Source organism: Mesocricetus auratus, unplaced genomic scaffold (assembly GCF_017639785.1).
Source record: "Mesocricetus auratus isolate SY011 unplaced genomic scaffold, BCM_Maur_2.0 Super-Scaffold_100018, whole genome shotgun sequence".
NCBI lineage: Eukaryota > Metazoa > Chordata > Mammalia > Rodentia > Cricetidae > Mesocricetus > Mesocricetus auratus.
The window spans coordinates 35,405,293-35,477,381 of NW_024429199.1; positions in this window are offsets into that span (position 1 = coordinate 35,405,293).

Sequence of the window (72,089 nt, forward strand, 5' to 3'; positions counted from 1 at the left end):
CCGCAACACACAATAGCTGCTGGCTGCCCTCTGCATCTCAGTTCCTAAGTGTCTGCTCCCATCAGATTGGGGCACAGAGCTATGGCCCAAGAGACCCGCCGGAACAGCAGCAGCCCCTGCTAAAACTGCTTACCGCTCTCAGATCCTACCACCAGGAGTCACAGACCAAGATGTGTAACTTCGACTTCTCATAGTTAAACCCTCAGCTTGGATTCCACAAGACGCCGTTGGCCTTGAGAATTTGCCACAGTTTTAAAAAATGCTATTGCTTTCCAAGTTCAGAAGAGCTGGAGGTGGTGCCAGGCAGGGGTGTCCCATCCATTACTTTGGATACCTCATCTAAACGGAAGCATGTTCCTCTTGGAGGGCCATACTCAGTAAATGTTTTCTCCTGTTGGAAGGGGGCACAATGTGTATAGGACAATGTGAACTCTTTCTGTATCACGATTCTTTTTGGGCCAGAGCTGCAACAGCATCCTAAATCTTAGGATCTAATTATTCCCAATTTTTATCCCCTCATTCTCAGACATTTCTCTAGACACAGAAGTAGAAGTATCTTGTTTATCCTCAGAATCATGACTTGCAGTATCTGTTTATTATTTTCATTTCATAAATACGGGAAATAAGGAACAGGGGGATGATTAGCCCCAACAAACCAAAGTTACAAGCAGTGAACACAGGGGTAGAAGAATTGTACGAGCTCTGAGCAAAACCTCCTTGCATGTTTCAGCTTTGGGCAGTGCTAGCCAAGTCATTCACTGTGTTGATGGGCCTGTGGCTCGGCAAGTCAGTTCTTCTAATGACAGATAAGTCACTATTATGAGCATGCCAATATAAGGGCAAGAAAAACATGAAAGATAAAACTTCACCATCAAATTCAAACATCCACATTAGAAGATACATATCTAATGTGTATATGTATATGTATACATCTAAACATAAGTATATAGACAAATACACACAGGCACATACACACATATATGTATAATATGTATGTACTATATATATGTGTGTGTATGTACATATACATATACATATCTTGCCACAACATTGGAGAGCAAAATTTATAAAATGAGTAATTATAATTTAAGCAATTTGCTTAATACAGTACCTAAAATTACTATCAGATAAACATTTCTTGAGAAGATCAAAATATATGGTTATTTCCCATTTTCCCATTTGGATCTCTTTCAATTTGTAGAGTTTATTAGCTTGGTTCAGTGTCTTTGAGCATTAGTCAACATTTAAAGTGTAGGTTTTTATGATTCTGGGGGAAGCAATTGCTTCCAAGGGAGAAAACATTCTGTAAATTACATGTAAATGTTTTTACTTGGAGGAGCTCTCTCGCATCTGTGCAGAGGATCATTTTAATTTACACAGGAATGAAGGTTTTTCCATGATTGAATGTCGTATGCATGCTTGTGTATCTAATCTCTACTTCATTTGTACCCAAGTCTAGCAGACACAAGGGGCATTTTGCTATAATGTAAGTGCTGCTTAAAAATAAAATAAAATTATAATAAAAAGCCGAGGATTACTGTGCCGTTGCTAATTTTATTTCAGAGCTGCCCCTTGGAGTGGATTGGAGCAGACCTGAGACATGTAATTGTGACCTTATGATGCTCTAAAGATACAGACCACAAATACTTCATCCTAAGGACAAAATATAAGAAATGCTCAGATTTCTGTTGACTTCAGAACCTCAAACAGCCCTTCCTCTCCCTCACAGGGACTTTTAGAGTGGAGTATGTCCTTCCTGTGTGGGTTACTGCTCAATAGATCCTTTTCATTTCTTCATTCCTTCATCTCTGGGATTAGATAGACATTTTTAAAAAATGGATAGGATATTTGAAAATCCCAAGGATTATAAAAGTATCAATTAACTCGGTTTCTTCTGTTTGCAGCTTTGAAAGCTTCCAAAGATATAACCAGCTCTGTTTTCCATTTGTTGATAGCAAAAGAGATGTGGCATTTCAACATTAATCGTTTGGTTTAGCAAAACCAGTGGTATTGGTTTTAATGTTTTAATTTTATTGTTCCATCATTGATAATGCAATAATGAAGTCCTTAAAATGTAAAAAGGCATATAGATGCTTGATTCTTTCCAACGTAGAACCAAAGATATCTTTGTTATTGTGTCTGCATTATTATGTCTACATTACTAAATGCTATAAATAAATGGAAGTTTTAGCTTACAAGGTTGGCTTCACAGGAGACAGCTATTTACTTCTAAGTTTCAAGTCTCCAAGCTGTCAGTTCCTCTTTGTGGTGTCTTCTTGAGTGTAATGATGTTTTTTTAGCACCTTTTTTTCCTATAGCCACCATTCTTCGTTTCAAGTTTTTTCTTCCCTTTGGTTACCTTGGGGAATAACATTGAAAGTAGTCCTGACAGCCGCCTGGAAGAACACAGGCATCTTGCCCAAGATAAGATGAGTTGGCAAGGAGAGAAGACAGTTTATGCTTCTCCAGCTTGGCACATTGAAATTGCTGTTGGTCCAAGGTGAAGAGGACACCTGTGAGCGTGGAACATGTCCCTTTGGGATCCACAAAAGCACTGCTTTCTAACAAACTCCCCAGTGGGACAGGTAGGGCAAAGACAACACACACACACACACACACACACACACACACACACACACAAAGTAAACTAAATACTGCAATGCAGTCATGCAGTATTTTGGAAAGGGCTGCATTTTCACATTTAAGGACCCGCATGCTCCAGTCTCTGAGTGTTCAGTTAGTTACCTGCTGCAGATTCTTCATACCCATCATAATTAATATCATCTTTCTTATCACAAATTAGTTTTAAACTCATCTCAAGTCCTCCAACGTGCAAGGAACTGTTGAATGTGTTAATGAGGCATTGCAATAGACCGTTCACTTTGAAATAGAAAGAAAGGGTATCAGATAATTTTTAAAAACCTTCTAAGCTCATGTTTACTTTCTCCAGATTTTGTTTGTCTCATCTTATTTCAATTTAATTGCTTTGTATTGTCCGTGGTAATTATACAAACACTAATTACCTGAATCCATTTAATTCCGTGGCATTCAGTGTTATCCATCAAATGTTCAGTGGAATGACAACATCTAAATATGAATGCATGGCTTAACTGTCTGTCACAGGATTTGCATTATTGAGGAGTTATCATCTTGGAAAGTACAGAAACTTGAAACATGTTTTCACTATCACTATTTATTAATAAGATAGAAGCCATTTCCCCCATAGAAGACGCTTCTTCAAATCCTGCTTGAAAACCACAGTCTAATTCCTTAGGATTGAGGAGGATTGAATCGCACTTTTTAAAGTTTTAAAATCCTGTTCTGCTCCAATTAATTTCATAAGTCTGATTAACAACATGTTCCTCTCTAAAAGTCTACTGCATGGCCAGTGTTAGTTTTGCCTCCAATTGCTTCTTGGCCTTTTGGCTAAGATCAAGGGTAGTTTTGCCTCCAAGACCATCTATAGAGTGTTGGCCAACCCCAGTAAATTTCACCCAAGTACAGGTGCACACTCAAGGACTCTGGTAAGTTTACTTAACAAGTTTCAATATCAGTACCCATCCCAAGTATACACACGGACTTTGGACTCCCATAGAACAATGTGAGGTGCACTCTCACCCTGAACTCCTGGGGAAGGGTCTAGGCCTTGCCCTATATGAAATGACAGACTATGGACACCCCCATGGAGGGCCTCACCCTCCCTGGGGGAATGAGGGGAATAACGGGGGGGGTTGGGGGGAGGGCACGGGAGGAGGGGAGGGAAAGGGAGAGGGACCTGGAACTGACTTGTGAAGCAGCCTTGTTTCTTATCTAAATTTAAACTGGAAAATAAAATTAAAAGAAAAAAGAAAAAAAAAAAAAACAAGTTTCAACATCGAAGTTTGACTCAACTCTCCTTTCCCTAAAAATAAAATAAAGCTGTGTCAAGATGGCAAATATAGCAAATATTTGGTTTATAGTATCACCCAGTGCCTTCAAATTGAAATTTGTTAGACTCGTCTTTTAAAACTTGAGAGTTTCATGATGAATAAAATTTTCTTTGATTAAATACATCGCACTCCACCCCTGTCAATTCCCCCAACACCCTTAGGACACCGGGCTTCCCACACCCCTAACATCATATGTTCATTTTAAAAACCCAGTCCACGTAGTACTACCAGTACCTGCATGGGTATAGGACCACCCTACTGGATTATGAGCAGCCGATTGGAGTCTCATCCTTAAAGAAAACTAACTTATTACCCCAGTAGCCAACTGTTGTCAATAGATCCTTAGCTAGAGGCAGGAATTAGTGAACCTATCCCTTATGCATGCTGGAATTTTGACTGGCTTGGTCTTATTTGGGTATTGTGTGTATGGTGACAGACACTGTGAGTTCATGTGTACAATGGCCCTATTTTGTCTGATGGCAAATACATGCAATAACTAGAAATTTAGGTGAACTTCAACTTTCTTCTAAAGCAAAGATCAGATCCCCTTAAAACAAGACACAGAGAAACCACAAAAGTCACAACACACATACAGACAGACACACACACACACACACACACCTACTCTTAACACCACCCAGATAAAATTTCAAGTGGGCTTTTCAAGGTCTAGAATGATAAACACAAAAGACAGAAAGGCCATTGAGCAATGGTCATGGTGACTACACAGAAGCTTCCCTGGAGCTGCCCAGCCAAGGAGCGCTTTTTCATCCTTAACTTCTGTTTCTCTGTGGGCAGCAACAGGATCTCTAGTTTTATGGATAAATTCTACCATATGTTTAAAGAGCATGTAATTCCCATATTGTGTAAATAATTCCAAAGAAAATAAATTGTTAGAGTTTCTTATCTTATTCCTTAAGGCTAGCATAACATGATTCCATACAATGAATAAAAGATATAGTCTAAGCTTATTTATAAATTTAGATGCAACAAAACTGATTAAGTAAAATAAAGAAATCCAGAAATATACTTAAAGACACACTGCAAAGGAATATAACTATGACTCATCATCAATTATTCTTTACATCAGAAATTAATAACACATTAAATACTTTGGAAAACATACTGTACTTACAGTTTAAAAATAAGCCAGGTGCTCATGTCTGTGGATACACAATGCTGCTTTTGATGTAATTCAATAATCCAACAAAAGTAATGAAACAGAAAGGAGCCCCAAACAGAAGAAAATAGCTCTCAGAGCACATTTGGGCCTGAAAAGGACTTGATTGACAAGGGCATGTGTCATAACCAAGAACATGTTATTGACAAATTATCACTAATGTTATCAAGGAAAGAAAAGTGTACATGGTACGTGACCCTAAGATGACTCTGTATCTTGGTGGACCTACCCCCGTGGAATCTCTTCTTGAATATGGGGACTTGTGGCTTCCAGCCAGTAGGAATAATGAGACAGCTAGCATGCCTCGACTTACTAGGATACATAAGGCTCCATCTGGCCAGCATGGTTCTCTTTCTTACTTTCTTTTTGTTTTCTCATTCTTGTACTGACAAAAAGCCAGCTGCTGTATTATGAATTTGCACTCAAGGGGACTAGAGGACAAGAACCTGGGGTTGGGATGCAGTCACAGAAAGAATACTGTACTCCACAATAAGGCAAACATTCTAAAGAGTTGATCATGACAGCAAAGAACAAAAAGCCTGTCAACATCTTCAGTGAGTTTGGATGTAGATTCTCTTCCAATTGAATTAGGAGGTGGGTGTGCAGCCCAGGGGACACCTGTTATAGCCCCTGCCATCTTGATACAGAGACCCAGATGAGCCCAGAGAAACTGTGAGGAAGTGAGTGCCTGCGTTTAGTAGTTTCATACTAAAGGGTTTTTTCCCTCAATATATGTTTTTATTTAAATTAGAAACATGCATGGTTCACATGTCAATCCCAGCTCCCTCTCCCACTCCCCCTCCCTTGTCCCTTCACCAGTCCTCTCCCATTCCCCTATCCAATCTCCACGTTATTCCCCAGGGAGGATGAGGCCCTCCTTTCATCCAGGGCAGGACCTAGGCCCTTCCCCATGTGTCCAGGCTGAAAGAGCATTCCTCCATGTGGAATGGGCTCCCAAAGTTCATTCGTACCCCATGGTGAGCACTGATCTGCTACCCTCCAAGGCCCCAGATATTTCTGAGGCCTCATCACTGACACTGCATTTGTGGAGTCCGGATCAGTCCCCTGTTGGCCTCTCAGCCATCAGTCTGGGGTTCAAGAGCTCCCCCTTGTCTGGTTATCTGTCTCTGTGGGTTATACCAGCACAGTCTGGACCCCTTTACTCATCACTCCTCTATCTCTTTTATTGGGTTCCAGGGGTTCAGTTCAGTGTTTAGCTGTGGATATCTGTCTCTGCTTCCATCAGTCACTGGATGAAGGTTCTAGGGTGGCATATAAGGTAGTCATCAACCTTATCATCAGGGAGGAGCTATTAAGGTAGTCTCTCCACTATTGCTTAGTTTGCCAGTTGGTGTTATCCTTGTAGATCTCTGGAAATCTCACTAGTGTCAGCTCTATCCTCAAAGCTATAATGACTCCATCTATTATGGTATCTCTCATCCTGCTCTCCTCTATTTTTACCCCGACTAAAGGTTTTTTAAGTTTACAGCAATAAATGAACAATGACTAACAAAGCCTATTATCAATACTTTCTTTTTTAACATCTGAGGTTTTTTTTTAATGCTGTGATGGGAAAGGTTCATTGACACCACACAGTAAGCCGTATTTCAATTAGTCATATGATAAATGCTGATGTGTATGTACATGTATGAGAACAACACAGTGACTAACCACGTTCAAGTTTCCCAGGCTGTTTGTGACACCACTCCTGTCCCTCATTTCCAGATGACTGCTATATGCTTTCTGTCATTACAGGTTAGTCTGTATCTATCTTCAAGAATTCTAGAATGGACAGGTATTGCCGGTCCATCTATAACCCTGGTATTTAGAAAGGTGATACGTAAGGATTGTTTGAAGCTAGCTAACTAGGATGGACTATTATATAGTGAGTTCTGGGCCAACCTGAACTGTAGCGTGAGCCCTGCTTTCAAAACAATGGCAATAAAAATAATGTTTGTAGTAATATTATATAGGCCCAAAAATATTATACTTAGGAATAGATATGTATATGTAAGTATATACATTCATGCAATAACAATTAATAAAAAAAGAGGCCATGAATTTGAAGGAGGGTATGGGAGAGTTTGGAGGGAGCAAAAGGAAGGGAGACATGCTGTCATTAAAATACAATCTCAAAAATAAGCAAAATGACTAATGCTAATACTTATATAACATTCATAAATTGTTTTTGTGCTGTTTTTTCTCTCATTATAATAACTCTAAGAGTCACCCCTGCCAAAGTGTATATTAGGGGTTATTCATTTTGTTGAGTAGCAGTGTATTCAATAGGAAAAGTACAATTCATATTTTGCCTGCTGAAATTTTATGTTATGTGACAAACAGTTATGAGCATAGACATTCAAGTTTTTGTAGTCAGGTCTTTCTTTGAACCACCAACTCCCAAATAATGACACAGGGACTTAACATTAGTTCTGAAAGCTTGCTCTTAACTTAGGCTTGTTCCCAACTAGCTCTTACGGCTGAAATTAACCCATTCATATTAATTTACATTCTGCCACCCGGCCCATTACCTCTGCTCAGCAACCTGTGTTCCGCTTCCTCTGTGTCTGGGTGGAGAACCCTACCTCTCTTCTTCCCAAAGTTTTTATCTCTGCCCAGAAGTTCTATCTATCCTCCCCTGCCTAGCTATTGCCCATCCAACTCTTTATTAAACCAATCAGAAGGTACCTTAGCAGAGAAACATCTTCACAGTATACAAAAAAAAATTATCCCACAACAAGCTCTCATACATTCCTTTTTTGGGAAGAATAACCAGGCACAGGATAAGTAGGATCCATGTTCTAAATATTCCAATGTTTAAAACATGATAAATTCTTAAAATGCACAAAATTATTGCACCATTTTACATTTTCACAGGCAGTATCAGAGAATTTAATTTCCTCCGCATCCACATCATCACTAGCTAATCAGTTCAATATAGATATTATGGTGCGTACATTCAAAATTTGAGTATGTGCAACATCTCTGATGATTTTAATTTTTCATATCCCTCATTACTAAAAGTGGTGAACATTTTATCATGGTCTTATTCCCCATCCATGTATCTTCTTTTGTAAAATGTCTCTTTTATTTTCTTTTGGTCTGTTTTATATTGAATTATAAACTTAATGCTCATTTGTTAAGAGTTTTTTTAATAACTTAGCAAATACCAGCTCTGTGAATTTGATTTTTTGTTTTCTTGTCTGAGTCTTTCAAATAGTAGAAATCCTTAATTTGGTTGAAATTCAGCTTATTTCAGGGAGATTTTTATTGTTTAGAATATCCTTGCCTTACTCAACTTTTTTTGCCTTATACACAAAATTTTCTCTAATATTCTTTATCAGTTTATACAGGTCAAAATTTCCAACCATTACTAGTGACTTTGTGTTTGAAAGACTTTAATGTTTTTGTAATACCGTTTGTAGGTCTGTTGGTGAGCTCCTGCAGCTTGAACCCAGAGGGACACCAGTTATTATAAGTATCTTTATTCCTGATATATTGTGTCATTTTTCACTTAGATAATTGTAAGATTTTTTTTACCCCTGTTTAGGCCATTTGACTATGATTGTGTATCAGTGTAGTTTTTTCTTCATGAATTTCTTGTGCTTGTGTTTTTTTCTACCTTCTTGAATCTGTAGTCAATGAAACAAAATGTTGTTTTGGTTTCTTTTATTATCTAATCTGGAAAGGTTTGTGGTCATGATTTCTTCACATATTTCTGTTCTTTTTTTTATTTCTTTCCCCATGTGTACTCCAATTACTTTTATGTTTGATCACTTATTTCTAGTTCACTGATGATATCAGTCCGTTTCCCATTTCTATAACAAAATGCCAGAGAATGGATACTTATAAAAACTCCATGCCTACCTTTAGAAAACGAAAGTCCAAGGTCAGTGACCCCATTCACTTATCCTCCCATGAAGGTTCCCTTAGCTGGACATGTTCTGGCAGATGGTCACAAGGCAGGAATGCATGCAAGAGGGAGGAAAGGAAAAACAGAGCACAGAGAAGGGCCTGCTTGATCTCCAAAACAGCCTACCCTCATGGATATCAATTTGGGTACCAAAAGAACACCTTCTAGGGGTGATAACCTGATGATCTAGTCTTCTTCCCCTAGGTCCACTTCTTAAATGTTCCACACCTGCCAACATTACCAAAGTCAGGAAAAGAAAATAATTATATATGCCTGCAGCCAAGATAGAGCCCAGACTTTACATATTCTTAGTAGCCAGGTTATCTTTGAACCAAGCCTTTAAACATGAACCCCAGGGCACAAAATTGATACCCAAACTATGCCACTTATATTGATTTTAATTTGTCTGTGATTTGATCTAAACACTTTCTGCTGCGGTTTCTTCATGTTCACCTGTATTTGTGTACCTACAATGTCTAATTTTCCATTAATCTCACTAATAATATTTTTACCCATATCTTATTTTTAACCTTTAGGAACTTTGACTTGGCTCTTTCTGGTATTTCCCGTGTCTCTGAATAACAGGTCCCATGTTCCCTCTGGCTTCTTGAACACATGTAATTCAGTTGTAATAATTGTTTCCATGTGTCTCTCTGCTAATTCCACCATCTGTGTTATTTCTGGGTCAGATATTATTAGATACCAGATATTTTTAATTTTGCCTTATTGGTTACTGGATTTTTATATTCCTCTTTTTTATCATCAAATGTGGGTCAAAGAATTTTTCTCCTTTACTGAAGGAAGATTCTTTGTGTCCTAAACATGATCATAAACTTACTATAATCCAGATGTAATCTGACTATGCAGAATATATACTATTCTAGACAGAATTGCTTCTGGTCCTTCCTCTGGCCTCTCTTTGTTTATTGGGACTCTGCTACATTTTCAGTGGGAGCCCTGGTAGAGCTCCATAGCTTTCTCTATGCTTCTGTTTCCTCTTTGAAATGCAGTCCTGAAGTACACCTGCCTTGGCATCCCCAGTCTCCAAATTCTGCACGTTTACCTTGGGATGATTGCCAGTTTCTATCTGACACCTGTATAGCAGGCTTTTAGAAGCTGTCTCCTGGCATATAAATGGAATAATCATAGTTTATTTACCTTTAATAATATAGCAGTTAAATGTGTGTTTGTTTATTGTCTGAATCAGGGCTAAGCAGATTGTTCAGTGAATAAGAGTGATAGCTATGCATGCCTAAAGGACCCCAGTTGCCAGCCTCAGCACCCATGTAAAAAGATGGTCTTAGCATCCCACACTGCTGTAATCCCAGGGCTATGGAGGTCAGAGACTGGAGGAATTCAGGGGCTTCCTGGCTGTCAGTCTAGCTCAAGATCCAAGGAAAGATCTTGTTTTGTGAGAACAAGATGAAGAGTGATATTATGGGATACCCATCATCCCCCTATGACTTCTGCATGCTGGAGCACAAGTGTACACACACCTGCATACACACTCACACCACACACACATGCATCCACTCCCAAATAAATAAATAAACAAAAATAAATAAATAGGCAGTTACAATTTTCTGATTTAGAGGAAAGAAAACACCGTAAGTGTTCATAAAACCAAACGTGACGCCAGGGGGAAAAGCCATTCTAACTATAGAAGAAATTATATTATTTAAAATGTTAATTATCAAGAGGCATAACATTCCATAATAATAGTCAAATTCACAGACAAAGAAACAGGCATGGTTAAAATGCACACACACTTATCCCTGAGCTAAGGAGTCACAAAGGGCATGTCCAGGAAGCATATAGAAATAGAAATTCTAGGGAATCATGGGTATGGGTGCAGATTTGGATAGCCTTGAAAAATGTAGGTGGTTTCCATTAAGATAGTAGATATGCTTGCCCTTTATCTGAGAAATTCCAGTTCTGTTGGTTGTACTAATTTATTTATAACTTTTTTTCATATTGTGCGTAAGAACTTTCAATCATGCTTTCCCTGAAAGTAAAGTTGGGAACAAAAGTATGGGTACATCAGTGGCCATCAATAAGAAATGGCACAACACACCATGGTCTATGCACATCATAGCTAAGGAGTTATCACATTTCTGTGTTAGCCCTATACACTTGGACAAAGATGTTTCCAAAGCATATTATTAAGTGCAAAGTGATAGTCATACATACAGTAAGATCCTACTTACGGTTTTCAAAAGTAACTTTTCATTTGAGAAGACAGGGGTTTTTTGTTTTGCTTTGCTTGTTGTTTGGGGTTTTTTATCTGTAAGAAGATTAAAAACATGGAAGATAAAAGGCTATGGATTCTTTACCAAACCAAAATTACCACTAGAGAAGAAAAGAAATTTGGAGTGGGCCCAAGAGAAACTTTTATACTTCTTTGATTTCCATATTGTTTCAAGTTGAAGAATGAACAATCCATGTGGGTTCTGGGCATGTATCTCAGTTGGTAGAGTGCTTGCCTAGCATGCACAGAACCATGAGTTCAATGCCCAGCATCACAAAATCTGAGTGGGATACTGCACACGTGCAATCCTAGTAGTCAGGAGGTAGAAGCAGTCATGGTTATGCTTAGCTACTTAGTGAGTTTGAAGCCAGCCCACGATGCATGAGACTCTGTCTCAAAACCTAAATAAATACTCCAGAATATTCCAGAAAAAAACTAAATGTGCGTTTGTTTTCAAAATGAAGAGAAACTTTCCTTCTTTTGAGACTTTCATATAGGAGTGAAACAAATATCCCCATTCCTTCCTCTAACTTCTCCTGAGTTCCCCCATGCTACTTACATATGCATGTTGGTTGCTCTGTGTGTGTGTGTGAGTGTGTATGTGTGTGTGTATTATGTAAAAATCTAGAGTGAAATTACTGTGGCCTATATATACATGTGTGTAGAGCTTACCAGTAGACACCATGGGAAACCTAAAAGGAGGCTTGTCTCTGAAGAAAACTGGCCCTCCCTCAGCAGCCACTAAACACTGTATTTCCTCAGCTAGGATTGTGGCCTTGTGAGCCCTTCTCCCAACCATGGTAGAGTGTTGACTGGTGTGGTCTTGTGCAGGCAACCTTAGCTGCTGTGAATTCCAAAGTTCAACATCCTTGTTGAGTCCAGAAGATGCTATTTTGAAGCAGTCCTCCTGGTCCTGTACAGGGTGTCATTGTGTAATCCCATCTGATATCAAGCCCAAGATCTTCCTGTCTCAACCGGGATTACAGTAATGGATTCGTGTACCCAGTTCTATAAATTTAAAGTTACACACTGTTCTTAAGAATATAGTGGAATCTAATGGGATTCCACTCCCTCCCACCTCATATGCGGACCATCCTTTTCAGCTTGGTATCCATAGTGTGTATGCTACCTGTGTGGTTATATGTATTAGACTGACAGCAGCAGGTCACAGTACTTGCAATAGATCAATTCACAAGAGTAGTGAATGATGACAACTCAGAATGGCCAAGAGAAGCCATCAAGGGCTTCCTTTAAGAAACATCTTATGTTATCACAAGTATAGCATGCTAAGGAATTTTGAGAGTCTACACTAATATAACGTTTATGATAGTATATTTTAATCATTGTTCACTGATGGGATTGTTAACCTCTTTCTGTATGACTCATAAGTTAAACTTTATTATAGGCATGTATGGAGAAAATGAAGCATAGTGTATATAGGATCTAACACTATCTGTGGTTTCAGGGGTTCACTTGAAGTCTTGGAATGTATTTTGTGTGGGTAAGGGAAGACCATTGTACTTTGAGTATAATTATAAAATCAAAATATGGAGAAATTAAATGCCACAATAAAGAAGGAACTCAAAATAAAGTAAATGGAGACAATAAAAGGAATACAAAACAGTTTGGGAGATTTGCCATGTGAAATACTGAGAGTTGGTTTACACTCTCCTTGTCTGTTTTGGAGAGGGCCTTGGGATGTAGAAGGACATAATAGAATTTTAAGGGCGGTATCTGTCATTATTCATTCATGCAATGTGTCCTGGGCTGAATGATGAGATTAGAGGTGTAACAGAAGCAATTCCATTTGAGGGTGGAGGGAGGAAGAGCTCTCAAATCTGCAGCTTATTGTTAAAGACAGACAGGCAATACCATAAGATCTAATGCAAGGAAATGGAGGTTTTAAAAAATGAGAAACCCACTTCTGAACTCGTTTAGGCTTTCTCCTTGGATATGAGACAGAAATTTAATCTGTTGTAAATATGTAGGGCTTTCCACAGTTGCAGAGTTTTAAATTAGAGCAAAACATGGAGGGGTTTCCTGGAGAAGTAAAATCTCACCATAAGAGCCTGGAGAAAGGAGAATGAAGAGCAGCCTTCTTCCCTGACCCATTTCTCCTGACTGCAGCCTGCTTTCAGAAATTCAAAATTCACAAATTCTACATTTCATGACAACAAAATAGTTCAATAGGTAAAAGCACTTGCGTCAAGACTAAGGATCTGAGTGCTACCCCTGGGTCCTACAAGGTAGAAGGAGAAAACCAACTTCTGTGCATTGTCTTCTTACCTCCATACATGTGGTTCACATGTACACACACACACACACAAGCACACACACTGTAAAAAAATCAAATTCTGAATTTTTCTGCTCTATTTGTTTAAGCAAAGATTTGTGGGTGGGTCCACAACTCTGTGGTCAAGTATACCAAGTAAGCCCTGGACCGCAAGTCCAGGCACATGGTCTGCGAGCCCTAGGGCAATTGTGACCAGGGCTCAGGTCCCCCGATTTGCTGATAGTTAGCATCTATCTTCTTTCCTTCCTCACTCCTCCCTCTGTCTTCCTTTTTGTTCTTTGTTATTTAATTCTTTTCTTCAACTCAACAATAGTTTACTGAGAAGTTACTATTGCCGACATTTTACACTGGCCAATTTTAACCAGGGGAAAACCATCATGACTACCTATCCCTCACCCTTCCCTTCAACTGTTTTCCTAGAACAGAACTTCTCGGTGTCAAATCTGACTTTTATGTTCTGGAGAATATGTTCTGACCACCTGACCTATAAGCATGCAAGGCAGTTTGGTTTGTAAATAGAGCCAGTGTAAATTACACTCTCTGAATAGAATTTTGTTTGATTGGCAACGGTCATCTTAGGTATCTGTAAATTAAGAGTTGGATTGGGAGTTAGGGTTACCAGAGGCTGTAGCTGAGTTTCCTCCTTGAATGTGACCTTCGCTCCACCTCTCAGATGCTTGGGTAGGGCTCAGGCTGGGGCTCACTTGGTAGAGTGCTCACCTGTCATACACAAACCTCTGATTTTGATCCCCAGCAACACACACTGGACCATGGTGACACATCCCTGTGACCCCGACACTCAGGAGAATCATAGAGAGTTGAAGGCCAGCCTGGGATACGTGAGACCCACACCTTTAAAATAATTCTTTAGAAAGTTAACTACACTCACAAAAACATAGGCAATAGATAATTCCACTTTACCAAAAGCGAAAAGAAAAAGCAGGGTAAATCCATATACAATACCAACAACAATAACTAATCCAAAACAAACAAGAATTAACACTCAATGATCCTTAATTTCCCTCAATATTAATGGTCTTAACTTGGCTATAAAAAGACACAAGCTAACACAATGAAAATGAAGTCAGAATCCTTCCTTCTGCTGCATACAAGAAACACACCTCAATTTCAAAGACAGACATTACCTCAGAATATGGGTTGGGGAAAGATTTCCAATCAAATGGACCCAAGAAACAAGCTGGTATGGCTGTCCTAATATCTAACAAATTAGACTTCAAACTAAAATCAATCAAAAGAGATGAAGAAGTTCATTTCATATTCATCACAGGAAAAATCAATCAGGAAGAAGTCTCATTTCTGAACAACTATGCCCCAAATACAAAAGCACCTACATTCGTAAAAGAAACATTACTAAAACTCAGATCACACATAAGACCTCACATGGTTATAGTGGAAGACTTCAACACCACACTCTCACCACTAGACAGGAGCACCAGACAGAAACTTAACAAAAGAAACAAAGGAACTAACAGAAGTTATGACCCAATTGGGTTTAACAGATATCTATAGAACATTCCATCCAAACACAAAAGAATATACCTTCTTCTCAGCACCCCCATGGAACCTTCTCTAAAATCTGCTACACACTCAGCAACTTAGCATACCTCAACAGGTACAAAAAATTGAAATAACCCCCTGTATCTTATTTAAGGATAGAATTCAACAGCAACACAAATTGCAGAAACCCTATAAACTCATGAAAATTGAACAATGGCAATTGTACCATTCCTGGGTCAAGGAAGGAATAAAGAAAGAAATTAAAGACTTCCTAGAATACAATGAGAATGAAGACACAACATACCCAACCTTATGGGACACTCTGAAAGCAGTGCTAAGAGGAAAGTTCATAGCACTAAGAGGCCACATGAAGAAACTGGAGAATAGTCTTACTAGAGAATTAATAGCACAACTGAAAGCTCTAGAACAAAAAGAAGCAAACTCACCCCAGAGGATTAGATACACCAGGAAATAATCAAACTGAGGGCTGAAATCAATAAAGTAGAAACAAAGAAAACAATAAAAAGAATCAATGCAACAAAAAGTTGGTTCTTCCAGAAAATCAACAAGACAGACAGGCCTTTATCCAAACTAACCAAAAGGCAGAGAGAAAACATGCAAATTAACAAAATCAGAAACGAAAAGGGGGACATAACAATGGACACTGAGGAAATCCAGAGAATCTTCAGGTCATACTTTAAAAACCTCTACTCCACAAAATTCAAAAATTTAAAGAAATGAACAATTTTCTGGATAGATACCACTTACCAAAGTTAAATCAAGAGCAGATAAGCAATTTAAACACACATATAACCTGTAATGAAATAGAAACAGTCATCAAAAGTCTCCCAACCAAAAAAAAAAGCCCAGGGAAAAATGGCTTCAGTGCAGAATTCTATCAGAAATTCAAAGGAGTAATACTGATACTACTCAAATTGTTCCACACAATAGAAGCAGAAGGTTCATTGCCAAACTCCTTTTATGAGGCCACAACTACCTTAGTACCCAAGACACAAAAAGATACAACTAAGAAAGAGAACTACAGACCAATATCCCTCATGAATATTGATGCAAAACTACTTAATAATAGAGGTACTAGAAAGATCAGGGATAACAGGAACATACCCCATCATAATAAAAGCAATATACAGTAAACCAACAGTCAACATCTAACTAAATGGAGAGAAACTCAACATGATTCCTCTCAAATCAGGAACAAGACGAGGCTGTCCACTCCATATCTCTTTAATATTGTACTTGAAGTTCTAGCTAGAGGAAAAAGACAATGAAAGTAGATCAAGGGGATACAAATTGGAAAAGAATAAGTCAAACTTTTACTATTTACAGATGATATGATAGTTTACACAAGTGACCCAAAAAACTCTACCAGAGAACTCCTACAGCTGATAAATACCTTCAGCAGAGTAGCAGAATACAAAATTAACCTCCCCCCAAATAATCAGTAGTCATACTATATACAGACAATAAATGGGCTGGAAAAGAAATCAGAGAAACATTACCCTTTACAATAGCCACAAACAACATAAAATATCTTGGGGTAATGCTAACCAAACAAGTGAAAGACATGTATAATAAGAACTTTGAGTCTTTAAAGAATAAAATTAAAGAAGATATAAGAAAATTGAAAGATCTCCCATGCTCTTGGATAGGTAGGATCAATATAGTAAAAATGGCAATATTCCCAAAAACAGTCTACAGATTAAATGCAATTCCTTATCAAAATGCCCTCACAATTCTTCACAGACATCGAAAGAATAAAACTCAGCTTTATATGGACAAACAAAAGACCCAGGATAGCCAAAACAACCCTGTGGGAAAGTTTTTGCCAAGAAAGCATGACAATTGAGTGCAGCTTCCTATCACCTACATAAAAAACAAGGACAGAGGCAAAGTATATAACCCCATCACTATGGAGGCAGGCTGGTAAAGAAGACAGGGTCAAGGTGACATGGTATTTTTCATCTCACATCTCAATGTTAAAAATTATTTTGGGGGAAATGAATTGATACCAAGCTTGATTCATTCATTTAAAACCGGTTACCCAATTCCTACATCAAGATAGTAATTGGTTTTGCTCAGCAAAAGGGGAAGCTGCCAGGAAGAGCTCAGGCCAGCCCTAAGCATGGGTGCTGCCTTCCCTTACAGCTACTGAAATACTATCCATAATATATTGTCATTTAGAGGTGGCAAAGTCCTTAACAGCTGTGAACATTACAAGTGCAACAATAAAATATGATTTTTCTCTCCTGGAAAATGCCCTTGTTACAGTGCTCCAAAAATGAGTTAGAGATGATTTCTTTGTTGCCCCCATGGACCTTTCCCTGGAATGTATTCAAGGCTTTCTGTAGCTGGCATCCTTATAAATTTATTCTTGTCAGGTCTAGCCATGTATCAGGCTCGCAGAGTGAAATATGAGAAGGAAAATGGAAGAGGCATCAGGTGCTGACACGCTCGCCAGAGGAATTCAGAACGAAGCAGGCAGTCCAAGCAGTGGACCCAGGACAAGGGATCACAGGTGGCATCTGCTGCTTGCCCCCTTCTCATTCCTGCCACCAAGCTGAGCAAATGAGAGTAATGAGAGGCATGATCCCATCACCCTGCCTCGGCCTAGCCACCACTCATACATCTCAAAATAATAATAGAAGCACATGGTGCCTGAGCATGGGTGATGCAAAACCAGAAAAAAACAGTTACCAGCTAATCTGCCTTAGACTAGGAGAGAAAATCAGATCACCTAAAGGAGTCCAGCCAGGATCAGATGCGAGCTTCTGTGAGTGGACAGAGAAACCACACCAAATCAGTCATATCCGGAGGAAACTGAACTGCAAGTTTGCCTTCTGAGGGTGCTCTGGCAAACCACACACTACTATCAGGGAGACTTGTAAGGACAGTGGCCAATCAGCACTCAGACTTCATTAGCGATAGCCATAAGTAATATGCTATGTTTTAGCACATCTCTTTTATTTTACAGTTTCTCTCAAGTCTATATAACCTCTCTGGAATTAGCATTGGTTCTCTATCTAATCTGACTTCCTCAGGGCTCCAAGGTACTTCACTATTTTTCTGTTACTTTATTAAATCCCCAAGTATGTTCTAAAAGTTTCAGGAGTTACTATTGATGGGCAGCTTAATAGGATCTTATACTGGGCAGAAGACAAACCAATAGGCACATCTGTGAAAGGTTATCTAGGTTCATTGAGGTGGGAAGTCTCATTCAGAATGTGAGTGGCACTTTGCTGTGGGCTGTGGTTGTAGAACATAGAGAACGAGGTGGCTAACTGTGCACCAGCGTTCATCTGTCTCTGCCTTCTGATTGTGGATATAATGTGACCAGCTATAGCACAAATTCTAAGTGATCTTACTAACAAAAACCCAGAGTCAGATATAGAGTTAATGCTGAAAAATCAGAGAAGCAGAGCAGCCAGCCACTAGTTCTTACTTCTACTGAATCCTCAGACCAAAGTGGCGAGTGTTCCTGTCCTTAGGAATCCTCAGACTGAATGTGATGAGCTCCTGTATCCTCCCACCTTGTATTCCTCTCTCCACCCAGCCAGATCACTCCTGCCTCTACCTCCCTAGTGCTGGGATTAAAGGTGTGAGCCACCACCTCTGGGCTCTTCTTATCTTTTAGACTGGATCAATCTCATGTAGTTCAGAATGGCCTTGAACTCACAGAGACTTGCCTGCCCCTGTCTTCTGAGTGCTGGGATTAAAGGTGTGTTTCACCACTGCCTGGCCTCTATGGCTAACTAGTGGCTAGCTCTGCACTCTGATCTCCAGGCAAGCTTCATTTGTTAAAACACAAAATATCATCATAACCAACTGCCTTGTTCTATCATCATGGTTGTCCTGCCATTGTAGACTTCAGACCTATGGGCCAAAGTAAACTCTTCCTTGAGTTGCTTTTGCTCTGGTGTTTTTTATCATGGCAATGAGAATGGTAGCAAACACGTAAGGGTAAGAGGATTCCTTCCTCTTCCTCTGAAGTTTGAGGGGGTAAATCTACTAAAATAAACTGTTATTAGATCACAAAAGAGGAAGCATAGTTATGTGGAGGCACCATGGAAAGAGTAAAATCAGAAACGTAAATAGGAAAGCAGGAAATGATGAGCAAAGACAATTTAAAACAGTAATACATGGATTCTAGAGAAATGGTCTTGGAAGAACAATGTTCTAGACATGTGTTTATTTTCCCTTGGTTAATGAAATTTCAGTTAAAAATAAAAAACAGGATAGCTGTCTTCTGGGAGACCTAATCTTCAGATAAATAAGGAAACTTCAGAAAGAAGCCTCAGGCAGCATGGCCACACCAGGTTGCCATAAGTGAACTCCATCTACAGCATGTTTATTGAGTTTGCTATGTGGCAGGTGGAAGTGTGTAAGAGATAAGATAACTAAGACCCGGTTCCTACTCCCTGTTGCTATTAATCACCACAGAGACACTCCAGTAATAAGTCCAATAACCAAAGACAAGACTGAACTCCAAACTGGGCTGAGGGAGTTCAAAGATGTGACCATTCACATTCCCTGTTAATTTGAAGGAAGGCTTCATGGTTGACCTGAGTGTTCCACAGGAGTGCACACTTAGCCTACAAAGCAGGAGTCCCAACAGGATGGTGGAAACAGTCTGGCTAGGAAGAAGTAAGAAAGAATGTGGGCATGAATTACATAAAAATTAAATTGATAAAAGAAAAGGCAACGAGTTATGGTTTCCAAATCAGTAGTGTTGCTTACATTAAAGGGAGGGTAATACAGATTCTCCTGGATAAGATATTATGATGGCATTTCTTTCAAGAAAAATAATGAGACAAATATAATGCTTTTTATATTATTAATAAAAATATAAATTCATCATCAGTTTGTACTTGAAGGTTTTTAGTCACACCAAATATCCACAGCTCCAGTAAAGAAACATTGACAGTTGCTACAACACGGCTTGGGTGACCCTCAGAAATATAATGTTCAGATTAGGAGGCTACTCACAAAGGACCACATGCCATCTATTGTATATGAGATATCAACTTTAATTTCTGATTACGTATACATGACATCCACACTCTAACAAGGAAGAGGGAGGAGCTCATGAGGCTCTACCCCTTCCTGAATATCTATAGGCAGTTATAGGTTGCTAGGGCAGAGTAAACCATTTTCTTCAGCAGTGTAACCCCTATAAAGTTTGTTCTAAGACAGCCAGGGCTGCACAGAGAGATCCTGTCTCAAACCCCACCCCACCCCTAAAAAAACTAGAGTCTATACCACTGAAGAAAATGTTTGTCACTCCTCCAGTATCATTAACTCTCTATAGACCAGTGATTCTTAATTTGTGGGTCACAATGCTTTGGGGGTCACATATCAGTTATCCTGAATATCAGGTATTTAAGTTACAATTCATGACAGTAGCAAAATTAAAGTTATGAAATAGCAACAAAATAATTCTATGGTTGGGGATCACCACGATATGAGGAACTGTGTTAAAGGATCATAACATTAGTTGAGAACCAATGCATAGCTTCTTAGGAAGGTGTGAAACCTCATAAATTCCTCCCCACTCCACAACAGGATGTGGACAAGCCCAGTCTTCTGCAAGACATATGCAGGTAAGTAATCACAGCTCTGTGAGTTCTTGAGTGAATGGACATGTCGTGTCCTCAAAACAGGGTTCCAAAACATGTGGCCCCTCTTCCAGCTCCTACATTCTTTCTACCCTGTTTTATGAGCTTTAGAGGGGATAATGTGTCGGTTGTGAGTCTCTACAATAATTACAAAATGAAGCTTCTGTGATCAAAGTTGTCAGTGGCAGTCACATAAACATAAATATTCAGAAGGCAACTTGACTGTCACATCCTGTGTATTTAGCTAAACCACAATTGTAGCTTCCTGTGGGTTCCATCTGTCTACCTCTAGGAAGGTAGAGTCTGGGTTGGATTGTTAGGTTGGTCTTTGTCTTCTAGAAGTACCTGGAGGGGACAAGAGTTTTGAGATAGACGGTTTTTTTTATCAAACTCACCAGTGACTCAACCATTCAATATTAATATCTGTTTATACTAAGTTTTTCATATGTCATATTACACTGTAGCCTTTTTTTCTCTCTTTTAATTTCTAACTCAGAAAATATTTTAGCTCCTTAGTCAATGAAAGGGTTATTGTTGATATTCTGGAACACATACTTATATACATTGCTATACACATATATCATGATAATCAAGGAGGTAATATCACTCTATATCCAATCATAAAAGCACACCCTTTAATGAATATGAAAATCAAATAAGATAATGTCTATTAACCGTGGATTGAAATCTAAAAATCAGTTTTCTCATACTAGATGTTAATGTCCAGATCTGGACCAGATCCAATTGGAGACTTTTCATACAGTGTGAATATACAAGAGTTGTCAGACTGTGGGTAAGCTGAGTTGGAATACAGACTATTCAAAGTAGATGCCTGAAACCTTACATTTCTGGGAATGCCAGACATTGCATTATGTTTGTAAGGCTTACAGAATATGTATAGATGCTTAATTCATTGCTAGCATTTAAATCTGAGAACTCACCCAAGTACATTTTTAAACACTTGTATTTTAAAATAACATGTTTGACAAGGCTAGTTTTGCATATACAGTCCTTTCGTTCAATAAGTAAGTTTTGTCCTTAAATAAGCAATAGTTATATAAATTTTTGGATTTTATATTCTTGCTCTGCAGCAACAAAAGGTCTTTAGAGACATACAAGTCCTCCAGTGTACCTCAGGCCTCAACACTTCCTCTTGTCTTACTCTGCCTCTCCACACTGGCATTTATAGTCATTTGAACAGTTTCCTCTGGAGTTGGAATGGTTCTAGGAAAGACTTTCCTTTCAAAAGCATCATCTATTTACTCCATGGAAGTTCAGATTAATGTTTAAGAGCCAATGTACCGCAGTTAAGTAGACAAACTCACACTCTAGGTACAGGTAAATTATTCCCACCAAACTCAAATTGCTATCTTACTCAGTAGATTTCTGGTAGACATTTTAGAAGATCTCAAGGGAGACTACTGTCCTTTCTGGCAGGGTGGTGAAGGGTCTTGGAAAGAGAAAGAACAATGGAATTGAGAGGCCAACCAGCATTGCCAAAAGCAGACAATATCTGCTTGATAACAGTGTTGGCTTTCATGTCCTTTAAGACAGTCTTAGCCTCGTCCCCTGAAGTCTAGACAACTAAATATTAATCATCACTTCCCCAAAACTCCACCAACAGTCTACACCATGAACCATTGTAAGAGCCATAGGATGAGTCCAGAGGAAGGTGCATATCTGTCAGGCTTCCGAAGAAGATCAGAAGGAGTTAGAAGGATGTAACATTGCTGCAACACATTAAAATGGCCCACAGGAACCAGAGATTATGATTATTTCCCTGACGTTGAGTTGATAAGGGTTTAGAAGCCACAATACATTCTCTGAGACACACAAGGAATTTGCAAAAGCTCACTGGGAAATGAGCCAATTCTGCTATTTTGCCTTTTGTCATTTCCCTGCTGATGTAAATGCACGCACACAGGTCATTCATAATGAGCAGTGCGCAGCGGTACAACCAGCCCTTGTAATGAACGTCGTGGCCCCGGGATGTGATGTGGAAGTAGGTGACATATGAGAAAGGTGTCTAATGGGAGCTTGGTCAGCAGGTCATCTGCCAAAGGGAAATGAGGAACTGGAGTAGTTTCCTAGACAATTCTGGAAAAGCAGGCTCTCTATTTTCTCACTAATCATGCCAGTTATTTATGCCATTCTAAGTGTAGGCAGCTTGCCTACTCTAACACAGCATGCCAACCTCTTCCTGGAAGATCCAAGGAGGGCCAGGGCCAGGTGATTTCCTGGGTTAGCTAGAAATGCCATGCCATTCACTATTAGCATGTTTAAAGGACAAAATTAATAGTTGATGCCTAGGGAATTTACTACTCTCTATAAATATTTTTGACTATTCTAGTTTTCTTTGTGATGAAAGCAAACAAACTAAGAATATTTTTCTTACATGCATGTTAATTTGTTGTTCATACTTGGATAGGCTATATGAGTGCTCAAGCTTAGTTTGAAGGAGGAATATTAATGTATTCATAGAATAAATAATGTTAATCCCCCTATGATGGCAGGATTCAAAGCATAGCTTCACTAACTACCAACTGTATCATTCTGACTGAGTCTCTTAATAGCTCTGTTCCTCAGTTTCTTTGTCTGGCAAGTGGGAAAATAACACTCAGTTTCAAAGAGATAGGAAAAGTAAACCATTATGTATGTGTGTATATATACTGAGAGCTCCTATAAGTTTGTATTAGTTCTTTGAGAGCATTATGCATTGTATTTCGGTCATATTAACCCCCAGCTCCTTCCTACCACCCCTTCTTTACCCACCCAATTTTGTTTTCTTTAAAAAGCAAACTTAATGGGTTATAAAATAAAAAGTACCCATCTAACATGTGCGGGGACCTGGAGTCAGTCTCCAGCATTACATAAACCAGGTGTGTCACACACATTTATAATCTTAGAATTTAGTAGAAAGAGACAGAAAGGCCAGAAGTTCAAGACCATCCATCCCTAGCTACATAGTTGTTCAAGGCCAGCCTGTACTACATGAGACCCTGTCAAAAAAAAAAGAAAAAGGAAAAGAAAAGAGTGAGCAAATGGAAATTTTAGAAGAAACAGTGCCTGGTTCAGACTGTCCACTCAATATTTGCCAGCTAACATTTGTGTTTTTTCATCTACATTACCCATGTGTTCAAGAAAGCATGATAGTTGAAATGGTACATTATCTAAAGCACACTTATCTCACCTTTGGAATGAGTGGACAGCAATTCTATATAGGTAGGAAAGCTTGTCGGCTATCATTCCTTCCGAGGCCAGAAACTACTGTTCTGTGCTTACAGAACTTGCATTGCTCCCTCTGCTGCTTAAGCTCATTCTGAACACTGGTTGTAATATGATAAGAGAAGGTGGTCATTCTATTACAATTTCCTTCCAGTCCAGATTAAATAGATGGTGTTTACATTGCTGTGGGACCCTTTCTATTCTCCTGTGGGTAGAGAATCTTCTGCTAAGCCCAGGTACTAGGAGGATTGACACCTGTGCTTAAAAGAGTGAGAATGAACCTAAAACTGACTCCAACAATGGAAGTTAGAGTGTGATTGTCTGTGAAGTCAGATTTCTTCTCTTGGTAGTATTAGGCGGCATTAGACTCCACATCATTCCTGCTGCCGGTAGACTGTTACTTAACAACTCTCTTATTCATTCAAATTACCTTTCTCTTGATTTGGGACCACTCACCAAGGTGATAGATACTGAGGATTGACACCTAAAATTGTCCCTTGATCTCCACACATGTGCACACCCATGTGCGGAAGCACAGGCACATACATGCATATGTGTGCATGCATGAATGAATACCTGTGTATCAAAGATACTTTACAAAAACCAGATGAACTCTAATCCATCCCTAAGGTATAATATGCATGAAAAATTCTCTGAGAACATGTAGACCTTGACATAGTTTTGCACAATTCTCTGCTGCTCCTCCTCTCCTGGAAAACCGCAGAGCTCATTTGCAGAGCCTTGTGCTCTTGGCAGCACACAGCAATGGAGCTTAGCTTGCTTTAACCTCTTACTTCCTGGCTTATATTTTGATCGTGGGAACCTTTTTCTTCTCAGAGCCCACATTAACCTGTCAGTAAACAAAGGATGTGCACCACTTTGGGAAAACTGACCTGAAGGGTTGGCTCCTTTTCCCTGGAGCTGTCGTCAGCGATTCATGCAAATGAAAGAATTCTTTCTTCTGTTAATATGATTCTAATTGTGGGAAATATTCTGTGATCTTGCATTTCATGTATACCACCCCAATCTTGAATGATGAATTTCTTTCTAAAACATAGTATTTATGAATACAATAATTTCTTGTTCTTATACAATGTATTTCAATCGCATTCAGCCTCTATTCTTCTCAGAGCTATCTCCTACTCTCCCACCCACACCTACCCCATACATGTCCTCTTGTTTCTTTATAAATCACTGAGTTGAATTCGTACTGTCCATATATGTGTGGGTTTAGGAACATTCACTGGAGAATAAGCAACTTACTGGAGCCACAGTGCTGAAGATAACTAACAGACATCACTTGCCAATGGTTGAAACCTCATAAGCCCCAACCTACTCCATGCTAGAATATTGACTGGGTCAGTCTCGTACAAGCCTTTTATAGACTTCAGATTCTTGTGAGTTCACGAGTTCTGGCAGTGGTCTTAGCACAGCTAGAAGACACTGTTTTACACCAATTTTAGATGACCCCTGACTACTGCAATCTTACCGCTGCCTCTTCCATGGTGTTTTCTGAGCCTTTGTGAGGTGAGTGAGCCAATAGATGCCTCATTTGTGGCTTATACCTCCAAAGACACTGTATTTTGACCAGTTGTGAATTTCTGCATTAACCACTGTCCACAGCACAAAGAAGCTGCTTTGAGGAGGACTGAGTAGTGTACCACATTATGTATACAGAGATATATATTTAGAAGAAAGCGTGATAGTGTGTTCCTTTATTGAGGTAATATTAGGTTATGAGGACCTATGAGCTTCCCATTCATGGGATTCATGGGTTCTTGGCCGTATTTACCATACCTGGCTGTGTTTTCTCCTGTAGAAGGACCCTTAAATCCAATCAGAACACAGTTGTTTATCCCTATAACATTTGTGCCACTATTACATTCATGAGCCTATCTTGCTAGGCTCTCTATTTTATTAAGCTTGTAAGGTTTATTAAAACTTGCAAGCCTCACATCTAGATGAGATTTTTGTTGAGTTTTCTCCCCAGACAGTCATTATAGCACCTCGTGGTGCTGTAAAAGCTACCCAATCAAGAGGAAGCTACCTTATTAATACTAGCTTGAATTTTCCATGTTCTATAACCAAAATGTGTGGTGTCTTGAATGATGAATTTTTAGTCATTCTTTTTTTAAAGAAAGTTTAAAATTCTATTTAAAATTTCTGCTATTCTCTATATATAGCTTTGAAAATAAATTTTAAAACTGTCCCATAAAATCCTGATTTTTATCAAAATTATGTGTGCCTATTTGTTATTGGAAGTCAGAAATGTTGCAAAATTCTTTCTTCACAAGGCTCCCCATAAAGCTAATTTAAAAGATGTGCTTAGTAAATACTTGGGGGACTTGTAACATGGGCTGGTAGGTAAAGGTGCTTGTCTCCAAACATGACGACTGAATCCAGAATCTGTACACTGGAAAGAGAATTAACTCCCACAAGTTAAACCATGCATAACATACCACGCAGGTGTGCCCACATACATGCATATACTCACATACAAAAAATAAATAAATGTAATAGTTTTTAAATTAAAAAATATTTTGGCTAAATTACAAAGTGTTAACTCTATTAGACCTCTAAGAATTCATTTTCCAGACGTGATCTTTAAGGCCATACATAACCTTTTTCACCATCTATAACATCAAAGGGTAAGGACTAGTGTTAATTATTTTCTCTATGAGGTCAGACCTTCTGGAGAAGCAGCAAATCTTGAGCATACAATTATAGTGGAGCCACTGTTCCATGGATAATTACTTATTAGTCATTTGATTGCTAATTTGATTAATATCGTTACTATAAACCTTTATGTTGATTTTGTAAAATGCATTACAAGATAGGTCAATATTCTGGCCCTGATTATATGGATGGGCAAAGATATAAAGACTCCATCTGATTGATTACCTCAAGGTCATCATCTATAGTAATGATAAAACAAAATAAAAACTCATCCTAGCCAATGTCTAGCAGAGTGAAGAGACCTCCTGGTTAGGGACATTAGAAACTAAAGAAGGGTGTATTTTGACTAAACATGTACTTCACTGCAAATTGAGAAAGTATGCATGGCCAGCAGCATATTTTAGCAACTCTTTCAGTGTGGTGGATAAACCTGCAAATATGGAATCATATTTGCTGGCACATCTATATAAGAAATGAGGAGAACTTAGCAACATTTCTATGGATATTAGATTTGTTTATTATAAAGTTTCTAAGATTGGGATTGGAGAAGTGGCCCAGTGGTTAACGGCACTTTCTACTCTTATAAAGGACCAGAGTTCAGTTCCCAACATCTACATTGGAAAATTCCTTGTAATCCCAACTTCAGGGGATCCAAAGCCCTGTTCTGATTTTTGTGGGAGAATGCACGCACACACACACACACACACACACGCACGCGTGCACACACATACACACACACACACGCACACACACACACGCATGCACACATGCATGTGCGCAGTCACGCACATACACTAAATCCTTTTTTTAATTCTAAGATCATGTAATGTATTAATAGGCATTGTGGATTGCCAAGGAAGTGCCATGATAGGGAGACTTTCACACTGCATTGACTCACCTACCATGGATTTCCTGGGAAAATACCCTGTTTCTAATGACCTTTTCATAGTCCCTATAAATTAAGCTAATGAGCCTAGGACTCACCACCTGGCTTTTCCTACTTTTTTTTTTCTTTTCGAGATAGGGTTTCTCTGTGTAGTTTTGTAACCAGGCTAGCCTCCAATTCAGAGATCCTCCTGCACCTGCCTTCCGAGTGCACTGCTCGGCTTGGATTTTACACAACTCTTCCATATACAGACCTTCTCTCCATCAAATGCAATGAGCTTGAAAGAAATTTCACATTTTGGACCAACCCATCACATCACCCATAGGTATGTATTCTTCATTAGTTCTTAATTTAAAAGCCACACCATGATTTTAAGGCACAATTTATGAACATTTTTCTTCTAAAAGTAAATTTTGGAGGAAATCTTATAAAATATAGGTGAGTGAAACTGAAAAAAAAAATCAGCCCTCATGTCACCATCCAGGGATAACGACTGTCAAAGAGTACTGGTCTCCTTAAAGCCACAATTGTGTAATTCTCTCATGAATGAAATATAAATGGCAAACCCCAGTTCTTAAATGACTTTAAATAAAGGATACAATAAGTAAACTTTAGATAAGTTCCTTAAATCTCTTGGCCCACAGGATCCTTTTCTTGTGGATTTTAAGTAGGTCTGACCACACCCTGAGTCTTCCGTCGTCTGAGCTCGCCTCTTATTGGACCAAAGCAGTAGATAATTATTTCCAGTGCTCTCAGAAGGCCTCTTCCTTTCTGAACAATTCAAGCACAGTATGGCCTTTATTCACTCTACTGCACTGTGCCGAGTCTCAGAACAAGCTTCGTGAATGCGTGATGATGTGTCTAAACTACTTTAGCTAGAACCATCAGCAAATCTTGTCCTCAAGTGTTTGTGGGAACCAGCCACAGCATCCCGTGTGGAGCTTCCAGAGATTTAGGGGTGTGTTTTAAAGAGAGTGAAAGAGTCATTTCTGGAGGGTTTTCACTGCAATTATTCTTGCTTCTCTACTAACATATTTTCCCCTGTTTGGATTCCCTTTTATTTATTTTCTGCCTTCTGGAAGCCTTGATAGGGCCTGGAGGCTATCCACAGACTGGAAGTTCAGATTCACATGGATTTTCACTTGTAATTGTGAAGTTATAGTCATTCTCTCATCTACATCCAAGTCTTCCATTCCTCTCTGGCGAAATAAGGGGTTTGGAGGCCAGTGGCCTCTGCCTCGCTCTCCTTCCAGGTTTTGTACTCCAGAATCCAGGGATCCTCTTTCTGCCAAACTAGCATCCCTTAAACATGTCGAGGGGAAGGAGAGTCAGCGCTGAAAAGCAATCCATCTAGTGAGTGCCTCTGACAGGTGCCTGGGGCAGCAAATCACTCTTGGAAGAACAGGTTCCTCGCTGGTGCTTGGCTGCAGCATGGTGGCTGGGAAGAGCAGTGGGTAGAGTGTTCTGCGAGTCCTTCCTGGCAGGCACCGGTGAGACAAATATGCATTATTATATAAAATCCTTACTTCTCCTTAAGAATCTAACAACAAGCAATGTAGAAACCCAGGGAAATCTGTCTAAAGGTAACATTTAAGTCTCTCGCCAACCATTGATACAACGGATTTCTTTTGACATTTCACAGGGAGTCCAGTCTTCACTTCAGCAGAAATGAACATTAAAAAAAGCTTAGTACTTTAGTCTGTCAGCTATACTCTGTGGATTGAGGCATCTTTTTCCCAGCTAAGAGTGTTTTTCAAAGTTATCTGTGTGTAATAGCCAGCCCAGTAGTTGCCTGTCTCCACCAGAACATTTTGATGTGTTAGGCTTGCCTACATCTTATCCATCCTCTTGTCACATAATAATTGGATGCTGACTTCACAGAAATTGAGAGGAAAAGAGAAAGCACCTCCCCTGAAGTTTCTGTCTGAACCCAAATTGCTTTTCATTAGAAAGAACCAGTCTCCAGGGACAGGCTCCATTCCAGTATCTCAACTGGTTTCCCGCTGAACAACCTGGGTGCAACCAAAGCTCTTAGGAAGGAAGTGATCATCAACAGACATGAATCAGCTTGGCATTCACTCATGCCGTGTGGCTCAGCCCATCCTTGTACCTTTTTAAATTTCTTCCAGTAAAAACTACCTTTAGAGTTGCTGTCATTTGGTAGGAATAGGTAGAAATGGGAATGGGTGCCCCATAAGTTAAGAGAGGTTTGAAAGATTCTGTTTGGATCTTCCTGGGCATCTTTCAGACCTCATGGTTAGCCAGTTTTCTTGTAAGACTGGATGGCTCAGGCCTGCCAGGAACACAGGAGACCCGAGACTAGGAGAGCTGGCCCTTCCATCTCTCTTGTGCGGGAAGAGCTAGAACAGCAGCAGGAAAACTGCTACACTAAAATGAGCTGGCTGAAAATGGGGTTCACAAGCTGGAAAATGCCCCCACCCATCCCACCCTCCTCAGTTTGGGCTCACTTGACACTCAAGCCGTGAACACTGCTACTTGTAAGGGAAGTATCTGAGTATATGGAGGGAAAATTTACACCTCCTCCATCTTTCCCTCTCCATTGCCTCTTCTTCTCTTTTCTTTCCTCCTCTTTGTCATTTCTTGGTATTCTCTCTTGTTTCCTTTTCCTATCTCCCTTCCTCACTCCTCTTTCTCCTTCTTCAACTGTTTCCTTCTTCCTCAGTCTGAAGGAGTCATCTTCCCCCACCACATGACAATATTAAGGAAAACCTTATCATGGATTAGTTATTTAACCAATTCTTCAGTCCATTAAAAGATGCTTAGAGTATATAGTATTTACTGATCTACACACTTGCGTGACAATTATTAGTAGTATGACTAATTGACACAGAGCCCAGGAAACAAAAGTCGGGTGCTATATGGAACAGCAATAAGTATTATGACAAATCTTGAGGGGAACCTTGTCAATTCAGTGACAGGCGAGGGTGAACAAGGTGGAGGGACAAACATGCCAGGCAGACAGAGATTAAGTGAGAAGTTTTATTAGAAAGGGAGGGAAGGGGGAAGGAAAGAGGTAAACACACACACACACACACATACACACACGCATGCACGCACGCACGCGCACACACACATACACAGAGGGAGAGAGAGACAGAGACAGAGACAGAGACAGACAGAGAGGGGGGGGACAGAAGAGAAGAGGAAGACAGGAAAATTCCTGTCTTTCCCAGGGAAAGAGACTGGAAAGAGAGCATACATGGAGTCTTTCTTTTCAAGGGGTCCTTTGCACCTGGGTTGACCAGGGAACTGCCTGATTGCATTTTTCCAGGTCACAGGGGCAGGCCAGCATAATGCCTGCATCCTTACAAAAAGTCGTCAAGAAGGGCAGAACACTCACAACATAACTTGGTAATTGTTGTGGTTTCCCACAAGCCTTCCACAGAATTTTTTTAAAGAGAGCCTGAAAGTAAAATCTCGTATCAGCAAACAAGAGTTTCAGTGCAATTTGGTGGGAAACTACGCATCACTAAAGGTGCAGTCCCAGTTGCAGACAGCTGGAGTGATGTACCCTAGTGAGGCAATAAGAGCATGGCCTTGCGATTGGCACCAGCATGCCATCTTACCTGCTATAAATTCCCTTGGTGAGTGAGCTCCCTAAACACCCTGAACTGCTTTCCTTCTCTAGAGCATGGGGATCATAGTGTGTGCCTCATAAGACTATTGTGAGGACCAAAGTATCTCTTCCTTTCTCTTTATCTAGGCTGAGCAATTGCGATTAAGCAACAATCAGTAAGAGGCCTGTACCTAGCTTGTGTGAGCTCTTATCTCTCTACGGGCCCTGTGACCTGTGGATAACCTGTAAGTTTAACTCACTGAAGAGCAGGTGTGTGGAGAAAATGGGTGCTATGAGCGTGCGTGAAAAATTCCTGGTCTGAGAGTTGGTGAGGACATTACCAAGTCCCAGCAGGGATAGCATGGGTTGGGAAAGATCTTTCCACTGTAAATGACACCTTGGATTTTGTGATACTATTTAAGCCATTTCCTTTGACTGAAAATCTTTGTTCTATGAAAAGCAGATATTCCAAAGAGAACATCATATGAAATCTTTTGCATGTGCTGAGTTTGGTTTCTAGTTGTGCTCCTATTCTCTGTAGTGCTATCTCTTTCTTTCTTTTGGACTGTATGAAATGCCGCGTGCATGCTCATATGCAGCTTTAAAGTGGATAACCTGACCCAAAATGTACATTTTTGGCGGTTTTTTTTCTCTTTCTGTCTTTCTTTCTCTTTCTTTCTTTCTTTCTTTCTTTTTTTGCAGTAATTTCAAAGGTGTAACTGAGCTTAGCCATAAATTGCTGGTTTTGGCTCTGCGTGGCAGGCAGCATTTGATCACTGACAACTCTGTTTTCTTCATTGTTTCCTGACTAAAATCTCCACAGTCTCTATAAATATGTAAATTACCCAAATCACTAGTTTTCCATTATTTCTGCCCCTAAGCTGCTTAAAATGTTTCTATACTCCTGCATATGCAGTGCAAAACAGAGCAGCGGGTGACAGCTGACTTTGGCTCTATTATCAAACCTCTATTTAGCAACGACTTATTTCAAAATTTCTGATAATAATAACTTTCCCCCTGGGGTGGGATCTACATCCTGTGCCGATATGGGCAGATGATAGACTGGACTGATAGCATAACAGGAATATGAAGATGTGTGTGTGTGTTTGTGAAGACCAAAGAAATCCTACTGCCAATGCTGGCTATGAAGTCTGTTTTTGTGATAGGATGCAATTGCTTTCATTTTTATTACTATTTCTTCAACTGACAGGATTCAAGTAATGAACATAGGGTGATGTCTGTTGGGATTTACTTTCCTTTTGTGGTTCACTGCCCATTGGGTTAATCTGTCTTGAGATGGATCGTTGAGTCTCCATGGGATAGTATCATTTTGTGGTAGGGAAAGAGAAAGTCTATATATTCATATGGACTTGTTTGGACACACACATGTGCATATATCTGGGGGAACTCAATGGAGGCAGATTGAAAAGCATAATATAGTAGGCAAGAGTCATTGATGTGGAATGCCTATAGAAAGGGTCCTAGGATATGTTTGTACAATTTGAATCCTTGTGCCAAGGATGAGAAATCTAATCTGGTTATTACTGTACAGCAGGTCTCAGGCAATCCTGAGAATGAAAAGTGTATACTGTCAATATTTGGATGTAGAACAGATCTGTGCTAGACATTCATCAGTACTGGGCCTTGATGTGGTTGACCCAGGATCCCATCATCTGGGTTTATTTGAATCTTAAAGGCTACTTGGTATACCCAAATCCTAGAAGCATCTACACTAAACATAAGTCAGTACTACACAGTCTCGCTGAAATGAAAGCCCACTGTATTCAGATGCACCTTCACCCACTGAAGATCCGGCATGGTATCCAAGCAAAGAAATTGATGGTGTGGATCCTTACTTGGCATATTAGAAGACAGGCTGGAGGAAATTAAATATGACATCATTAGTGGGAAATGAGTGAACTAGTACTGGCAAACTGTCTCACACCCCAGCTGTCCTTCTAGATGTGGTCTTACTGGAGCTGCCACCTTATTTGTTCCCATATGGCCGGTAACTGTTTGCACACTGAAGCATTAACGTTGACTAGTTGTGAAAGGAACCTTATGGTCCTAAAAGTCTGCAATGCTTACTGTCGAGCTGTTTACAGGAAGTTTGCCAACCAGTGACTAAAGACTTGGGTCCCCCAGGTCTGCCCATTCAACCCAAGGGGATGAAGCCAGTTCATGATACATCCAAGGGACTTGTCCAATGATTGTGTGGACCCAGAGCACACTGTTACAGGACATCTGTCACCTCCACGTGGCTGTATTTAGCCCTCTATTATTTTGTTGTATGGTGATATCTTTGTAGAAGAACAGGCTGTTTTATGGGATTCTATTTTCTCATGTAAGACCCCAGGAAGGTACTATGCAATCCCTCCAGGACCATTACCCAGTGGAAAAAAGACAAGTGTGATCAACAGGTCTTCTTTTAAGTTCTCAGTCACTACACATGTCCCATTTAAGTAACAGATATTCCCCCAAATGACAAGAATTAGTTTCTTAGAATGAATAATATCTCTTAGCTGCACTCAGTTCCCATCAGTTTGATGATTTTGCTGGAACTCCATTCTCCCTTCCCACAGGCAGTTGAATGGTAGTTAGTAAGTCCTGTTTGGGGGAGGAGCTGCCTCCTAAGGTCCCCTTGCTATCATGGGATGAGGGATTGGTGAGAAGTCAGAATATGTGAGAAGGAAACTTGCAGTTTTGCTAGAGTGGTTGCCCCTGCCTCCTTCTGCCTGCTTCAGCATTCCCCAACCATTGTTTTAGTGAGTCTAGTTATTGCTGGGTAGGTGGGTAAGTGAAAGCCAGTCACCACAGGAAGACTTAGGACTTAATGGAAAGAGGTGTTGAAAATTTCTCAAAGTGAGTTCCCTAAAAAGTTTGTATTGCTTGGTCCAGAAGATCTCATATAAATGAGCAAACGTGATTTCTAGGTTTGCTCCTGTACAGAGTGCAAAGCCAATGAGGCCATTTATTTTACATTCTCCAGATAGTACAATAGAACTGAATGAAGCTGGGTGATTTGTGCGGGCTAATCTATTTGAATTTAAAAAAATAGAAAGAGAAGAAAAAATTTTCCACCAATAAAACAAATCACATGTAATTAACACTCCATTAAGTGTTTTGTAGCAATACCATTTTTACAAATAGATTTCATAATTATATCTTCATTTATTAGTGTGCTCAACATTGTAGTGTATAAAACCTGAATCCTTTCTGGGCCTCTTGGGCAGATGTCACTAATTGTAAATGCTAGTCATATTTTCAGGGACAGAATTAATCTCTTGGTGATGTTTAAAAAAAAAAGAAAGAAAAGAAAAAGGAATGTTCTATCAAATGTTACATGATCTCCTTCATGGTAGGTGAACATTATACATTGTTGATGGAACCTGTTGCCTAGGGCAAAATTATTTCTTCCAGGCTTCTGTGTGACTGAACAGGAATGCTTACAAAGGATACAAATGTGGGATTTATTCTTGATCCCCTTCTCTTAAAATGTTCCTAAGGAGTGGGCCGGGAGTTTCCTTCAGATTTTTTCTTTGACCACGTGGCTCACGAATAAGGCAGTATCTTGGGGTGTGGCAAAGGTCATAGTTGCCTACAGAATCCTCCTGGCCTGATATCTCATCTGGTGATCACAATTACCTTCAAAATCCAGGGTTTGAGAGTCAACTTAGCCGAACTGCAGCACTTCCTAATGAGATGAGCACATCAGCTGACAGGTGGTGTGGGGAAGACTGTGAAGTTCTCTCCTTCCCTCACACGCCAGAGCACAGCAGCCCAGGGATCAGCCAGTAGGATGTCACTGAGCATCATAGAGCTCAAACTGGGACCCAAGGAAGGCACCACTTCTACTGTGACCTAAGCAGCAAAATAGCTCTGCAACCTCCAGTCAGCCCTTTCCCTTAGAGAATCCAACAGCAGCTTTCTTGGACGTGCCTTTCTGTTGATGAAAATCTTTCTTCCGTTACATGTTTTGAAGATTCATGAAACCATCTTCTCCTAGCAGGATGACTTTTGTTGTACCACCTCTGTCCTGAATGCTGAAACAGTGTTCATGAATCCTGTGTCAGGTGACTGGCTGATCTCAGTGGTCTAGCCATGCATCCCGCATTAGCGGTTCTGATGACTTAGAAGGATCTCATTCACCTACTTGGTGATTAATGGTTGGGGGTGATGGATGGGACTGGGCCATCTCTCTTGTTATGTACTATGTTTGGCCAGGCTTTCCTCATGCAATAGTGACACATTTCAAGGAGTGAGTGAAGACATTCAAGGCCTCTTGATACTTTTGAAAGTGGAACACCATTGCTTCTTCATTCTTTCAGTGAAGTGCTGTTAGAAAGCCTCTCCAAGACTTTATTCCATCTGAATGGAGATGGAAGAGAGTGGATGGGGAGGGAGAAAAGAGGTGGGGGAGGGAGTGGGAGGAGAGGAAAGAGAGGAAACTGGTTAGTATGTAAAACAAAATAAGGAAAAAACAAAAATGCCACTTCAAAAACAAATGAGAGATAGTTTATTTATGGATGGAATATGTGTGTGTAAACAAGGTACTCATACATGTAAGATTTCTTACTTACTGCCCAGTCTTAGCTCCATCTTTAAAAGAGACAACTGAGGCTGTGTCCCATCAGCTAGATCCAGTGACACAGGGGAAAGAAACTTTATAAATGGCATAATTGAGCAATTAAAAAATTGGAACAAAGACAATAGGTAAAAGTTTTGAAGCAATGTTAAATATATTGAAGTTGAAAGCTCTTTTTTAGTAAGAACACATCCTGGTCTCATGAGATACATTGTCGTATACTGTTGAAGCATCTCATTGCCATCATAGAGCAAAGATAACCTTGGTCCAGTAGTCATGGCAACAAAATAAGCAGAACAATACATAGTGATAGCAAAGTCTATGGTAATTGAAATGGGCTCTCAACAATCTCTAGAAGAGGGAGGAGTGTGGGAGAACTCTCACCTTGGGGGCCAGCCATCACTCCCGCCTGTCCCTAGCTGCATGAGACCTTGGGTGGTACTAGCCCATACAGGAGGCGGAAGGCTGACAGAAGGTGGGAATTCTATGATGTGACATCAGTGTGGTATTAAACCAAATGAGGTGAGACTAATGTTGACTACTTTTAGTCAACCTGACTAAAGTTAAAGTCACCTGAGAAAGAGGGAACCTCAGCTGAGGAATTGTCTCCATCAGACCAGCTTATAGGAACGTGTAGATGACATTTCTTAACCAATGACTGATGTGGGATGACTGAACCCTTGGTGGGTGGTGCCACTCCTCCACAGATGGTTCTGGATTGTATAAGACAGCAGACTGAGCAAACCTTGACACAATCTAGTAAGCAGCATCCCTCCAAGGTCTCTGCCTCATTTCCTGCCTTGCATTTCTGCTTCAGCTCCCTTCCATGATGGACTGTGACCCCTTTCTACCGAAGTTGCTTTTACTCATGCTTGTTATCACAGCCACCAAGAAGTAGAGCAGAGCGGGGCTTTTCAGTGATTCTGTTATTTTTGTGTCACCTATGCTCTTGCAAATAGGCATGTGGCCTCATTGGTTCACTGAGCCGGAGGGACAGAGTGGTTTCACTAGTCTTTTGTTGGTACCTACCTGGGGTGAAAAGCCGTTTGTTCATGTCTTTCCCAGACAAAGGGCTATGGTGTATGACAGACCCTCAAATGCTTCTGGAACCACGATGGTATTTAAGTTTTGTATTTATAACAAGACAAAGATATTGTGGAAATGAGACAGTAAATAGGACACATATTAGGTGAATCTCATTTTGCATTTTGTTCTGTCAATTTAAAACTATTTCTAACTGAAACATAGTGAAAATTGTTTTCTTAAAAGACAAATAAGCTTGATTCTGATCTACCATCTACTAATTGTATAACCCAGTACTCTTAACACTCTGCCCCCACAATGGTTAAAGAGCATCACTTTGCCATCACCTGAGGATAAGGCAATGGATATCATGTGATTGGCTAAGTGCCAAAGCCTACACAGTTGACATTCCATAAATGGATACTTTCTAATCCGTATGGAATCACACTCATGTTCTCGTCTGTGTGACTGCTTTGTTACTGGTAACATTCTTTATTTTAGAGTACTCTGAACGTTCCAAGAAAACAAAGTGTGTGTTTTACAACTATAAATGACTAGCATGTAGTGAGCCCAAACCTGAACTGAATTAAGGGCAAACCACATTCTAATCCAAAGTTGGGGGGGAAAAAACTGATCAGGTGCTGTGCCTGACCTTTGAAAAAGTGATATAACTTGTTCCTTTATTTATTTATCTATCTAATGGCCAAGAAGAAAGCCTACCAAGGCATAGCATCTTCCAAAACTACTGGTTACTAGTATGTGTTGACTAATCCAAGTGTCCCTACCACCCTGAGATCTAACACCTGAGACCAAGAGTTAGGCTGTGAGATATGTTTCCACAGAGGTCTTTATTTATTTTTATTTTTTGCTATGGTAAGGTCCCTGTGTTCTTTTAGAATGTGAATTATAACTTCTGGGCCATGACTTTTTTTAAGATTTGAAGTGAGTAATCATGTCCCTGAAGTTAAATTCTCCAAGATCTAACAGAAACAAACACCAGAAGGCAGTAAGTGTCACCATCTCCCACTGATTTATGGCAGGGAAGGAGAATGAGATTTATAACCCTGGCACACAAAAAATATTCATTGGCATTAGCATTCTGAATATTCATGTGTCGCTGCTCTTTCATCTTAAATATCTCCTTTTAGTTCTTTGGAGAGAAAAAAAGGAGTGACTTGTTTCCTTTGGAAAGATCTCACTCTATTTTTTCATTCAATATGAATGAAAATTTCAATTTTTAAAGTTGGCTTTTGTTTTGTTTGTTTATTTACTCACTCACTCCTGGTGGTGCTTGGGATTGAACACAGGGCCTTTTGTGTACTGACTTATAAAATGTATTCCTATACTTTATTTTCCCTCTTTATCTTCTCCAGAAGTGTTTTTCACGGTACATAAAATTGTGCGATTCCACAGCTAAAGAAAACTGAAGAGCCAGGTGATGGTGACACACACTTTTTAATCCCAGCACTCAGGAGGCAGAGGCAGGTGGATCTCTGTGAGTTTGAGACCAGCCTGGTCTACAGAGTGAGTACCAAGACAGACTCCAAGACTACACAGAGAAACCCTGTCTTGAAGAAGAGACTGGAGAGGTGGAGTGACTCATTGGGGCTGATGGTTAGTGACTTGCCAGAATTAAGAGAGCATCCAGCCCCCGCCCCCTGCAGAGAGCTCTTATTTTTAGCCTTATGAATGATTTTTCACTAAATCCTTTTAGAGCAGTTATTTAATTTTCAACATCTCTTCTAATTTAAAAATCACTTGAGGCAAATTATTACTAGTGTGTAACTGAAAAGGCCATCAGCTCCAGAACTTCCCCCTCAAATTTCCTTCAATGGGGTCTGCACTCCTAGGAGTTGGTGCAGGCATCAGGAAGATAGTGAACAGTGATGGTTTGGATCCAAATGTGTTTTCCGTTGTGACATCCATGAGGGCAGCACACTGATAGACAGCTTGAGTCTCTGAGTAGTGTGTCTTCTCAGAAACAATAAGGAAACTTCGTAGGTCCATCTTACCCCCCCTACCTCCCATCCCACCCCACACCCCCCACCCCCACCCCTCACCCCTGACAGCTGGGATAGCTATTGTGTTTTTATCTCTACTATAAATTTTCACAGATAGAAGCCAGAAAATATTTTTAAAATCTATAACCTGAGTTGATTCAACTCCAGAGTCTAGGCAACCCAACATTTAATAATCATTAATGTCATATTTATTGTAGCTTTTCTGAGGTGGGCACTGGTCTAGAGTAAGACAATTTCTATTAGCTAGTACTAGTGCCCGTGTGGACAAACTAACAAGAAATTGCAATCAAAGGGCAAAGCACCCTGGAGCTTCTTATATCCTCTATTCTATTGTTTGTTCCAGAACACTTTCTGGAACAGAAGGAGAATGCTAACACACACACACACACACACACACACACACACACACACACACACACACAAAGTTCTCCAGTTTTGTGTTAAGACTAAAGATGAATCTGCTCTCTCTCAAATCTCATATATAATCTGTATCTCAGGTTAGAATCCTTATTAAAAATCCTTTGGCTTTGAGTGGGTGATTAAGTGTATTTCTCAGATAGTAAAATGGAATTCTCCAATCAATTGTGCTGTAATTAAATTAGAATTTAAAGCTAAAAACCCAGACATTCAATGACATGTTCAATAACTCGTGCTGGGATCTACTCTTTCAGGAATGCTTATCTTTCCAAGGGGTACAGTTAATTTCTTCAGTGCTCTGTAAATTATTACAGAAATTACAAATCTACTAAAAAATCCATACAGCTAATTGTAAATTAATAGATCCCTAAGTGTGAAAGAGCGGGTAATAATGTAGATGAGTTCTTCAAAGCTCGTGACCATCCCAGCATAAGGGCTGGGGGCTCCAGCTGCTTCATGTGACATCTTCAAGTGTAAACACATTTCTTCCTTTCCCCTACCTCTCCCCACCCACCCCTTCACTTCCCACTGATTTAGTCTGCCACCGCAGAGAATAACATTTCCATTAGCCACCTACTGTTAAATCGCAAAGTAACGATGATAAAAAAAAATCCAACATGCAAACAAACCAGTAGAAGAGCAACTGGGGTTACCGCCTGTCTGGAACATTGTGTATGAGGTATTCAAGCAAAGGGAAAACAACAGGCTAGGTTAAATAAATTGTGTCTGTTTAACCAGATTGTAGATTTGTATGAACTACAAATCTGAATACAGTGGATATACAATCACTTAGTTGATATGCTGAGCAAATACTCTTCATTGTTTTGTCTGTGGGACCTTGAATTTTAGCATAGGATTAGATGGTTATTTCTGTGTATACGCCACATCATTGCCAATCAATTTAGGATAATTATGAGCTTGTCAATAGAAAATCAACAATCATCATAATTATGTTGAGGTAATCAATGAGGGTGCCAAGGCCTTGCTATGTCCTATGCATTTGGATGACTACATTAGGAAACTATGTAAGACTATATTAATTCAGCACTGCACAGTTGACAGAAGGCTTTGGTCATGTATTTTTTGTTTGTTTACATGGGAGTAGGTCAGAACGATGTTAATCACATTCTATAGATGAGAGAGCTAATTCAGAGAGGTTAGGAAACCTGTGTCTACAACTAGCTGCTAGTTAACATGCTTGCCCCAGGGCTGATTGTCTCATTAAAGTAAGGCTGACATACTCCGCTCTGTTTAAGTTTCTCATGTGAGTCCAGAATTGTCTTGGGAATCATAGCTTAGAGTCAAGCTCTAGGTTTACACAATATGCTAGCATCTGAGCCATGTGCTGTTAAAAGGTTAGGGAACTTGCAAGGACACCTGTTCTACCAGAAACAGCCAGCCATCACCTGTGAAGAGACTAAGTAAAGGGACTGCAGATGCATCCATCTCCCATAAGTCTTTCTTCTAGCTGGCAGGTATGTTGCAGATAGGTTTGTCTAGATCTTGTTTACTCTGTAATGAAAGTGGTAGCTTGGTACGTAGCACAGAGACCTGGAAAGGCATCTAGCATTCTGACCAGTAGGGCCTGTCAGTCTTTCAAAGGGTGGACACTCCCATTGACATAGTATTTGTGATATCTGGTGTGACAGTTAAGTTTTAATTGTCAACTTTGACACAACATAGAATCACTTAGGAGGAATCTCAAGGTAGAGTTTTCTAAATCATGTTGGCATGTGGATATATTTCTTGTCTTGATTGTTTTTACTGACATGGAAGACCTGGCCTCTAGTGGACCTTGCTTGGTTTGTGGAAATAGACAGACGATACAAAACACCGATGGGCATTCATGCATTCATTCCTCTCTCTGCTTTTGACTGTGGCTCTGACTAGCTAGTTCAAGTTCCCTGACTGTCCCACAATAATAGGGTTTATCCTGACATTGTAACTCATGTAAACTCTTTATCCCCTAAGTTGCCTTTGCTGGTATATTTTATCACAGCAACAGAAATGGCACTATATGGTGACCTTTGCTCTCAAGGCAATTTCAGTGTAGATGGAATGGGATGAGGAAGAAGAGTTCCCTGCCCACTGAACTTAAGACGGAAAGGTGGGTCATGGAGTGTTTCTACAAGGAACTTAATCCAGCCAATACTGGTTGAACCCAGCCACCACTGGTTTAACAGTGGAGCATTCTCTAGCCCCTTAAACTGTGGTTTAGACCTAATTTACAAAATAGCCAAATTATGACTGCTACATTCACAGTTGATCATGATCAGGAAAGATGGGTTAGAGTATGCAATGGTTTTAATTTAAGGTGATTTAACCAAGTTATAAAGAACCTTCTTATTACTGTTTTCTGACATTTTTTCCTCCATGATCATGTATGAACTTTTTGAAAAACATATGCCAAATGAAAAGTTTAAATCTTCAATTGGCTTAGTCAAGCACTTGCTGTTTAATCAAAATACAAATTCAATACATAGAAATAAGCCAAACAAAACCAAATCTGTAATAGCCCCGAGGATTGAAGATTGTTGATTCAATGTTTTAAAGAACGAGGCTTCTAAATATAGAACTGGAGCAAATGTAAATTTAATTCTACCTTAATTTCATTTCAAATAATTAATTATATATGATGCTTAGTACTTACAAGTGTGAGCTGGGGACTAGGAAGATGGCTCAGCAGTAAAGAGTGCTTGCTGTTTTCCCAGAAGGCAAATGTTTGGTACCTAACACCCATGTTGAGTATACAGGGCCTCTGTGGGCACCTGCATACATGTGGCATATGCTCACACAAACATGTATACTCATAAATGAAAATAAAAAATATTTTTTAAAATGTGGCCTGAAGGTGTGTTAGCCATTAAGAAAGGCTGTGTGAAAATTTTATGTACACAGGCTAAATAAATAAAAAGTGAATAATTAACGTTTTTCAACAAAAAATATTTTGAAGTAAAATTTTATAATTAAATACCTCTTGGCAAAGAACATTGGTGAATGTCTGTGGTCTAGAGGAATTACTATATTGAATCCTCTCCCAAGTGTGATGGTGTGAGGAGGCAGAGTTTTGGGGAGGTGACAGATCATGAAGAGCATTAGTGCCCGAATAAGAGACAACGATTGTAGGAGGAAGTCTGTATGCTGCCATTAAACATGTGACTTACTAGAGGCGCATACAGACGAGGTAATAAAAGGGCGATTTACCACACCGCTAACCACACCCACTTTAGGCAGGACTAAAGACGTATACGTACGTAGGCGGTGAACTACGTCACTAGCCAGGCCTACTTTTGGGCATGGCTAGGGGGCGTTACGGGGGAAGGCATAAAAGACAGCACACAGGAAGTCTGGTCTCTTTTCCCGAGTTCGGCTTCCGGTTTGGCAGCGGAAAACTGCTTGGCTCATCTGGGTTACTTGTTTGGTATCTTGTGAGTAATTTCTACAATAAATACTTAGTTTTACTTTCAGTAATTGTGTGTCGCTTATCGTTACAGCCTCAATTGGAGCTACAAACGATGCTTGCTTCTCCTGTCTCTCTTTCTTCACCATGGGTGGATGTGTATCGAGTAACATTCCTACCAGCTGCCTGGGTTCCTCCACTGTCTTAGCCCCCAAATAACACATGAGACACTATATTAATTATGAAGCTGTTGGTCATTTGCTATAGTTTCTTAATGGCTAGCTCTGACTTAATTATTAACACATAATTACTAATATGTATTTTTATAAGGTCTTATCTTACTGAAAATGCCAGACTTGTGTTCTATCCTTCCAGGATCACATGGCGACTACCTACTCTTGACTACATTTCCCAGAATCCTCCTCGACTCCTAGTCCACCTATCTTGCTTCCCTATTGGCCAACAGTGCTCTTTATTCATCAACCAATAGGACAACATATACACAGAAGGACATCCCCCATCACAGATGCAGTGAGGTGTCCATCCACAACTCCAGAAGAGTGTTGAACCACAACAATTGGCACCTGATTGTAGACTTTCAGACCTCAGCACTGTGAAAAAAAATCCCTGCCATTTAAGTCAAACAGCTGTGGTTTTATCTTAGGTTAATTACCTAAAACACTTAGCTTCTCCTAAGTAATCAAGGTTTATTATAATGAAAAATTAATTTAAAAAAATCCTAAGTCTTCAGATCCAATGGTATTGCCTTCTGGGTTTTTCTTTCCCCTAGAAAATGCAAACTCTCTTTTGATTTGTGATTAGAATCTTTCTGTTTCACTGTTTTCAGTGCTATCTTCAAGTACCAGTGGTGGTGGTTCATGCATTTCACCCTGGCCATTGGGAGGCAGAGGCAGGTAGATCTCTGTGATTTTGAGATCACCCTGGTCTACAGAGCATTTTCAGGCAAGCCATGGTTACAGAGTAAGTAAATTTAAGGGTTGCATGATTTTAATGGCTATACAATATCATGCTTTATAGAGATTGCTTCAACTCTCCCTCCATAAAGTCCTGACAAAGAATTCCCAAGTCTACCATTTGTCCTTTTCTAGATCAGCTACTGGTAAGCATCATAACTACCTACAGGGAAAAAATGTAAAATTCAATGGTTCCAAAGTATTCACTTGGCCCAGTGTGTCTGGTCTTTCCCCATTTTTGTAAAGGCTTTAAGCATTGCCAAACCTAAGCTAATATCCAAGTTAAGGATTTCATATTTCATTAGAAAGTGCTGTAGAGGTATAGTCCAGCCCTTTAACTCCCATCAAGGAAACTAAGGAAGATTATGTGCCTTCCCAAAAACTATGTAATGGTTGGCCAAGAAGAGAGGGACTAGATCTCATCTATACGAACCAATCTCAACCTCGATAGATACAGTACAACACACATACTTCTAATTTTCTTTCTCTCACTCTGAAATGTGACTCATAAACAATATAACTTACATTTTTTCAATCAACCTACTTTTCTTTAAGATTAAAAAGTATGTATTTTGTGTGTGCAAGTGTTTTACCTACCTACCTGCAAGTATGTGTGCCTTGTGTGTAATACCAGCAGAGGTCAGAGGTGGAGCCAAATCTGCTAGGACTGGAGTTACAGACAGCTGTGATCTATCATGTCGGTGCTAGGAATCCCACACTGATCATCTTTAAGGTCAGCAAGTGCTCTTAAGCTGTTTGTCCAGCCTCTCAACTTAAAAGTTGATATGATTAATAAGTACAGGACAAAATCATAATTTAAATAGTATCCATTTCAGTCTTCATGTTTGGACATGGCATCACTGGCAGACACAGCTCACAGTCACACCCAGCCTCTATAAAAAGTGACAGCTGCATACACAGGCTTCATACATGCCTGTTATATGGGTCATTAATGCAGAACTACTGAAATTAGTTCCACTGTTAATGCAATTTTCTGAATATTTAAACTTATCTTTTTTAAACACTGAAGGAAAACATGGTCACTCTCCTTTGATATACATAGTTCTTGAATTTCTAGAGAACTCAAAGCATCTTAAAACCTATTGGCCCCAAATAACTTAGATCTATATTTGAAGTCAAATACAGGGTCAGGAAATTATAAAATGATCTCACTTTCACAGATGTCCAGAAATACACCAGCTACATGAGAGTCAGTTTATTAGTGTGTGGAGCTCTGATACACACTGTGGAATATATAAGCACCTTTGGAAGCTGCCTCTGACAATGAAGACCCCCATCATTTGAAGAAACAGTACAGTGCCCCACATATTTCAAAATCTCTCCCTGGGAAGTAGCAGCTCTTCTAGAGTATCTACTAGAGTATCTGAGGCTATACCACTTCCCATTGTGATACGTAGAGCAAAAGAACTTTCTGCTCATTTGTTCTTCCTGGTGCAAAAGGGTGGTCTGTGTGAGACAAAATGTGATCATAAATTATCTGTTCTTTCTTATCCTTTAGGAATACAGTATGGTGACTTAAGTATATAGATGGTTTGGGTCCTGGCTTGACGGGATAAAGAGATAGCACATTGGTTAAACACCGGTCTTGTAGACGACCTGAATTCTGCTCCCAGTACCCATGTCAGGTATCTCACAGCTGCCTATGACTGTATCTCCAGGGATTCAAGGTCATATTCTGGACTCTTCCCACATTCGTACTCAGGTACACATGCAAACACACACACACACACACACACACACACACACACACACACAGTATATGTAAATATATACATAATTCAAAGAGTGAAAGTAAATATTTGAATAAAAATTTTGGTATTATTATAAGAAAAGTGAACTGATGATTATCTTGCCTTAGATGAGATCAGCGCCCCTCCTCTTGCAACCCCTCCTGCACCAAACATACATAGATTTCGTATTTATACTTTATTTCACTTCGTTTTTCAAAATTACTTACTACAGATAGAATTCCTGTTTCCTCCCTTGCAGAGCCTAAGACCACTAGAATATAGAGCCAGAATCCAAGGCTCTTCTGGACCAGCTAGCCCCTCGCAATGTTACCCTACTAATTCTATATCATCTTGTTGAATCTCGGAACACTGTAGAAATTAATATTTGGATTGTTGAAATCACATTTACAAAGTCACTTCTTTGTTTGATGCCATGTGTTTCTGAACAAGAAATGGAAAAAGTCAATAAATTCATATTCAACTTATGTCATAAGTTTTTATTGTGCTTCAGAGTAAAGAAACATACTGCCAGTCTGTTGTTGCTGATAAGAACACTCTTTGAATTCCAATTTTACTATGAATTTTTCTTTATAGTACAAAAGCCTGTGGCAATCAACGAGAGAGACTTTCACATTTGGTTTCATCAACATTTGCATATCAAAAATATTCAACGACGCAGTGATATATTGCATAAAAATATACAGTTCAACAAGCATAGTATTTTTTCCTGGCATTTTTTTAATGAAAAGACACCTAAAGCAACACTTTGTTTGTGTTCTGAGCGTTTTCCAAAGCAGTCCTCCACATCTATCTTTCATTTCTATTTTACATAGGGAGATATAAAAATGCAATAATGTGATTTTTTTGATATAATAGCATTGAATTAGTCTCTTTCTTCTGGAGCATTAAAATCACTTTTCCATTGTCTTGTTTTAGCATTATATATGGTACATTTGTAGACTAGGAGAACAGCATTTCTGTTTTATAAAAGAACAAAATGGAGCCCAGAGGTTTTGATAGGCAAGAGCAAAGGCCCACACCAAATGCCTCAGTGGAGACAGACTTGTCAGTGAGCTGAAATCTAGGGTGGTCAGATGGAAAAATCCAACAGGCCCTGCTGACTACCTTGAACCTGGCTCCTTTGCAAGCAGTGTCACCCACAGGGTGGAGCACCTAGGATTGTCAGTTTTACTAAAATCCTCATAGAATGGCAAGCAGGCATGTCATTAGAAGTATCTTAGGAAGATTTACTTTTCCTACTGAACAACTAGAAAATAACACTTTGGTCATATAGATAATAAAATTGTCTTTCTATTACATTTATTTTCTTTAAACAAGGTCTTACTGTGTAGCCCAGACTGGTCTTACATTTGGGACTCTCATGCTTAGCCTGATTGCTGGAACTTTAGGAATGTTGTACCGTATCCAGTTCCCTCTCTTCCTTCTTGAAGTGAAAGCATGGCTGCTAAATTTTTATTAAGCATATTTGTGTGTGTGTGTGTGTGTGTGTGTGTGTGTGTGTTGTGATGGAGTGGGATGAAGTTAAATCTTAGAGGAAGAGATGCATGCCACACCCGCCCCACCAGCTGCACTTGCCCCTGCCGCCTCCCCCCAGAGAATGTTGGTGTGTGCTCACAGTACACACCCAGACAGAGGCTGTCAATGCAGTAGTTGAACATGATATGGACAGTGACCACCCAGTGACTAGTGTGTTTAACTGGTTTCTGTGACAAAACCATGGTGATGTTGCCAAATCACCGTTTTATATTTCACATTAAAAAAGGAGTGGAGACATTTCCAATGAGGCAAAAGATGAACAAGACCCATACCAGGACAGCAGGACTCAGCCCTTCAGTGGACGCCTTACACAATTGCTTCAGATCTCTTTCTCCTTTGGGACAATGTAGATAAAAATCCCGCCCCACAGAGAAGGATGAGAAGTACCAATGATCACCCTAGACAAGAGACTTGGCAAGAGGCCATGGTCATGAAGCTAAAGAGTGTGGAGCAGGGCTTATTAATTTAGATTGGGAGGTGAAAGTAGGACTTCCAACACACACATGGACGCGATGTGAGAGAAGGATGGGGTGTGGAGAGAGCAAAGCTGGGAGTCTTTGGAATTTATTGGAGGGTGCAGATGAATATAATTTACTGCGCTACCATTGAAAGGCTCCTAAATAAGGAACTTCACACCCCGTGCTACTTCATATTTAGGATTGCAGCAGATGAGAGAACTGCAGCTGAGATACCCTCCTTTTCTGTCTAATGTCAGGCACACGTCTATTCTCTCTAAGATTAGTTCTCCCAAGGGTTTTCAGAGTCCCTTTGTAATTCCAAACAAGATAAATTCCCATGACACTCAGCATAATCCAGAGTAATACAAATGCCACTTTGTTATAACCAACATTAAAAGCAACAGAAATGACGAGAACTACTTAAGGGCATCAGTTCTACAATGATCTCAAATTTTGATTATTCCTTATGAAGCAGAAAAAACACACCTGGTCCATGGTTCAGAAATCACATCACCCCAAAGGGGAGAAACTTGTCAAAAGGCAGCAGGTTATGTGCCGAAATAGGAAATACTGTCTGGTTGCAAATGACCTTTCATAGATCATTCACTTACTGGTTTTGCTCTCACAGTACTTAATACTGCCCTTTAAAGGTCATTGCTGTGGGTGTGCCCCTGGGCATTTCTTAATATATGCCTCTGATTTACTCCTTCCCCATAAAATGCACCTATGGTGAGGCAGGGTGCACATCGCCCTTACCTACTCTGAGTGTGGTGGGAGGCACATTCACTCTTGGATTTCAGGCGTAGAATGTTAAAGATGGTGGAGAAAAGAGGTGGAAAAGAGTGCTTTGATGTAACACTTTGCCATCTGCACTGGTCGCGGTCGAGTTTGTTGTGGTTTGACTGTGAAATGTCCCCCACAGGCTCATGTCTGAACACTTGCTTCCCAGCTGCTGGTGCTAGATTGTAAGACTGCGACCTCTTTAAGAGGTGGGGTCTTGCTGGAGGAAGTGGATCACAGGTGGTGGGCCCTGAGGCTTTTTGTGCATGTTGAACTTCTTGAATATGAGTGCAACGTGACCAGCCAGGCTCCTGACCTGGCACCATGCCTTCTCTATCCATTGCTGCATTTTCCCCACCATGATGGATTGCATCTCTCTGGAAGTATAAACCAAAATTGATGGGGGAGGTCCTTCTGTGTGTTTGTTAAATGTAATTTTACTATGTTAAAGTGAAAACCTTCCTTTTTATTTAGGCAGAAAAGAGGAGATGATGGGGGAGGTCCTTCTGTATGCTGTGAATGTTTCTCTTATTGGTTGATGAATAAATGCCGATTGGCCAGTAGCCAGGAAGGAGGTATAGGTGGGATACCAGACTAGGAGAATTCTGGGATGAGGAGGACAGGGAAAGAGTCCCAAGGGAGACACCATGTAGCCAACGAAGAAGTAACATGTCAGAGCATTACAGGCAAGCCACAGTCTCGTGGCACTACACAGTTTAATAGAAATGGGTTAATAATTAAGAGAGAGTTAGCCAATAAGAAGAAACCTGAGTCATCGTCCAAACAGTTTGCAATTAATATAAGCCTCTGAGTGTTTATTTGGGACTGAACAACTGTGGGACCAGGCGGGACAGAAACTCCATCTACACAAAATAAACCCTTTTTCCCTTATGTTGCTTCTGTCAGGATATTATGTCATAACATCAGGAAAAGAAACTCATTCAGATATCATTCCAGTAATGGAATTTTCCAGAAATCTAGAAATATTAGGTGTACAATAAAATATTATAGCTTTGAAAACACTGACCTATTTGTAGAATGTATGCATTTTGCTCTGTCTCTGTAAAGGTTAGTTCTCAGTGTCAACTTGCCACAACCTAGAATCATCTATGAAGAGACCCTTAATTGAAGAAGGGTCTGTATCATGTTGACCCGTGGGGCTGTCTGTGCGGGAGTGCTGTAATTATGATTGATGTGAGAAGACCCAGCACACTGTGGGTGTCACAATTCCTTAAGCAGGGAACCCTGAACCATGCAAGAATAAGGCGAAAGCAGCAAGCAGACAACATGAGCATGTTTATTTCTCTCTGCTCTCATCTGCGATTGTGGTGTGACGCCTTCAAGCTTCAAGATCCAAGCTCCTGCCTCTGTGACTTCCTTACAATGATGAACTATGACCTGGGATTGTGAACCAAATAAATCCTTCCTGGGTTGCTTTTGGTTAAGGTGTTTCATCAGAGCATAAAGGAAGCTAGGACAAGGTCTCTCTTTCCAGCAACAGAAGGCGATGAGCAAGCTTTGAGTAAGCATTGTGCTTTTTGCTAATTTTATTGATTGTGAGGTCTCTTTTGTGAATGTCTTGAAGTCACACCAATCATTGTCTAAGAGGCCTCTAACCAGAAGGAAGGTTACTTTGGGGAGAAGGGATACAAGTGAGATAAAATTAAAAAGTGAAACCAAAGAAATACGTCACATGTCAATTCTAGATCAGTTAAAGGTGCCGATGGGTGTCAAGTCAGCTGGCTTAGAATCCTTCCTGACAGAAATCAGAGGTCTTCAGTGCTTTTAACTCTGTATTTGGTAGTGGCAGTAGGCAAGGTAGATGCAGTAACAAACAGTGCCCCCTAGTGTTACACTCTCCAATCAGACTGGCCTTGGATGTAAGGACCCTGGGCCCTTCCTTGGCAAAGCCAATATTCCAATTGTCAGTCTAAAGTCTTTAGGTCCTTGGTTCTGAAGGCCTGGCAGTTCTCTGTATCTCTCCTGCTGGATGGCTTCAAGGTTCTCTTCTCAAGTTCTTTACCATCTTTTATCAACTCTCTGCTTTCTCAGCATGTCTCTCCTTCGGCTTCTCTCCTGTTTCCTGCCCTGGCTGCTCTCAAAGTGTTCAGTAACTTCTTCACTGCCTTTCATAACCCAGTGGCTGCTACTCCTTGGGTAACTCAGGAATCTGCCTCTGCTGGGCTCGAACTCAGGAGTCAGGGTGGAAGATAGGGCACCTGACACTTCTTGGGAGCCTGGGCTTATAATAAACAACTAAGGATCTTGTGATATACCGTTTATGATTTATTAAAGGCACTGGGAATCAAAATGAGGAAGCAGCCATACTAGTTAGCCATAGAAGCCAGGCAGTGGCGACACACACCTTTTATTTATCCCAGGACTCAGGACACAAAGGCCAGGCACCCATGAAGTGTTTGAGATAGCTGTTGCTGACATGAGCATGGTCCAGCTGGATGTTTAACTGATAGTCCTTTTGCTCAAGACAGCACAGGCTACAAGAGAGTTCAGCAACTGCCTCAATAGGGAGTTAAATTGTGTCATCACTAGTATCTTTGCCTATATATATATATATATATATATATATATACATATATATGTATATGAAAGGAACATTAGAGGGGGTGTTCACAATATAAACTGAAAGAACTAATCATTAACCATAACAGCAATTTAAAAGATAGTTTACAATGCTTAACAGTATCCAGTGCTCAGAGAGAAGTGAGTCTCATCTGTCTCAGAGGTACTCAGCAAAATCTAGAAGTGACAAGAGGTTCAACCAGTGGATGACAAAATAGGGGTGGGGATAGAGACAGCAGCAGAGAGATGCTTGTGGGAGCATGCCTTATTATAGAATGGGTATTGTCCCTTGGGCTTTCACATATGAACTTGCAGGTTGGCTAGTCTAAAGAAGAAATGAGCAAAGTCATCTGTAACTTATCCACATAACTCTGGTCTTGAATATTAGGTTTTGTTATCAATACCAACCAGCCATAGGATGTTTGGGGGTTTGGGAGCACGCAAGGAGGAACAAATGTGTTGAGTTGAAAACAGCCATGCAGGGATGGGAAGTTCTACTGAAGCCAAAGGTGAAAGAATAGGACTAGATTTCAAGTGACTTGTACTTGCTATAAAACAAATATCAAGGCAGTGACTGTATCATAAACATCTAAGACACTGCTGTTTAGGGGTTTTGGCTTATAATGTGATATATGCTTTTACACACACACACACATACACACACACACACATACACACAATCCTGAGTACTTGTCTTGTAACTGACCTATTCCAAGATTGGAATAGACAGATGTGGGTTGGTGATAGATTCGCGTGTGGCATGGAGACATGGCAGAGCTTGATTTGGTGCTACTACATATTCTCATCTCAAGCTCACTCATATTTGACAATGCTAATAGCCAGTCTTCATAGTGGTGTCATAAATCCTTGCAGCGGGGAGGGGGAGGCAAAATGGCTAAAAACTAAGATGCAAATGAAGTAAGCTCTTCTGCTCTTTGCTTGACATCTTAAGATAACAACGTATCTCCTCATCACACTTTCTAATTGCTGAGCCCAGCATCTGCTTATAGTTAACCTTCCCTTCCTACTTGCCCTTGGACCCCCCCCATGGTCTTTACAGTAACCTGGTGCATCCCTCAGGCTTCTCACTCCTACACAACAAGCCCACTCTATAATAGACAGCACGATCCTCTCATCCAGGTCACTCGCTTAACAGATGTTTTTTAGTTCCTATGTTCCGCTCATCATTCTGGGTATCGGTGCTAAGAGAAATTAACAAAGTGAACAAAAACTCGTTGCCTTCGTGAATTGCCATTTGACCTGGAAGAAGCAGGCAATAAACAAATAAATAGCCTCACTCCATATAGTCTGTCATCTGAAGATGATGCAGTGGGAAATAAAGCAGGAAGGGAGACGGACTGGGAGGAAGGTACAAGTAGTCATCCGAAGCAACCACTCCTTTGGTAAACCAACCATGGTAGACCTCCACCTGAACATGGTATGTTTTTCTCTGCAGATGTTCAGGGGTTGCATATCGTTTCCAAAGGAAGCTCTGTGCAGGTATTTATTGAATCAAATATTAGATCTCAGTGTCTGGAGAGGTGGCTCGAAGATTAAGAGAGCATAGCACTCTTGCTGATGACCTGAGTTCCATTCCCCACTCCCATGTCAGGCAGATCACAACTGTCTGTGACTCTAGCTCCAGGGATCCAACACCGTCTTCTACCCTCCATGGGAAGCTGTGTTTTAGTGTTCATACAGATATACATGAATGCACATATTTTTAAAGAAAATTAAATTTCAGAATTTGTATCTCCAAAGGCCAAAATGTTTGTGCAATGGGACAACCCATTCCCCTCAGGTGAGTGGCTTTGGTTGAAACCTGATATTCTTGGGTATTAGCCTGATCAGCTTGATATGGGAGGTAGGGAGATGTATATCCCTATGTCACAGGGAAGTCCCCGAGAAAGAATCTGAGGACCTGGAAAGCTCCTAAGATCTCAGCAGGCATAGAGAAGACTTGGATCATTTCTGTGCTGGTAATACTGGAAAGTAGACTCTGATAGCTATGAGAAAAAAAAAGCCAACCTGGAGATCAGGGGCCCCAGGCTTCTCTTCTGCTGGTTCTTCAGGGAAACTTTCCTACCCTTCTCAAAAAACATGGAGTATTTGTTTATTAGGGCCAAGTAGTACTAGTTTCTAACCTGTTCTTAGGTCTCCATGAAGAATCTTTTATAGTTCAAGTAGTTAGTTCATGATAGGCTGTGGTTCCCTCATAAAAACAGACCAGTCCCACCATGGCTGGAAGAATTTCTCAAGGAGAGAGCTGTTCACAGGAGACCTAATAGTAGGCTAACAAAAAGAGGACAGTCAAATCAGGCACATACAAGACCTGCCTAAGACCACCCTCGGTTAGGGTGCCTAAGAACCCCAGGTAAGATTGAAAGACACGTGGGTTTAGATTCGTTTGACCCCCGCTATAGAAAGAAGGGATATGGGGTATCAATTCATAAGTACACTGACCTCAGTAAACATTTGTTGACAGCATTCCTCAAGAGCAGCGACAGGCAAAGTGGAGATGAATTCCCAGGACAGAGGCATCAAGCAGCAAGGCATGTCTTAGTTTGCTAGGGTCGATTACCGCGGACATCTTGGCTCAATGCCATGAACGTCATGTTTTCCACAGTTCAAAATCAAGGTGTCGGTAATGTGGGTTTCCTACAAGGTGTCTCAGAGAGAGTCCACACCAGGCTTTCTCCTGGCTTTTGGTGGCTCCCTGTATCCTTAGAAGCTTTGGATTGTGGTCATAGCTCTCCAAACACAAATTCTGTCTTCCCCTGGCTTCATTCCTCATTTATAACTCTGTATTTCTCTTTTTAAAAAAAACAACAAAGAAAGAAAGAAAGAAAATTCTGAACTTAGGGTCCATTCTAAATCCTAAATCTAGGATGATCTCCCCCTAAGATCCTTAATTGCTTCCGTGAGATCCATTATCTTTATTTAGGGTTTCTGTTACTGTGATAAAATGCCATGAGCAAAAGTAACTTGAAGAAGGGAGACTTTATTTCATCTGCCGAATTCAGACATGGAACCTAAAGGCAGGACTGATGCAGAGAGAAGTATTGCTTACTGGCTTGCTTAGCTTTCTTCCCATATACCCTAGGACCATCTGCCCCAGGGTGACGCCACCCAAAATGGGCTGGGCCTTCCCAAAACCAATCACTAATTAAGAAAGTGTCTGATGGCTTTGCTTATAGGCCAGTCTCCACCTTATTTTTTGAGACAAGGTTCCTCATACATACCTAGATCTTACCAATTCAGCTAGACTAAGCAACAAGCCATCAGAATACTCTTGTCTCTTCCTCCCAGTGGTGGGATTACAGGTACACACTGCAGCACCTGGCTTTTATGTGGGTGCTGAGGATGTAGATGTGAACCCATCAGGCCTGTGTGACAAGCCCTTTATTAATGAGCCCTCTCCCCGGCCTCCGGGTTACTGTTTTACCAGTGATCAATAAGAACTTGACATTTAACACTATAGCTCTTCCTACAACTGTGAAACAGATGTAAAGAAGGAAGGGTTTAGGTGGCAGCCATAAGTAAGATTGTAAAAGCTGGACAAGATGGCACGTGCCTCTCAGCATAAGACCTAGCCTCTTGGTGCAATATCTGTTGAAGAAGACTCTTAAAATATTTTCATCCTCTGAAATGACAGACTCTGTAGATCCCCCCAAGGAGGGCCTCACCCTCCCTGAGGAATGATGTGGGGATTGGGCTGGGAACTGGGGGGGGGGATGGGGGCTGGTGGAGGGACAAGGGAGGAGGGGTGGGAGAGGCAGCTGGGATTGACATTTGAAGCATGTATGTTTCTAATTTAAATAAAAACATATATTGAAAAAATTTTCATCCTCATTTAAAAAAAGCTTTCTTAAGAAAAAGAGATACCAGCTTAGGAGTTCAAATAAACAATTCTAGAATAGGCCACTCTGCCAACTGGACAACCTTGGCAAATATTTCCTGGATCTTATACAATTTACCATCCTTTGTAAGCCAAGGTAGAGCAAACTGGCAAGATATATTCCAGGGAATATGTCACAGCCAAAATCTATGTTTCTACATCCTAGAGTCTGATCATGTTAGCAATTGCAAAGCCCATTCAGGTTTTCCCTTAGAGACAGAGAAAGGGTAACAAGTAAGAGCTGATAAGTTTATAAGATTCAAATTTCAAAGTGCCTCCTCCACTGAGAAGACCCTGTGTCATCGCACGATTTACCCGTCAGATCAGGCACTTAAGAGGGGACCTACTGACACTGGAATAGGCACAAGACAGAGTAAAGTCACCGACACCAGACATTTCTCTAAGCAGGAGAAAAACAGCCATAATTAGAGGAACACAAGGCACGGTTTGAAAGGTTCTTGGGTCATCTCACTCTTCTTAGTCCATTAGCCTCCCTAGTCTGGTTGTGACCTCTGTGATAAAGGTGAAAACGAGATGACTTTTTAGAGCTGCTTTATCACAAGCAGAAAGAGGAGATGGCCAGGGTCAAAAAGCAATTCATTGCCCTTTAGTTTTTCTCTCGCCTTCCATCCATCACTTCCAGGTTCTTTGCCAAAATAAGCTTGAAAGATAGTTTCACTTTGGTAAATATATTTCCAAGACCTCAGGACAGCTCTTTTTCCCCTTGTTATACTTACCATGATCCCAGAATCTATGTCTCCATGCAGCTGTCATAAACATTGTCATAGACTGTGCATATATGTGTTGGAGGAGGAAGGTAGGAAGACACAGAACAATAAAACTGACAAAAATCGGGTCCAGCTTTCCAGAGACGCACATGAAGACAGGAATACACAAATACTGATAATATGTCCCTGGGACTCAAATGACTGACTCTCCATGGCCAACAGCCATGATGCTACCAACTCAGCTCTGTTTCTGCCACCTAAACCTTCTTAGATAAAGAATAAGGGATTTTTGTTGACAATAACATTAAGACCTTCAACTAACCCTCAAGTTTCCTTTTGTTTTGAAATTCAGTCAGTCATACTCAAGGAGATGAATGTTACTGGTGGAGGGGATAAAGTCTAGGGATTATCAAGATATAAAGAAACCCAGGTCCTTTAGCAAGCAAGGGTACAAGACCTATAACAGAGGGATCTAAGCAGTCTTAAGGGCAATCTGCTGGCTTCCTGAGTTAGGCTTATTGAAGAAGACTATGCAGAAAGTTACTACCAGGCAAAGACACTTTCCTTAGACTTGGGAACAGGAAACATGGACCATCTCTTCACAATAGTGCACCTGGACTCAAATTAATGAACTGTACCCCTCAGCAGAAAGATTCCAACTGGTTAGCATGACCATAGGATACTTTTCAGGAAACCTCCAAGTGATATTATTACAAACCAGAGAGCTAAAGCATACTGACTCCATGATTTTGAGGACCAAAATCTATAGAAGGATTTAAGAGTTAGTACTGTCCAGTGGGTTTTTTTAATTAAAAATTGTCTAGGAGTTTTCTTAGGTATTTAGTTTAAAATGAAAACTTAAAATTAGTATATGTATGCTCAAACACCCTTAGTACTCCTGGGGAATAGTACTTCCAGCTCTCTGAAACACTTTATGAGAGTTGGGACTTTTTCCATGAGAAAATTCATGGCTGGTTAAGTTGAGTCATTTGTGAATAATAGTAGAGCTCCAAGCGGAGTGAAAATTCTTTGTAATTCAAGAGGTGATTGAGTCGTCAATGAACCTATGCCTTGTGTTCCATTCTAGGAAACACTGGCTTAAAGTGGGAGATTAATCTACATTAGCGAGAGGAGCAGATCAGCCCCACTCCTCACTAATCTATCCTCAGCAAAGCCTTGGTCTCTTCGTTATCCACCTAGCGCTTCTGAAGACCATGAAAGAAACATCTGTCATTAATACTTCCACAAAAGAACTTTAATTACTGCTGTTAGTAAAGGAAGTGTCAATGGACAAGATCATTCTTTTTATTCACTCAATGAATATTTATTGAACATCTATTTTGTGCCGATGAACCTATTAAATAATAGATAGTCACTGGCTATTTAGGTACCAAGTAGTGATTCAGAATTTCATCCTTATCTTTTAGCATTGGGATGGGAAATTAAATGCTAATAAATCACAGTGAGTTGCTCCAACTGAGCAGATAGGACCTGGGGTCAGTAAAGGAGAACTATTTGACCTGACATAAACTATTTTTCTCCCAGTATTCAGGCTCCAAAGTATGTGTGGTTTTCTTCATGCCAATGATATCCCTAACTCTTTGGGTATTAACTAGTTAGTTTCACAATAATTCAATTAAATTCTGAAACAGTTCCCCCAAGTTAAGATATCAATGTCACAAGCCGTCTCCTTCAGCAGTTGTCCATCCTAGGAACTGGGTACCTAGGTTGCCCATATATTTGTCTCTCCTGCAGAATGTAGGACTCCTAAACTCTCTTCTCAATTTCTAAAATGGCTTGCAGAACTCTGATGACTACCAATGGTTTATTTTAAATACTTGAACACAAGAGCAGCTAAATAGTCGAGGTATGGTGCATAGATCAGGGAGTTCCCACTCCTCTCAGCATGCCTATTCCCACCACCTTGATATGTGAAGAATTTCTGAAGATGCACCCCTCTATTTAAGGGGCTTGTGGAGGTCTCACTGTAGAAGTGGCTGATTTAATCAATAGTCACTGGTCTTGACTCAGTCCTCTGTTCCTCTTCCCTTCTTTCAAGTTGACATTGGAACATGAGAAGGAAGGCAGAGTGGGAGATAAAACCCTTTAACTGAGGGTATGGCCTTTCTGGCTATTAGCTTCCAACGTCCTATCTAGGGACCTTGCTTTGAAGTTTTACAATTCATGGAAAGTTGTATCTTCAGAGACAACAGCACCCACATGCACACAGTGACACATGCATAGACATACACATATAAAGTAGGCTAGCAAGATGGGATCTTTTATCACATAACCAAGGGAGTGATACGCCTTTTATATTCTGTGGGTGTGAGGAAAGTCATACTCAAAGGTATGAATGGATATCAGAAGCTGAACTCCACATTAAGTATGTTCACCACAGCCAACCTGCTACAGGTCTCCCTGCGTGTTCCCACTGTGAGTCTGAATTTGTCGACAGAGCCTCTCACCAATACATTGCATAACTCTGTGCAGAAGCAACTTTGATCTTAGAAAATTCCTAGGAACCCAAATTCTTCCAGGACACAGTCCTGAGAGATCACTCTGTGTGTGTGTGTGTGTGTGTGTGTGTGTGTGTGTGTGTGTGTGTGTGTGTGTGTGTTGTGGTCATAGGATTTACTCACGTTTTGCCAAAAACACTTTGGAGGCCGTGTTCTGCCCATTGCTGTAAACTATTTGTTTTTAATTTGGTGACTGAAACACCCTTCAGGCTTTTCCTCCCATTTACAGTTATGTACATTATTTTCCTCTTCCTTTATGAAAATTGTTAGTGGCAATAACTCCCTGTGTTCAGTCATTCTGCAGGGTGTGCAGCATGCCATCAGGGAATTTGGGTCTCTCATGCAATGCCATCTGCTGATCCTGTGACACGTGTGTGAATAAGCACCGCCTCTGCTGCTTGCTTGGTCTGTGCGTTTAATTAAGTGCACAAATTCCTACAGGCATGTGGTTAAAAGGGCTCTGGCAGATCTCCCCTCTGGAGGGCTTGGCTCTGGGTAGCTAGAGCCCATGCTGGCACTGGAATTCCAAACATGCCTGCATGTGTAACAATAAGTCCTGAGTTAATAGCATGGCAGCCTTTGTCAGCTTCGATTTCAGCTCCCCACACAAGCACTGTAATAACTCATACTGAAACAGAGTCATTTGAGGTGCGCTCTATCCGTTCCTTTCATACAAAATTAGCATTTTGTGAACAATAACAACAACCAAACATAGGGACATTAACCATGTGAACATTTCAAAACAGTCTGCTTGGTTTTATCCTGGTGGTTGTCGTGGTTCAGTTCATTTAGTTGGCAACACAAAGCAACTTACTGGGGATGTTACTTCAGTGCAAAGCCCCACAAAACAAAACTAAAATCTTCCTGAAATGTATTAACTGACATAAGCATGGTACCTTGGAATGCAACTCAACCTACCACCAGTTCAGTTGATAGTGCGTCAGCATGCATGTAGTTTTCGTAATGGTAACGTTTATCGATATGTGGTATTTACAGACATGAAAGGTAACAAAACCCAGGAGGAAATTGCTCTAGATTCCGGAGCTTCTCATTTGAGGAGGATCTCTCTTTCCCAGAGTCTCATCTGAGTACTATTAGATTCCTGAGAAAATGTAAAATAAAGGCAACTGTAAACAGGACATAGTCACGTGATCTGCTTGACTCAATCTTTAGCCATCGGGATGTCTGTGTGACTAAATGTTTTGCATAGCTTCTTATTAACCTTGTCATGATCAGCAAAGAGTAGGCAGAGAGTTGAGACTGTGGGGAAGTCTCACCAGCTGTGAGAAGTGAAGAGGTCAGTGTGGTGACTATGGGAACACCTCATCTCCTACAAAGCTCAGGCATTGATCTGTCAGTTGTTGGCTAAAAGCTCCCTGTGGAAAATCTGCAGCTACAGCCGTAGTCTAGTAACCATGGCATGCTAACGGGCTTGCTACGAGAATTCCCAATTAGACTGAAGGATGAAGGAACAGTGGGCTGCTCTCTCCTCCTGATTACAATCACTTGCAGATCGATTCTCTTGTCTGGTGAAAGGGAGAGGCATGGTAAATGGAAATAGCATAACTTCGAAGTATGGAGATGCGTAAATCCCACAGATGCATCTTTCTATTGCTTCATCTGGGAGGGGATACAAATCCCAGGCCAGAAACCATAACGTTTTGTAGACAGGTTAGGAGATGAGACCCCAGTAGTAGCTATAATATTGTTTTATCTGCCAGTAAGTTTCCGTTTTCATCTTCAAAGTCTAACACTGTCCCTCTGATTAGTTTGAGCTTCCCTTTTGCATCCTATCTCTGTCCCCACCATTATGAGAAAAGCAGGAAACAGAGAGCCTGCACCCTCTGTCCTGACCCTATCTCCCATGACTCATTGTCTTTCCCTTGAGACCAGGCTTCCACTCAGTCACCTTGATGAAGTGTCCCCAATGGAAAAAGCTTCCTGCCTCCACAGTGCTCATCTCCCTGGTGGCTCTGCAGTCCCTCACCAGCCCATCCAGCTCCTCCCTGGGCTCCCAGGACACTGCAGCCCCACCTCAGCTGGTCCCCACCATGTTCTTCTGCAAATCCCATTGCTTTGGAGTCTCTTTCTCCCTCACCTTTACCCTCCCCATGTATCATGCTTGTGGCTCTCATGTGGGTTTTTCCTCCTTTCTAGTTGTGCTCTGACCTGTCATAATCTCCTAGGACTAAGACTTTTGTTCAAAGGACTAAGACATCTCCATTCCCATCCTCTCTCTGCAGACTCCTGGCCCTTCATCCCAACACTCTAAATGTGCACTGAGGCTAAAACTTCTGCTGAAGTCAAAACCAGTCTCATTCGGTGTGCATTAACCACTTGGTCCTACCAGTCCAACCCCAGTCTTTCGTCTCTTTGCTCTGGATTTCTGATTGCTTAGAGGCCATCAGGCTGTGTCTGGCTGACCTGATAGAAGAGCAGAGCTGCCTTAGAGGTTATGGTTCAATCCTGGCTCTGACTGCTCTTAGGCTAAGTGTGAAAACAGGGATGCTCCTTCTGGAGAAAGGCTAAGAACTCTCAGGTGGCCTTTCTACCTCTCAGAAGCATCATCCTCTTCTACCCAGCTTTATATCTCTCTGCCTGTCCATCTGCTTCCTCTAGCAAGCATCGTAAGAAAGCCCTTGCATATGTCTTCCTGTTTTATTAGCACTGTTATCAGAATACCCAAACCAAGAGAAATTCATCTGTAAAAACGACTGACTATTTTCACCGGGAGTCTCAGGTTTTCCTTTCTTTTTTACACAAGTGGATGCTCATTTCCTAGAGTTGCTTCAGAAAAATACCATGGACAAGGTTGTGTAGATAGCAGAAGTTGATTGCCTTACGGTTCTTGCAGCTAGAAATACAAAAGTAAGGTCTGGCAGGATTGGTTCCTTCTGGACATGCTTTGAAAGTACGCTGGATAGTTTTAGGCCAACTTGATACAAGCTAGCGTTATCTGAAAGGCAATCTTAATTGGAAAAAATGCCTCCATAAGATCCAGTGGGAGGCAAGCCCACAAAGCATTTTCTTAATTAGTAATTGATGGGAAAGGGCCCTGCCCCACAATGGGAAGCAAGCTAGTAAGTAGCATCCCTCATGGCCTCTGAATCAACTCCTGCCTCTATATTCCTGTTTGAGTTCCTATCCTGACTTCCTTTGATGATGAACAGTGAGTGCTATGGAAACATAAGCCAAATAAACCCTTTCCTCCTGGATTTACTGTAGTCATGGCATTTTGTCACAGCAATAGAAACCCAAACTAAGTTACATCTGTTTCATGGTCCATCTTGGCTTCTGGTGACAGTGACAATCACTGTAATCCTTAGCTTATAGACCCATAATTCCCATCGCTAGCTCTGTGCTCCCATTGAGTTTTCCCTATAAGAATTTTATACACAGGGACTAAATTGTATTGAAAACTATCCTTGTTGTTTCAGACTTTTAACCTCCAACGATTATTTGCCTGTGCATAATATATACCATACACTCATATGAAACTTATTTAAAAGGATTAAATATGACCAAGTAACAGACTAAAATATCACTATTCACGCGGGGAGTTCATTGGAACTGATGTCAGGGACATGGTAGAAGGCCATTAATGGAGTAATGAAACCTCCCTAGAAAATAATGGTAAGCAGCTATGGGTGAGGAGTTGATGGGAGTTAGATGGTATAAATATGAAGAAACAGCACTTGGGTAGCATTGGCCAAGTGAACTGAGCAGGCATAAGGGTTCCATCCTCCAAGATCTGTGAGTCGGGTTCATTGAGACAATGCATACCAATCTTTCATGACCCCATAAGCAAGCACACAAGGTTTAGACCCCAGACAACCTGTCCTGTACCAGACACAACAGCAATAGGGACTAGAATAGTAAGAAACCACACTGTTGTCTTAGCTCCTCTGCATGCTGATGAAGACTTTTGTCCTTGTGTGACCATCTTCCTTCCAGAGGAACAGAGGGAAGTCCAGAACACTATGCTGTAATGTGTAGCCCCCCTGCCAACTGCCTGGGCCCTGCCGAGCTGTCTGAACCCCCAAATAGCACACAGGACACTATATTAATTATAAGCTGTTGGCCATTTGCTATTGTTTCTCATTGTCTAGCTCTGACTTAATTATTCACCCATAATCATCAATATATAGTTTTATAAGGACTTATCTTTTCAAGAACACCAGACTTGCGTTCTCTTCTCTAGGGATCACACAGCATTGGCTCAGTTCACTACATTTCCCAGAGTCGTCCTAGACTCCCCTAGTCCCACCTATCTTGCGTCCCTATTGGCCAACAGTGCTTTATTGACATATACGCAGGACTTCCCCATCACTATACCACAGCCCTCTGCTAGCTTTTCATCCCACTTTCTAGTGCATTGTATGAGAATGACTCCAAAGCTGAAACTGGCTTCCAATGATGGAGCACAAAATCTTTGGTGAATCTCACTTTCTAGGAGGTATAGTATGTATGACCTAGTAATGATTTCAGAGCAACCCCCCCAAATATTCTCTCATCTTTGTATGTGATTCAGCATTTCTGCCATAATATTTCTCTGGCCACCCTAACCCATGTCGGCATGCTCTCTATAGCATATTACTTGTACTTTGCTGGTGACACATAGTTCCCTTTCACCATCTTGATATGTATAAAAACATCTCTTTCCCTCTGAACTTTGACGTTGTTGATAACATCAATGCTGCTTTTGTAACATCTGATATATATGCAATGTTTATGGTCAACTTTTATAGGCATAAAGCATTCAATAGATGTCTCTGTAATAGATAAATGAAAGAAGCAGCTATGACTATTTTTGTGGAGATGCAATAGTTACTTTCACCTATATGCCTTGGGGGGGTCACACCCAGCTACATTTGTTATTATATTATTTCTTTATAAATTCCTATTTTAATAGTCACAAGACCCAAGATTTTAGAAGAAAGACTATTTCATATTATAAAAATAAGAATAGGACAACTGAAGTAGTTGTTTATATACTGTAGATTATCATTGCAAACTTTTAAATATGGGCTAATTTCTGGTGCATGGTTTCTGTCATTTTATCTTGTTACCTACTGGGTAGCTGAGCCATGGTTTTTTATTATAAAAAAATTAGAAACTGAAATTAGTAACTTCATACAAATTATTCCTTTGAATCACTTGTCAATTGGAATATTTTGAAACAGCTGAAAGACAGAGTGGTCACATCATGGTCATAAATCTGAGAACTTGGAAAGCAGTAAGCCAAGTTTATTACTTCTTCCTCAAAACAGCTAACCTTGGCCCAGGAACTACTTGGCTGATCTAATGCATGCAGGGAATAGAGAGCTCTGGTTCAGGGAAGCAGACTCTTAGGTAACTGGACAGAGATTCACTGTACAGACCTATATGGGACTTGACTGTCATCCTTTCCTCTGACTGGAAACAACTAAGGCATAGTTCCATTCCTTTCCCAGGAACATCCCCTCCCCCTCCCCCTTTAGCTCACCCATGGTAACATATCATCTTGATTTAGGGTGAAAATTAACTCACGGGGGGTTCATGACAATACAACAGCAGAAGACTTCCTTACTCCTCACCAACCTCTCTTCGTGCATAAATAAACCAAATTTTGCTTCCCTGCCACCTCCCAAAAGAAACCTTAGTGATGCTCACTATGAAAATACCAGCAGCCCAGGGACTGAGATAATCTAAGAACTGCTATAATTGCCTTTAAACTACAGCATCTTAATCTCTTTCTCTCTTCTTTTCCTAGGTAAGTGGTATTTCTTCTTCGTTGCTTCGGGGAGTATTGATCTGTCTGGTAAGTGTTCGCTTTGTTGTGGGACCTGGTGTGGCTTGAAGGCTGTGAGAACAAAAAGACAAAGTAGAAAACACAAGTTGCTTTTTAGTGGGATGCTGGTATGTGTTAAATCTATTTTAGAGGGATTTTGTTTGTGGGGGGAATCATTGTTTGGAGTTGTCACTCACTTTGTTCTTATTTCTGGAAGAAGGCCCAGTGGCTGATTAAGTGTTGAGGGAAGTTGCCTTTCAGACATTCTTTTTATGTGGATTTTCTTTTCTTATTTTTTAAGCTTCTTTCTGCTGTCATTGGACTTTTCTAAATGTCTCCTATTCTGATTATTATAAAACTCTAGTGGATGGTATTTTGTTTAAGATTTTGGTAGTATGTGAGCAGTGTTGTTCTGCTATAATGGCAGAACACGCTCTCATTCATTGCCTAGTCTCCTCCTCCTGCACACAATGACTTTATCTTTACAGTACTGGGGGTCTAGAGGGACTATATAATCGTGAAGTTCTACTGGATTGCAACATTTCTACTGCTACAAAACCTGGTGTGCCTCTCTCTCCCTAGTTATACTCACATATGCACTGTTATGGATTTCTTTCCATAAATTAATGGCAGGAACTGATTTTTTAGTAATATTTTTCCCTTAAAAGAATGACTGATGCATAACAGAAAAGAAACAAGAAAAAAATAAAACTTAAGTCCTCTGATTTATCCGTATCATAGTAGGATGTAAGTGATGTATGGTTTCATTTGTAAAAGTGGACTCTTCCACTCGCTAGAGATGACACAGAACATGCTGCCAGTGTCATTTCCAGATTGAAGAAGAGCGACAGTCATGTGAATGTGACTTCTTCTGCTATTTGTTCGGGTTGTTGGTTCTGGTGGACACAGTGGCTCCTTAAAGGCACTGGACTTGGTTTGGCTATGTTCTAGAATGTGCTCCTTCATATTCAGCATCCAAAGAAACCTTGCTCTTACATTAATGAGTTAGTTAATTAATCAGAGATATATGTAGGATGTGGGATTGTAGTTTGTTTTTCCTGAGCACAGTTTCATTGAAACGGTTAGTGCTAGTTTGGTTTCTGTGGAGGATTTTCCTATAATCAGACCTTAAAATATGTTTTTACTTGTGTGTATGTGTGTTTAATAGGACATGTTTGAAGAAGAGTCCCCAGAGGTCACCTAAGTTGCTCTTGACATGTTCAAAGGACTACAGATGTTGCTTTAAATAACCCGTAATGGGATTCTGAGCCCCTGCTGTTTCCAGTCTTGCAGTAGAATTTCTATTAAAGTTTCTGGATTAAAGAGATCAGAAAACAGGAGACAAAAAGAGAGTGAGGTGAAGGGGGTTAGGTTTCAAACTTGCATAGGCTTTCCAGAGACTTTGAAGCCTATCAGAGCCCCACAGACATGTGAACCAAGACGTTATTTGAACAGCTTGCTTAACAATGGGCTGGATGGTGAGCCACATTTTAAATTGACAAAGTTAGCCCTTGTGGGTACTTTTTATTCTTTGCCTTTGACCTTATTGGATGCCATAAATGAAATATGGTGGTGTGGGTTTGAAAAGGCCAGGGGCTACGTATTTATACCACTCCACTGACAGGGAAAAACCGAGGAGTGAACAAACACAGTATGTTTAACTCCATCCAGTTAGCTCAGGCGGCACTCATGCAAAGATGCCGTGGTTCTAATCAGTAACTCTGTTTGGGTGTGAGATCTTCTTTTGTTATTTTTAAAATTCTTTTCATTTTATTCAGGTAAGCCATGCAGAAAGGTCAGATCTGACAAGGTAGCTTGGCTTTATGTTCACTAGAAAAGGAACTTGAAAATACTTAATGTGAGAGAGTCTATTTGTAATGTGGATTTCATGATTGAGTCCCTGCTATTCCTATTATGAATGGCTTTCACTTTGCAATCAGATGCAGTGGAGTCTCTGCCTGTGAGCTCATTTCAAATATCCTTATTTGTCATACTAGAAAATGCCAATGTAACCATCTACAACATTTAATGACCATGCCAGATTTCTACATGATTATATGAGTGATAGTTGTACAACATTCCTTTCTATGTTGCTTGAAAATTCATGTGCAGTGCCATTAACGAAGAGATATTATAATTCTTCAACATTAAATTTTAATTATATCATATTCATTTTGCTACATAGCATTTATCATATAATCCAAATATGACCAAGTATGTTGAAAAATTGTCCTGAATCTTGAGAGGCTTTGTGATTAATCTCTTCACTTTAGTGACTATGTCCTTATTGTACTGATAATGAGAACTGCAATGTACCCTTGTCCTTATGAAACTATAATACCAGAGGAAAAGTCATAGGAAATGTCAGCCTTAAAAACAGACATGATCACAATGCAAGATGGAATCTAAGGCATGGTGTAGAAATCAGATGTCTTGGGAGAATTGGAGTGTTGAAATTTTCACATTGTTCATTGTATAGAAAAAACAACACTGCTTATGTTTCTAGAGCTGAGCTGATCTGTGTGAGCTCTTGCCACATCAAGTAAGGGAATCTGGATTGGCTGATGACTTGATCTTGGTCTCTTATGTAAATGGTCTTCTTCCATTACAAAAATAAATTAAAATAGAGAGTTTCACCTCCCTAAACTGTTTGAAAGAATCAGTTATCCACTTATAGCTCCCGTGATAGGTTGGCAGGAGACAGGAGGACGCTTGAGGCATTATCTCTCAGGGCCCTGCTGGGTCATATATGCACACTGCTGAGACATCTCTGAAGCAAATCAAGGTTTCCATGTGGGTCCAAGATTCCTGAAGTAAACCGTGGTTTTAGCTTTCTTCCCTCAGTATGTACTCCTAAGGTTTAGCTAGATTGCATTTGTTCTCCAGTTGCTAAGGATATCATCCTGCACTCGGACTTCAGGGACAGGTGGGCTGGGGAGTTCCTAGCCAATGCTGTTGAGGCACTGAAATCCAGGGCACCTACACAGAGCAGCTTGGCTAAATTAATAGATTTGTTGGAGTCTGCTGCATCCAGCCAGTTGGATATCCTGAAACCCTTTGAAGCACTCTTTCCCAGAAGGCCCCAAAGCATGCAGGAAAAAAAAATCTCTCACCCTCAAGTCAGTATAACACTTTTGTCATTGAGTTTATGAAGTATGGCATGCTGGTAAAATACACTCTTTGTTCCTTCCTCACTGTACTTTGGGAACAATCTTCTACTTTCTGTTTGTTTGCTTCATCATATTCTCAGTTTCTTCTACTCCTGGTGGATGGTAAATTCCAAGAACCAGTAGTGCAATAAGATATTCTGAAAGATACAAGATAATTTGAGAGTCACTCCATAACGTGTGTCCCTCCATGGAGATCTTTAACATGTTAGCATATTAACATTTCAGATAACTCCTGAGATACAGACATGCATCTAACACCATTTCACCCTTGTGGGCCAAATTTGTGTTAATACTTGGTAACCTAGAGAAGTCAGATGTTGGTAAACTAATGATGAGCTGGGGGAAGTCCTTAAGGCCTAAGAACTCTATACCAGTCTTATTATGGACATACTATGCAAAAGTCATACCAGAAGTGCATACCAAGTCGTTTCTTCAGGGTTTGGAGTTTCTCAGAATTCCTAGATTACTGTTTAAGAGGTGTGAAATATCTATCTTCACTATCTGTGTGCCACCCTAGAGGTGGTGGGTCCTGGGAGAATGGAACCTGAAAAAGAGGCAGACTAAAGTCTGATGCAATAGCCAACTTTATTCAGAGCACTGGATGATTTATACGCTGAGGGTTAGGAAGAGTCATGACCAGAAGCCACAAGTAGTCAACAAGCCATACCTGGTTGACAAGCTGTGCATGGCAAAGCACTTCTTTCCATAGAGGCATATAAACAGACAGCAACAGCCAGTGTTAGTGAATAATCTGAACTCACTCCTATCAGCTGTCCCCGGGAGGAGACACAAAAGCACAATCTAAGAACGATTCCACGTTCTGAGGAAACTGAGCTCACAAGACTCTCACTGTGTTTCCTGGGAGTTTGCTCACAAGCACTCAGAACTCTCCTCACATGACTCCATTCCCGGACTGTGTTCTGACACCTGTTCACTACCTGTTCTCCCTAAATAATTGATTGTAACAAATGTTTTCTGCATTTCCTTTTCTGAGTCAGCCTAATAATTAATGGTAATGCATCTCAATTATACTCCGCAGTTTGAATGTAACATCCAGATATTACAAAATATTAATTATGGTAATATGGCTTAAGCTAACTATTTGGGTGATCTTTGAAAGGACTTATGTGAAATAACACTCAGGGAGGCCTTCCTTTCATTTTATAATGGAATACCTCCTTTTAAAATGGAAAATGTTATAACTTTTCATGCTAATCATGACAGACGCCTCAGAGGACTTTTTAATTATATTTTTTATGGCTTGGCCAATTTTATGTTTTAATTCCTTCCTCCTTCATTCGAATGGTGCTCTTCTTTCAATGCACTTCTCTCTTCACTGAACAAAGAGATTTAAAACACCCTGCAGTTAAGATCCCTTGGAATAGGGGGTCAAGGTTTCTGAAATGCATCTAACTCCAACATAACTGGCTTGTTTTGTTTTATCAATAACCATCCTCAGAGCCTTGTTCTATGTGTGGTGTGTGGTGTGTATATATCTATTAGAGTAGGTATGTGCGTGTACATGTATGTGCATGTTACTGCATGTGCATGCCTGTACATGTGTGTATACGTGTGTGGGTATGTACGTGTATGTCAGAGTTAGATGTCATGTCTTTCTTCAGTCATTCTCCTCCTTTATTTATTGAGACAGGATTTCTCAAAGAACCTTAATCTCATCTGATCAGCTAGGCTGGCTGACAAGTGAGCTTCTAATTCTTGTCCCACCCCCCACCAGTGCTGGGGTGCCATATGCCTGGTGATTTTTATGGGTTCTGAGGCTTCAAGCTCAGATCCTCACACAGGGATAGAAAGAGCTTGCCAGTCTGAGCCATCACTCAGATCCATTCTGTCCCTTTGGAAGGCATTGCAAAGCTTGAAAAACATGTGTGTTTAGGTCTTTGGAAGACAGGGGAGCCAAACATGTCTTGGTGACAACCTTTTGCTTATTCAACTGCAACTTCTTTGTGTTTGTGAAGTTTTCCTTTCTCCATTCCAGTGATAATTTTAGCACCTCAAACTTTAACTCTCAGAAGTTCTTTCAGAAAAACGTAAGTAAATATAAAATATGCCAACAGCATCTAGGGAATGTAAAAAATTAACATATGATATTAGAGCTGCAAAGGACCATAAGAGCATGCAGCCTGGCTTTCTCATTGTTCCAGCATTATCTTTGTGCCTCAAGTTTTCTGTTGCATACAGCAAAGTTTCAAAGATGTTTAAAATTATACATTTGTTTGTAATTTAGTGATTATCTGTGGTAATTTCTAAGTGCAGTTATTTTTCCAATTCAGCTAAAATACATACCATACATTGAGTTCCACTCATAACCAACACTATAAAATTCCTCCAGTGACATGATATAACTACATATTATAGGTAAACCACTCACTATTTGAAGTATAAATATGCATGCATATAACATATAAAGTTTCCTAAAAATGGGCCATAATATATTCCATGGTTTATTTGCCTATTCTACAAATATACCTCTGAATACTCAATCTTAGTACAATTCATGTTAATTCTTGCCTTGCTAAGGAATGAACTATAATCATGGAATTCAGATTTCATATTAAAATAAACTACTAGCATTTTCTTTAAAAAGCTAAATTTATCAGACTAAAAGAAACTCAAGTATATTTTCATAGTTGCGCCATTTTGGAAATCTCACAAATATGGCACATTTCCCTTACATTTGTTTTGAGAGAGAGTCACTATGTACTTAGAGTAGTCAGAAGACAAAATGTAGGAGTTAGTTCACCCCTTTCACTGTGCATGTTTCCGAGAATCAAACTCAGATGTTAGGCTTGGCAGCAAGTGCACTTACTCACTGAGACATTTTGCCATCCTAGATAAGACCAGCTATGAACAATATTAAACTACCAAAGAGACACCACAGAATAGGCTAACATATGTTCTTATGCCAATGGAACTCATACTATACCAAAACTAATGTTAATTTTCTATTTTACATAGAAAATTAAAGTGTTCATGTGAGCAATTATTTGGTAATAATTTTGATGTTTTGAGAATTTCATTTATATCACTCCAGCCTCTTATTCTCTGCCTCCAAGTCCTCCCATGCTATCTCCAAAATTCAAGGTTTCTTCTTTAATTACGCTTGTGTGTGTGTGTGTGCACATATACAAGCATACACAAACTGTGTGTGTATGTATGTATACCCTATTCAGTCAATTTAATTTTCCTGACATGTACATATGTCTAGGGCTGACTAGTTAGAATTAGACAGCATACGTGGATATTTGTCCTTGGAAGGTACTGACTCTCCCTCTCTCCATAATCACAGACCATTGATAGCTCTTCATGTGTGGGTGGGACCATGTGAATTTGCCAATCCGTATTGCCATGTCAACTGGTGGTGTCATTATGCTGATCTTGTTCAGGCAACTATATTGGTGAGACTTCATGAGTGCAACTTTCATGTCATGCATATAAGATACTGTCTCACAGCATATGGAGGTCCTAGGCTTCTGAGTTTTCTTGCCTAACTTAAGGGGGTTGTGTTGGAATTGTACCAACTAGGGTTGGGAACCCCATAAAACTTTACATTTTTATTGTTACAACAATATTAAGTAAATGAAGTCACTGTTTAATCTCCTTAGAGTTTTCAAATTTTAATACATTTTAACTAAAATATATTTATATCACTTTCTCTCTTCCCTTTCTTTCACCCAGCCCATTCCAATTTTCTCATTCAAACTCCTTCCATAGCCCCTCAAATAGATAGTTTCTTTTTCTTTGATTATTACTGTCATATATATGTATGTGTATATAAGTATAAACACATATATAAGTATATCCCACTGAGTCTGTGTTTGTTGTTTGTGTGTATATGGTATCAGTACCCACCACTTTGTATTAGATAACAACTAGGAAGTTCATCCCTGAAAAAGACTAATTCTCCTGCTCTCAGCAGCCATTAATTGCCTGTAGTTCTTCATCTAGAGGTGAGCCCTGCCAAGATTCTTCCTTCCCCTTTAGCATGTCTATTGATACTGCCATCGTTCGGGTCTCCTTAATGCAGTATATCTAGGAAAGACTGTTTCACAGAATACTTCCTGGTATTCTGGCTCTCACTGTCTTTCTGGCCCCTCTTCTGAGATGTTCCCTGAACCATATATGAAGGAGCTGTGATGTAAAGGTATTGGGTGGACTCCACTTCCATGATCTGTGACCTCTACATTAGGGACCAGTTGTGATTTTCTGTGATTGTCTTCCAGTTGCTGCAAAGAGAAGATTCTTTCATGAGGGGTTGTACCTGAACTTAGTTAGAAATACAAAGACAAGATTTGGAATAGAGTTAGGAAGGATGCTGGTCTTTTAAGATCCATGACCTCACCAGCATGGATAAGTTGGCTAGGTTTCTAGTACCAGACATCATTTCCTTCCTACTAAGAAGACCTTAATCCAATTAGAAAGCTATTGTTTACAACCAACATGTGTTCCACTTATTGCACCTTTATGAATATCTTGCCATGCTGGTCCCCTCAGAGTTTTAATTTCCATTTGCATTGAAGAGTATTTAATAAATGAAGTAATCTCTGTTACTTCCATTAAACTAAAGAAATAGTGGATGTGGAAACTGATAAGAGTCTAGGATTTCAGGTTAAAAACTATCAATTAATGATGAGACGTTTGATAGTGTTTTCTTTGTGTCAAATATATTCACTGATTTTTTTTCCATTTGTGTGGAAGACTTCGTATGATTCTAGTATTGTTTAATGGAATCCAGTGTTGAATTTTGTAACTGTGTGAAATGTTGATAAAGCTTAGATAGGGGCTGAAAATATTTCAGAGATTTCTGTGGTTTCACAATGACTTATTTTAGTAATGACATATAATCCACCTTGTTTGAAATAAGCAAAGAGTACATTAGAGGTGATTTTCTATAGTTATTTGTAGGTCTCAATTTTGACTACAATTTACCCAAGAGCACTTAATTGAGCTACCAATGGCATTGATTTTCACTACTCACACTACAACTACAAAAAAATAATAAAATAACTTTCTAAAACTAAAAACAGTTAAATTATCTATAAATATATTGCTTTCTGGCAATACTTCAAAGCAACTGTGTGTTTCATTTTGTTGCCTTGATAAACTTAAACCTAACACTTCTGTTTAATAAAAAAATTAAGGTTTCAAAATGGCCAACGATTGTTACCTATGGAAGAACATATTGCTTGGCAGATTTTAAATTGCTTGAGGGTACAAAGAAGTATTAAAAAATAATAGCATAGATTGTAAGAAAGATAATATTTCAGTTTTTGCAAAATGTAAAATTAATTTGGGCAGCTAAGTCTATTAGCATCAAGGAGTGAATCTGTTTGAATGAAAAATTATCTTCACATATAGGCTT